The sequence below is a fragment of the Rhinoraja longicauda genome, chromosome 38 (assembly GCF_053455715.1).
Source record: "Rhinoraja longicauda isolate Sanriku21f chromosome 38, sRhiLon1.1, whole genome shotgun sequence".
Lineage (NCBI taxonomy): Eukaryota > Metazoa > Chordata > Chondrichthyes > Rajiformes > Arhynchobatidae > Rhinoraja > Rhinoraja longicauda.
This window is the reverse complement of record NC_135990.1, coordinates 4,950,554-5,017,103: the sequence shown is the minus strand read 5'-3', so window position 1 is coordinate 5,017,103 and position 66,550 is coordinate 4,950,554. Positions and strand designations below refer to the sequence as shown.

Sequence of the window (66,550 nt, the reverse complement as noted above, 5' to 3'; positions counted from 1 at the left end):
GTAAAGCGTCTTTGAGTGTTTGAAAAGTGCTATATAAATGTAATGCATTATTATTATTATGATCTTATTGAAAGGCGGTGCTGGCTTGAAGGGTTGAATGGCCTACCCCTTCATCTATTTTCTGTTTTACTAACCATTTTGACTCCCCTTCCCATTCCTGTACTGACCTTTCTGTCCTACCCTCCTCCATTGTCAGAGTGAGGGCACACACAACTTTGATGAACAGCACCTAATTTTCCTTGGCTTGCTTACAAACTAGCGGTAGGAACGTTGAATTTTCTAATTTTAGGTAACTTCTACATTTTCTCTCTCCTTCCATTCCTCTTGCCTCAGAATTAAAGGATGTGTATTTGGAATGGAGATGAGAAGGAATGTTTTTAGCCAGAGGGTGGTGAATCTGGAATTCATTGCCATAATAGACAATAGCAGGAGTAGGTCATTCGGCCCATCGAGCCAGCACTACCATTCAATGTGATCATTCTCAATCAGTACCCTGTTCCTGACTTCTCCCCATACCCCCTGACTCCGCTATCCTTAAGAGCTCTATCCAGCTCTCTCTTGAAAGCATCCAGAGAATTGTCCTCCACTGCCTTCTGAGGCAGAGAATGCCACAGATTTACCACTCTGACTGAAAAAGTTTTCCCTCATCTCTGTTCTAAATGGCCTACCCATTACTCTTAAACTGTGGCCCCTGGTTCTGGACTCCCCCAACATTGGGAACATGTTTCCTGCCTCCAACGTGTCCAACCACTTAATAATCTTATACGTTTGGATAAGATCCCCTCTCATCCTTCTAAATTCCAGTGTATACAAGCCTAGCTGCTCCAGTCTTTCAACATAGGACAGTCCCACCATTCCGGAATTAACCTAGTAAACCTACGCTGCACGCCCTCAATAGCAAGAATATCCTTCATCAAATTTGGAGACCAAAACTGCACACAGTACTCCAGGTGCGGTCTCACTAGGGCCCTGTACAAGTGCAGAAGGACCTGTTTGCTCCTATACTCAACTCCTCTTGTTATGAAGGCCAACATTTCATTGGCTTTCTTCACTGCCTGCTGCACCTGCATGCTTCCTTTCAGTGACTGATGCACTAGGACACCCAGATCTCGTTGTACGTCCCCTTTTCCTAACTTGACACCATTCAGATAATAATCTGCCTTCCTATTCTTACTACCAAAGTGGGTAACCTAATACTTATCCACATTAAACTGCATCTGCCATGCATCCGCCCACTCACACAACCTGTCCAAATCACCCTGTAACCTCATAGCATCTTCCTCACAGTTCACACTACCACTCAGCTTTGTATCATCTGCAAATTTGCTAATGGTACTTTTAATCCCTTCATCTAAATCATTAATGTATATTGTAAATAGCTGCGGTCCCAGCACCGAGCCTTGCGGTACCCCACTAGTCACTGCCTGCCATTCTGAAAGGGACCCGTTTATCCCCACTCTTTGCTTTCTGTCTGTCAACCAATTTTCTATCCATGTCAGCACCCTACCCCCATTACCATGTGCTCTAATTTTGCCCACTAATCTCCTATGTGGGACCTTGTCGGCAGCTTTCTGAAAGTCGAGGTACACCACATCCAATGGCTCTCCCCTGTCAATTTTCCTAGTTACATCCTCAAAAAATTCCAGAAGATTAGTCAGGCATGATTTCCCTTTCGTAAATCCGTGCTGACTCGGAACGATCCTGTTACTACTATCCAAATGCTCCGCAATTATTCTTTTATAATTGACTCCAGCATCTTCTCCACCACTGATGTCAGACTAACTGATCTGTGACTAAATAGCAGTGGAGGCCAAGTCATTGTGTTTTTTAATGTGAAGATTGATAGGTTCTTGATTAGTAAGGGCATCAAAGGTCATGGGGTTGAGGGGAAAGTTGATCAGCCATGATGGTCTGGTGAAGCAGATGTGATGGGCCAAATGGTCTAATACTGCTTCTGTCTCGTGATCCACGGCTTTGGAAACATCTGAATTATTTTCTATCCAGAATGGTTTCTGGAGATCGGTTGTAGTCCTCTTGGGCATTGACCATAGCTTTCAAACCTGGGAGATGCACGCTGTTGGCTGTAGAATGCTGCTACCGAGTTAGAGGAAACTGAAGGCTTCCTCTCTCTAACACTGGAAAAGATAGGGGTTAATATCCTACAGAGGTTGTAACAGACACCATATGTGGCCAACCTGTAACATGAAGACTATTCCTGGAGACTCAAGATACTGCAGATGGTGGAATCTTGAGCAAAAACACAAGGTGCTGGAGCAACTCAGTGGATCTCCAGCCTCCGTGTAGGCAATGGACAGGTGACATTTTAGTTTAGAAATACAGCGCGGAAACAGGCTCTTCGGCCCACCGGGTCTGCGCCGACCAGCGATCCCCGCACATTAACACTATTCTACACCCACTATGGACAATTTTTACATTTACCAAAGCCAATTAACCTACAAACCTATACGTCTTTGGAGTGTGGGAGGAAACTGAAGATCTCCGAAAAAAAACCCACGCAGGTCACGGGGAGAACGTACAAACTCCGTACAGACAGTAGTCGGGATGGAACCCGGGTCACCGGCGCTGCATTTGCTGTAAGGCAGCAAATCTACTGCTGCGCCACCGTGCCGCCCGTATTTCTCCCTGGTTTTCACAGAACAGTTTTGCTCACTGTCAAAGGATCAGTTTCAAGGGTGGGGCCGTAGTCAGAACTCCAGAATTTTGTATCGTGCCCCAGGTACACAGCGTCATGGATTGGAAATTGCCCGTGAGTAGCTTCTGTTGACATGGGATGGTGGTGATAACAAATGCTTCTTGTGCTTGTCAGAGTGAAGTCTTGATCCAGTGGCAAGTGGGTGTAAGGTAACTGGAGACTGGGTTGCCTCTGATGGATGATAACCTACACACTCAAATGGGCTGAAGATTGCATCTTCATTGCAGCTTAGCACCCTCCTGTCCATCCATGGAACACCAGTATCCTACATCGTATGGTCATTGTGTGGTATTGAGCAGTTAGTTTTCTAGGCTAGGCTGTAGGCTTTGGGTGGTGTGATACTTGGGATGGTGTGTGGAGTGAGGGGTGGGGGGCTGCTTCGTTCTGGGGTAACGAGCAACCGTGGCAGGAATCTGGAGCACCTGGAGAAAACCCACGCGGTCGCAGGACGAATGTACAAACTCCGTACGGACCGCACCCGTGGTCAGCATCGAACCCGGGTCTCTGACGCTGTAAGGCAGCAACTCTACCACCATGCCGCCCTTTGCGATACGGAGACAGATGATCATGGGAGAGGGAGGATGAAGTTTGTGTGTTGAGGAGAGAATATGTGAGAATATGTCTGTGTGTGTGTGTGAGAGAGAGAGAGAGAAACTGGCACAATACACTTACCCATATCTCTACAATGACCACACTACCAAAGTACTTTATGGATGGCCATTGCCTGCTTCCTGTAAATTGGTGAAACCATCCTAATGTGGACAACAAAATCCTAATGTCGCAATCAACAAACGCCCAAAGGACGTCAAGCTTGAGTTGTAAATGACAGCCGCAGCAGAAACCTGCATTTAAAACCACATTTGAAGTGCTCTTGCAGACCAGCAAGCCCATGTAATTCTGAACTTCCGCTGGTTGCCAGCGATTTCTGAAGCTCCGTGTTAACACGGCGATGTGTGGTGGGTTCATTGTTTTTTTCATAGATCTTTGGTGTTATTCTTCACCAAAACTGCTGGCCGTGAGTTATTACCAAAGCCTTCCTGTTTCCGCTGAATCACATGAAGGAAGCTAGACGATTTAATGAGAATGCTGGGGTCTTAAGAGCTGTTTTAATCTCGTCCCCTCTTTGCTCTGCTTTCTACATTGACCTGTAAAAAATGGAGTCTCTTCAAATATCAAAGAGATAACGAGCTTAAAAATTGATGAAGGTTGGCTGAAAAGATACTCATTTAAAATGAATAAATTAGTGGTATTTCATCATAACAGATTCTCTGTGGTTTCCTGTGAGCTGTTTATAAACTGAATCTGTCTAATGTATTTCCTCTTATTGTGTGATCTGCAGATTAAATGCACTGCCAATATTTGTTCCTGTCTTTTTTCTTGGAAGGTGTGAAATGATCCTTTTTACATGCTGAAATAATAGGTAGGTTGGTGCCGGAGTGTTCTCTTGCATTTGATCGATTTTGCTCGAGTATGAGACACAAAATGCTGGAGTAACTCAGCGGGTCAGGCAGCATCTCTGGCGAAAAGGAATAGGTGACGTTTCGGGTCGACACCCTTCATCCGACTACCATCCGAAGATGCAGTGGAAAGGAAATTTAGATCTTTGGTTCCGGGAATGTTTGGCACTCATAGTGTTACAAAGTGTTAAGACAGGTATCACAAAATGTAGGAGTAACTCAGCAGGTCAGGCAGCATCTAGGAGTGAGGGAATGGGTGACGTTTCGGGTCGAGACCCTTCTTCAGACTGAAGAAGGGTCTCGACCCGAAACGTCACCCATTCCCTCTCTCCTAGATGCTGCCTGACCTGCTGAGTTACTCCAGCCTTTTATGATACCTTCGATTTGTACCAGCATCTGTAGTTATTTTCCTACACAAGTGTTAAGGCAGGATCAGATGACAGATAGGGGGCGGGGGATTATGTTAGGATTTGAGAATGTCCATTGAATGAGGTAAAAGGGTTTTTAGTTTGCCATCTGTGAGGCAGGGGACGGAATATCCTGATCACCACCTTGGACCTGGTTCAGATCATTTTCTGAGAATTGTCAGATGTGAACAATCAATGATGTCTAGGGAGTGTTTAAAAAAAAAGTAAAATAAGTACGGAAAATTGCAAATTGCTTCAGGCCAGTGTGTGTGTGCCAATGGAGATTTTGCGTTGTCACGCAGTTTGAAGCAATTCAAATAACTTAATCAAATCAGAAAAAAATTGAGTCATAGAGTGATACATCGTGGAAACAGGCCCCTCGGCCCAACTTGCCCACACGACCATCTAATCCCACCTGCCCTGCGTTTGGTCCATATTCCTCCAAACCTGTTCTATCCATGTACCTGTCCTGTTCATGTACCTGCCATGTTACCTCTTGAAGAAGACATTGGCCCAGATATTTCAGGGTTTCATTGTCAGCTCTGCATGAAGCAACCTATATATCCTGCCAATTTGATGACTTTACCCCAAAACCAGAATCAGTCTGAAAAAGGGTCCCAACCCAAAACATCACCGATCCAGGTTCTCCAGAGATGCTGCCTGACCTGCTGTGTCCTTGTGTGTTTTTAAAAAAAATAAACCGGCATCTGCTGTTCCTTGTTTCTACAAAATATAACAATCCCGAAGATAGACACAAAAAGGTGAAGTAACTCAGCGGGTCAGGCAGCATCTCTGGCGAAAAGGAATGGGTGACGTTTCGGGTCGAGACCCTTCTTCATCCAATGCCCTTGGGCAAGAGTGACCATAATATGGTGGAGTTCTTCATTAGGATGGAGAGTGACAAAGTCAATTCAGAAACAGGTGTTCTGAACTTAAAGAAAGGTAACTTTGAGGGTATGAGACGTGAATTGTTCAAGATAGACTGGCAATTGATACTTAAAGGGTTGACGGTGGACATGCAATGGAAGGCATTTAAAGATCACATGGATGAACTACAACAATTGTTCATCCCAGTTTGGCAAAAGAACAAACCAGGAAAGGTAGTGCATCCGTGGCTAACAAGGGAAATCAAGGATAGTATTAAAACAAAAGATGAAGCATATAAATTAGCCAGAAAAAGTAGCATACCAGAGGACTGGGAGAAATTCAGAGTCCAGCAGAGGAGGATAAAGGGCTTAATTAGGAAAGGGAAAATAGATTATGAGAGAAAACTGGCAGGCAACATAAAAACTGACTGCAAAAGCTTTTATAGATATGTGAAGAGAAAAAGACTAGTTAAGACAAATGTAGGTCCCTTGCAGTCAGAAACATGTGAATTGATCAAAGGGAACAAGGAGATGGCAGACCAATTGAACAACTACTTTGGTTCTGTCTTCACTAAGGAAGACATAAACAATCTGCTGGAAATAGCAGGGGACCGGGGGTCTAATGAGATGGAGGAACTGAGGGAAATCCAGGTTAGTCGGGAAGTGATGTTAGGTAAATTAAATGGATTAAAGGCAGATAAATCCCCAGGGCCAGATAGGCTGCATCCCAGAGTGCTTAAGGAAGTAGCCCCAGAAATAGTGGATGCATTAGTGATAATTTTTCAAAACTCTTTAGATTCTGGAGTAGTTCCTGAGGATTGGAGGGTAGCTAATGTAACCCCACTTTTTAAAAAGGGAGGGAGAGAGAAAACGGGGAATTATAGACCAGTTAGCCTAACATCGGTAGTGGGGAAAATGCTAGAGTCAGTTATTAAAGATGTGATAGCATCACATTTGGAAAGTGGTGAAATCATCGGACAAAGTCAGCATGGATTTATGAAAGGCAAATCATGTCTGACGAATCTTATAGAATTTTTCGAGGCTGTAACTAGTAGAGTGGATAAGGGAGAACCAGTCGATGTGTTATATCTGGACTTTCAGAAGGCCTTCGACAAAGTCCCACATAGGAGATTGGTGTACAAACTTAAAGCACACGGTATTGAGGGTTCAGTGTTGAGGTGGATAGAGAATTGGTTGGCGGACAGGAAGCAAAGAGTAGGAATAAACGGGTCCTTTTTGGAATGGCAGGCAGTGACTAGTGGGGTAACGCAAGGCTCAGTGCTGGGATCCCAGTTATTTACAATATATATTAATGATTTGGACGAGGGAATTGAATGCAACATCTCTAAGTTTGCGGATGACACAAAGCTGGGTGGCAGTATTAGCTGCGAGGAGGATGCTAGGAGGCTGCAGAGTGACTTGGATAGATTAGGCGAGTGGGCAAATGCATGGCAGATGCAATATAACGTGGATAAATGTGAGGTTATCCACTTTGGCGGCAAGAACAGGAAAGCAGAGTATTACCTGAATGGTGGCCAATTAGGAAAAGGGGAGATGCAACGTGACCTGGGTGTCATGGTGCACCAGTCATTGAAAGCAAGCGTGCAGGTGCAGCAGGCAGTGAAGAAACCGAATGGTATGTTAGCATTCATAGCAAGAGGATTTGAGTATAGGAGCAGGGTGGTTCTGCTGCAGTTGTACAGGGCCTTGGTGAGACCGCACCTGGAGTATTGTGTACAGTTTTGGTCTCCTAATCTGAGGAAAGACATTCTAGCCTTAGAGGGAGTACAGAGAAGGTTCACCAGATTGAACCCTGGGATGGCAGGATTTTCATATGAAGAAAGACTGGATAGACTAGGCTTATACTCGCTGGAATTTAGAAGACTGAGGGGGGATCTTATAGAAACATATAAAATTCTTAAGGGGTTGGAGAGGCTAGATGCGGGATGATTGTTCCCGATGTTGGGGAAGTCCAGAACCAGGGGTCACAGCTTAAGGATAAGGGGGAAGTCTTTTAGGACCGAGATGAGAAAACATTTCTTCACACAGAGAGTGATGAGTATGTGGAATTCTCTGCCACAGAAGGTAGTTGAGGCCAGTTCATTGGCTATATTTAAGAGGGAGTTAGATTTAGTTAGTTTAGCCTTGTGGCTAAAGGGATCAGGGGGTATGGAGAGATGGCAGGTACAGGTTACTGAGCTGGATGATCAGCCATGATCATATTGAATGGTGGTGCAGGCTCAAAGGGCCGAATGGCCTACTCCTGCACCTATTTTCTATGTTTCTATGTTTCTAATCTCCTCACTCCCACTTACCTGGCTGCCTGCCCCCTTTTTCTTCTTCCCTCATCTGTCTCTACCTATCGCAGAGTTACTCCAGCACTTTGTGTTCTTTTTTGTAAACCGGCATCTGCAGTTCCTTGTTTCTAGAGAATCTTCCCAGTTGAGTTGATTTTCTAAAATGTGCTCCAGCAGCCGACTCCAGATTCCAATGAAAAAGAACAGAGTTAGTTGCATTATTTTTCAATATTTGTTGAAACCTTTAATTTAAATATTTTGGAGAACAAATATATTATTTGTTCACTTTCCACTGCTATGAGACTGCATAACCAGCACTGCTCCCAGCAGACGAGTCAACAGTAACAGTTAAGGAATACACAGTAAATTGATGACAATTTATCCTTGTCTTTACTTTTATTTATAACTAGACCAAGTGGACCCGTTGGGCCCATAACTCATTGGGTTGCCATTGTGATGTTGGCAAAAATCGCACTTTTTTCTTTAAAATAAATGCCTTTAAAAAAAAAATAATAAATCTCAATGAAAATCATGATTTTTCTTTAAAATGGTTTTTTTTCTGCATTGGTCTAGCACCCTCCCCCTCCCCTCCCTCATTCCATCCCCTCAACCCCTCTTCTTCCCCACCCACTCCCCCCCTTCCCCTCCCACACCCCAGTCACCCACTCCATCCCCCTTATCTCCTCCCTCCATTCTTAGGGGCTCTCTGGCGGTGCCGCCATTCCCGCCCGTCGGGTTTCCATGGTGACATCGAACATGGAGGTATTACTGCGCATGGGCGGCTGACGGGCACAGCAAGTGAAAAAGGGATTTATTAAAGTTTAAAATGTCAATAACAAAATATAACAATTTGAATGTTAATAGGATTTCTTGATGCAGGAATTTTCAACATCAGCATCATTTCCCCTTTTCACAACAGGAAGGAGTTGGCGAAAATCGCCACAACAAAAGGTAAGAATGCCGCCAAAAGGCTCATCGTTCTTTTTGCATAGATGTCGAAGAGTTCTGTCCACCACTTCAAAGCTCTCCCTCCTAATCCCTCCTAATCATCGGGCACTCATCCCAAACAATCAGTCTCACACTCCTGATCAAATGAACCATGTTGGAGTTCTTTTCAATGTTGCACATGGTATTATCGGTCACTTCGATGGGTATCTTGAATCGAGAATGTGCAGTTCTTCCACCAGGCATCAATGTAGCTGCTATACCAGAGGATGCTACAGCAAAAGCAACATCAACTTGACCTCGAACTTTGGAGAGGATCAAATTGGTGAGAACTGTTTTGCCCATTCCTGCTGGTGTATCAATGAAAAATATTGAAGGAACATTCCTTTCCAAGCAGCTGCACACATGGTCATACACTGCTCTTTGCTCAGCATTCAGCAGAGGCTCCTTCTCGTCAATAAATCACCGTTGTTCAGGTCTATTGTACTGCAGTTCACTCAGCAATTCTGGATTGTCACCATCAAGGTTCTTCCTTCCATGTCTTGGTAGTGGCACATGAAGGTATCCCAGTGTCTTGTTGGAATTCACAAGCTTGTCTTGAATATACAACAGAGCCTGATCATGATGCCTCTCATCAATCATGATATTTCGATCATTGATTGTTCTCCATTCTCTTTGAAGGTAATCTTCAGACATTGAATTCTTGAAGCGATCCCATAATTGTCGAGAAGTGTTGATCTCAGCAATCGTCAGCAAAACAAACAAATCTCTCATTGCTTCGGGGAGACTTGTCCATTCAGCATCTTCCATCGTCTGTTGCCAATGGTCGTCAGTTTGCAACAAACCTCTTTCTATGCAGACGTCTTTGAAGGAAGGAAGAATATGTCCGTCATGTGTTCTCGATGAATCGAAGGATACTGGCCCTTTTACGTGATGGAGAAGCAGTCTCAAGTAGTAGAGGTCACATCTCAAGTAGTAGAGGTGAATCGGACAGTGCCCTAGCTTATGGAAGGACTATTCAGAATCCTGATAACAGATGGAGATCTGCCCAAAAAGAGCAGGGAGAAGAAGGAATAACCAGGGTGAGACAAGTCTCTGATTACTTTGGCTGTTTTTCCGAGGTTGCGTGAAGTGCACATGGAGTCAGAGGTGGAAAGCCTGGTTTGCGTGACGGACTGGGCTATATCCCCACCTCACTGCAATTTCTTGCAGACTTGGATAGTTCCCAAACCAGTAAAACCTTTTAATGACATTGCTAACAGTAAATAGGGTAATAACAAGTAACTGCAGATGCTGATTTACCAAAGAAAGATTTTTAAAAAATGCTGAAGTAACCCAGTGAGTCAAGCATCTCAAGAGAATATGGATGGGTGACTTTTCAGATCAACACCCTCATGCAGTAAATAGTGTAGATAGAAACAGAAAATTGAGAAACGGCATTAACAAATTGGGAGTGATGAAAACGATGACAATGGAGTTCAGCATTGAATGTGGAGTCATCCATTTTGGATTCTAATTAAACACCACAGATTTTTTCCCCCAAGAAGACAAGAACTATGGAAGAGCAAGAATCTAACTGAAGAACCCTTTGTGGAAAGGCAAAATATATAAAAAGGTCAAATGGATTTTTGCCATAACATCAAGGATACAACTCTAAAGTTAATGCATGCACTCTCTTCTAGATTATTCTGTTCAATGCCGATAAATAAACCAGGAAGGAAATATGACCTTGGAGTGGCATAAAATGTTAATTAGCAACGATGATCTGGGACCATAGTGGGTATTTGTGTCGGCTAGGCCTGTATTCCTGAAACTTTAGATATTATCTATATTCAGCATTAAAACTGATTGAAGAACTAACAAAGAGAAGCTATCTGCTCTGTCACGGAAGAGCAAAGAATATTGGACGCATCTTTTGATAGCGTTTTATCTATCTGTGGATGATGTCAGTAAGCACTTATTTCTCTTTATGACAGTGGAAATGTGCAGTTGTCTGCCTTGAGAACAACGGAGGTTTGAATAACTGAAAACTTTTTTAAAGAATAAGATGACACTTATTATTGTTTATACTTTTAGTATTGTTATAAAGGTTTAATTTAATACCACCAAACCCTCCCAAAGTGTGGCAATTATCAGGTGGTGTCTCAAGGGAGCATTTTCATCAGTTTGCATCAGTACTTTTTTAAACAAACCAAATCTCATCACATTGCTCAATCCCACCAGAAATAATTTTGAAGAACTGCCCAACGTTACAAATGTATAGATGAACAGGTGCCCAAGAAAGCAAATACATAATTTCTGCAAAGAACACATGTAGCACAAAAAAAACTAGCCAATCAGTCCTGATGAGGTGCCACAGATGCTGAATTCCTACAATAGTCGTTTTTTTTCTCTCTAAATTACATCACCCACACACAGTCTCTTGTGACTCCAACTGGTCACTACATTTTAAGTTCGTGAACAGAATTTAGCACTTGCAAAATTTAACTTGGAGCAAATGAAACGATAATAGGGTCAGTGAGGGTGAGTTGTAAAGAGATAATATTATGGCTGTTCTATCATTGAATTGTAGAGTAGGCAGGAGATGCCAAATTATTATTTTTTAATTGTTCTGTACGTACAAAAAGTGTTCGGGCCTCCAATGAGAACGAGATGCAATTTATCTTACATCCTCCACACTCTCCTGCCTTAGTACAGCCAAGGTTAAAAGAAAAACAAAGAGAGAGACAAACACAGGGAACTGCAAATGTTGGAAATTTTGAGTTGAGCTTAAAAGTGCTGGACGAACTATGTGATTTAGGCAACATCTTTGGAGGGAATTCCTTCCCAACTTCCCACTGAGTTGCCCCAGCACTTTTGTGTTGTATTCAAGGTAAAACAAACATCACCCTTACCTTGAGCTGGAATATGGCGTTTTCCCATGGAGAGGAGAAAGACATCCCTGCTCACGCCAGGCACTTAAATGTGAATGTCCCACTTTCCCCACCCTCCCACAGCAAGGTCTCTACTCACCACCACCCACCCACAGTAAGGTCTCTACTCCCCACCCACACAGCAAGGTCTCTACTCACCACCCACCCACAGCAAGGTCTCTACTCACCACACACCCCCCACCCACAGCAAGGTCTCTACTCCCCACCCACCCACAGCAAGGTCTCTTCTCACCACCACCCACAGCAAGGTCTCTACTCACCACACACCCACCCACAGCAAGGTCTCTACTCCCCACCCACACACAGCAAGGTCTCTACTCCCCTCCCCACCCACCCACAGTAAGGTCTCTACTCACCAACCCACCGTCAGTAAAGGAGGACCGGTCCGGGGGGTGGGGGGAAGGAAAGCAAGAGAGAGAGAGATTGGGAAACGAAGGGGAGGAGGACAAAGGCACCAGAGGCGTTACAGATGCGCGATGGAAACTTGGCTTTACTTTGTGGAGGAGGTTTTGGGGGGGGATTTGTTATTTTTAATGATAATGGCGACCAGGTGCGCGGCCTGTGGATGCACGGCCGTGAACAACACGTACAGCAGCTTCCACAGGGAGGGGAGGGGAAAAGCTGCTGCTACTGCTGCTGCTACTGCTGCTGCATGCGGCCTACAGCGCCGTTGCCATGGGTGCCGGTGCGGCCTACAGCGGCGTTGCCATGGGTGCCGGTGCGGCCTACAGCGCCGTTGCCATGGGTGCCGGTGCGGCCTACAGCGGCGTTGCCATGGGTGCCGGTGCGGCCTACAGCACCGTGGCCATGGGTGGAGCCTGCGGCCTACAGCGCCGTTGCCATGGGTGGAGCCTGCGGCCTACAGCGCCGTTGCCATGGGTGGAGCCTGCGGCCTACAGCGCCGTTGCCGTGGGTGGAGCCTGCGGCCTACAGCGCCGTGGCCATGGGTGCCGGTGCGGCCTACAGCGCCGTTGCCATGGGTGCCGGTGAGGCCTACAGCGCCGTTGCCATGGGTGCCGGTGAGGCCTACAGCGCCGTTGCCATGGGTGCCGGTGAGGCCTAAAGCGCCGTTGCCGTGGGTGCCGCAGCTGCCGGCGGGTCCCTCCCCTCCTGTAAAAAGATGGTGATGATGTAGAATGGGCGGAAAAAAAGGCGGCGGTGCAAGAAAAGAAGGCGAGGGTGTGTTGGAGCGTCATTATGTGGATGAGGGAGGGATCAGGCTCCTCCCCCTCGTTGTGGGCGGTGGAGAGACGCCTACCTGGATGATGAGAAACCACCTGGGGACTGTGGGATTGTGCTCTCTGGAACTGGGGACTGTGGGAGCTGGGCAAAACGGGGGCGGCGGCAGCAGCAGCAGCAGCAGCCCTGCCAACCCGCCCCTGCCTCCATGGCTGGCGCAGCAGGGGGTTGTCGGCGCCGCCAAGCCGGCCGCTGCGCCATGGCTGGTGCAGCCGCGCGTTGTCTATTAGTTGATATAGTCAATTAGAGATATTGATATTTTGTTGTAGTTGACATGGTTTCTTTTGTTGTTTTAGCTAATATAAAATGAATGCTTATTTTCAGTGGAAAGCAGTAAGATGGATGCTTGTGGCATCATTACCCAGGCTGGCACGGTGGCGCAGCGGTAGAGTTGCTGCCTTACAGCGAATGCAGCGCCGGAGACTCAGGTTCGATCCTGACTACGGGTGCTGTACTGTACGGAGTTTGTACGTTCTCCCCGTGACCTGCATGGGTTATCTCCGAGATCTTCGGTTTCCTCCCACACTCCAAAGACGTACAGGTTTGTAGGTTAATTGGCTGGGCAAATGTAAAAAATATCCCTAGTGGGTGTGGGATGGTGTTAGTGTGCGGGGATCACTGGTCAGCACGGACTCGGTGGGTCAAAGGGCCTGTTTCTGCACTGTATCTCTAAATCAAAAAATAATGTAGATTAGCACCAATTGAAGATGGCACAGTGGCATAGCTGGTAGAGCCACTGTCTAACAGTGCCAGAGACCCGGGTTCGACCCTGACCTCGGGTGCTGTCTGCGCGGAGTTTGCACGTTCACGTTGGGTTGGATGTGCCAAAAAGACACAAAGTGCTGGAGTAACTCAGCAGGTCAGGCAGCACCTCTGGAGAACATGGGTAGTTATTTTGGGTTGGGACTCTTCTTCGACGAAAGCTGGAAGTGAGGTCGGGGTAGGACAAAGCTTGGCAAGTCACCAAGTCAATCTTCCCCACTACACTGACAAACTGCATCACTGAAATAAAATCTTGGCTTCAATCAAACTTCCTCAAACTCAATTGCAACAAATCTGAAATCATCATCATTGGTCCAAAAACGCTCACCAAATCCACCCAAAACTTCATCCTCAACATTGATGGTCTCCCAGTATCCACCTCACCTCACATCCGGAATCTTGGAATCATCCTTGATCAAACCCTCTCCTTCGACAAACACATCAAACACATCACAAAGACAGCCTTCTTCCACCTCAAAAACATTGCCCGTCTCCGTCCATCCCTCTCCTCCACAGCTGCAGAAACCCTCATCCACGCCTTCATCACCTCCCGTCTGGACTACTGCAACAGCCTCCTCTATGGCGCACCCTCAAAAATCATCAATAAACTTCAATACATTCAATACTCCGCTTCCCGTCTACTCACACACACCTCGATCCGTGACCATATCACCCCCATCCTTTACAAACTCCACTGGCTCCCCATCCCCCAGAGAATCCAGTACAAAATCCTCCTCATAACCTACAAAGCCCTCCATAACCTGGCCCCATCCTACCTGACCGACCTCCTCCACAGGCACACTCCCACCTGCACCCTCCGCTCTGCCGCTGCCAATCTCCTATCCCCCCACATCCGGACCAAACTCAGATCCTGGGGGGACAGGGCTTTCTCCATCGCTGCTTCCACCCTATGGAACTCACTACCCCAAACCGTTAGAGACTCCTCCACACTCACCACATTCAAAACATCGCTGAAGTCTCACCTGTTCAGTACTGCCTTCAACCACTGAAGGTCACCTCACCTTCTGTCTCCTTTCTCTGTTCATTTATTTATTTACTTATTTATCTATTTATTCATTTCCCTATGTTCTCAAAATCTCTGTAAAGCGTCTTTGAGTATATGAAAAGCGCTATATAAATAAAATGCATTATTATTATTATTATTAAGTGATAGGTGGATACGGGGGAGGGGTGTTTAATAGGCAGATGGTTGGAGAAATGCCAGAGATGAAAAGACAAAACGTGGTGAGATAAGGAGAGAAGAGGCATGAAATGGGAAGCCAGAGGAAGGAATGTCGGTGGAAGGGGAAAGGGGGAGGTAAAGGGTTGTTTATGAGATGTATTTCTGAATGATTTAGAACCTCTAAGAAATACAAATATTATCTTGACAGTACACATCTTTACATTTGAGGAAGAATATTCAGGAAAGGAACATTAAGCAATTATATTACACAATGATAGACACAAAAAGCTGAAGTAACTCAGCGGGTCAGACAATCATCACCCATACCTTTTCTCCAGAGATGCTGGGAGGTCATGTTGCAGTTGTATAAGATGTTGGTGAAGCCGCATTTACAGTATTGTGTTCAGTTCTGTGCACCATGTAATAGGAAAGATGTAGCTGGGACATGTTGGCCGGTGGTGGCAAGTAGGGCCAAAGCAAGTAGGGCCACAGCAAAGATAATAGAGCAGAGCAAGATAGACCACTCGACCCAAAAAACCATAGTATGTCAAGGTGCCATTTTAGTAGGCAGAAACTTGCAGAACCATTTAAAAAGAAAAATAACAAAAATCTGTGAATTGATAGATGAGATATATTCTGCATTTTAATGGTATCATCACACATACTGTTCCCCCAAAACACTGATTACACTGCGAGAGGCAAAGCGAACGGCGGGTTTTGCCTGCTAAATTGGCGGACGTTACCTTCCTTTGCGTACTACAGTTCAGTATAGGCGACCTTGATGGAATGGTTCATCTTGCTCCTCTAGTATCTTTGGGCCGAAGGTCCTGTTTCCACGTTGTATCAATCTATGACTATGCTGTCTGACCTAGAGAGTTACTCCAAGTTTTTGTGTCTCTCCAGTTTAAACCAGTATCTGCAGTCCCTCCCTACACACTACACAATGCATGCATTGAGTGAATTGATCAATTGCAACATAATGCTGATCCAAGTCACAGTAACCACAAAAATGTGGAGATTTGTTTCTGCTTTGTGTCACAGCGGCACAATTCCTCTTTGGCCATCTGGCATAATTCATTTTTTTGCATTATCACTGGCTTGGTTGCTTAGAATAAATGATAATTTATTTTTTGGTGGTGGTGGGTTTTCTGTGCCTGTGCAAAGATGGAGGTCGAGGAGCGCAGGAGGGTGAGGGGTGATCTTATAGAGGTGTACAAAATCATGAGAGGAACAGATGGGGTAGACGCACAGAGTCTCTTGCCCTGAGTAGGGGAATCGAGGACCAGATGACTCAAGGTTTAAGATTGAAGGGGAAATATTTAATAGAAACTCGAGGAGTAACTTTTTCACGCAGAAGGTTGTGGGTGTATGGGACGAGCTGCCAAAGGAGGTAGTTGAGGCAGGTACTATCGCAATGTTTAAGAAACATTTGGACAGGTACTTGGATAGGACAGATTTAGAGGGATGTGGGGTTTAGTGTTCGAGATACTGTGTGGAAACAGGCCATGTCGAGGATGTAGTTGAGGCAGGGACTATCGCAACATTTGGTTTGGGCCTTGGAGAGGGATTTGGGCCAAACGCAAGCAGGTGGGACTAATGTAGCTGGGACGGTGTGGGCATTGGGCCGAAGGGCCTGTTACCACACTGTATCACTCTAAGACACAGCACTTAAAGGAGGAGACGGAGATAGGGAGGTGACAAGGTTGGATTTGGTTGTCCAGCAGTTAGGACACAGAGTTAGTCTGTGTACTTAACTTGAAAAATGGTGGGGAATTTCCAAAATTACTTTTAACTCTATTGAATGTCTCAGCCAGTACAGTGAGTCACTCTGGGATTACTGAATGAGAACAGATGTATGGGATTGCAACTTCACCATATTTACTTTAAAGCAAAACTTAGATGTCAAATAGTGTGCCTAAACTCCAGTGCATTACTGAGGCAGATGCAAGAAACTGCAGATGTGGAATCCTGAGTAAATAATATGCTGTTGGATTAACTCAGCGTGCCAGGCAACGTCTGTGGAGGGAAAGGGCATATAACGTTTTAGGTTGGGACCCATCCTTGGTGGAGGGAAAAATAAAAAGTGCTGGAGTAGTCCAGATGGTCAGGTAGCATCGCTGAATAAGGTTACAGACCCGAATCGCCACCTATCCATGTTCTCATGAGATGCTGTCTGACCTACTGAGTTACTCCAGCATTTTATGTTTCTTGCTCAAGGTTCCAGCATCTGCCGTTCCTTGTCAATGTCAGACTTCAAATGAAGAAGACTGCAAAGGCTGATGAACATTGCCATGGGTACTGACCTTCCCACCATTGACCCTTGCATGAGGGGGCGTGTGATGAATCTTGCGGGCGTCGAGGAGAATATGGACAGAGTACAACATAGGGTTGATGTAAACCATAGGTTAATGTGAATGGATGTTTGACGGTTGACACAAACTCAGTGGGCCGAAGGGTCTTTGTCCATGTTGTGTGATTCTGCTGATGCTGTTCTTCAACTGGGCACCAGATGGCAGAAAGAAATGTTCTCATTCAACACAGGCACAAAATGCTGGAGTAACTCAGCGGAACAGGCAGCATCTATGGATAGAAGGAATGGGTGAGGTTTCAGGTCGAGACCCTTCTTTAGACTGACTGGAGTGTAAACCATCAATTTGCAGTTCCTTCCCATAAATTCTCATTCAACCCACAGTCAATGAAACAGATGCAGATCTGGATTAGTTTATTGTCATGTACAATGAAATTTGCAGTTAGCATGTTATACATAATAATAGTAGTTTAGTTTAGAGATGCAGCACGGAAACAGGCCCTTCGGCCCACCGAGTCTGCACCGACAATGCGATACCAACACACTAACACCAATTTTACATTCATACCAAGCCAATTGGCCTGTAGGGAGGAGAATGTATAAATGGGGAGAATGTACAAACTCCGTACGGATCAAAGATAAAAGATTTTTTGATTTTTTATTTTGAAATGGTACAGACAGCGCCTGCAGTCGGGATTGAACCCGGGTCTAAGAGTATCTTTGGTACAGACAGCGGCCGGAGTCGGGATCGAACCCGGGTCTAAGAGTATCTTTGGTACAGACAGCGGCCGGAGTCGGGATCGAACCCGTGTCTCTGGCGCTGTAAGGCAGTAACTCTAGCGCTGCGCCACCGTGCGGTAGGCAGCCGATACAACAATGAACGCAGCGATGAAAGAAAAGCTGGTGAGTGCAGCCAGGGGGCGGGGGCTGGGTACCACCGTCACGTGATACGGGGCGGGGCCTGAGAGGAGGAGGAGGGGGCGGGGACTCTAATCATACGTCACAGAGAGGCGGGGACTCTATCCGGGTCTGCGCGTTACCGGGATAGGGGGGGGCGGGGACTTAGGTCTACGTCACAGAGGGACGGGGTCTTAGGTATACGTCATGGGGGGCGGGTACTCAAATCTTACGTCGCAGAGGGGCGGGGACTCCGATGACGTCACCAGGAGGGGGCGGGATCTCCGTCACGCGTCTCCAGGGGCGGGGACATGATCACGTCTCCAGGAGGGGCGGGGTCTCCATCACGCGTCTCCAGGAGCGAGGACATAATTACGTCACCAGGAAGGGCAGGATCTCCATCACGCGTCTCCAGGGGCGGGGATATAAATACGTCACGAGGGGCGGACCCGCAGCAGCTGACCGGAAGTGCCGAGCGCGGGGCGATGGAGGCGGCGGAGCTTCAGCGGCCGTTGGATGGCGCGCAGCCGCAGCAGCAGCCCCCCGGGCCCTCGGTAATGGCGGCGCCGGGGGCAGGGGTACGGGGCACTCACGATGGGGCGCTCCTCCCGGGGTTTGGGGTCTCTCCCACTCCCCCCCTTATCTTGGGGTCCCCCCTCCCGGTTTTGGGGGAGCGCTCCTAGTTTTGGGGCCTTCCCTCTGACAGTTTGGGGGTCGCGCCTCGCTCTGCTGGTAATGCGGTCGGTTTGGGGGTGCGCGCATCAATGTTTTGAACAGTTTGGGGGTGCACCTCCAAGACTGTGTGTGTGTATGTGGGGGCGCACCTCTAAGACTGTGTGTATGGGGCGCACCTCCAAGACTGTGTATGGGGGCGCACCTCCACATTTGGGGGTACGCCTCACAAGCTTGGGGTTTGGGGAAACACCTCCACGTTTGGGGGCACAATAACAGGTTTAGTGGTTTGGGGTGCCCCTTTAGGCATGTTGGCCTTCATGACAAGAGATGAGTATAGAAGCAAAGAGGTCCTTCTGCAGTTGTACAGGGCCCTGGTGAGACCGCACCTGGAGTACTGTGTGCAGTTTTGCAAGGTGACTTGGACAGGTTGTGTGAGTGGGCGGATGCATGACAGATGCAGTTTAATGTGGATACGTGTGAGGTTATCCACTTTGGTGGTAAGAATAGGAAGGCAGCATATTATCTAAATGGTGTCAAGTTAGGAAAAGGAGACATACAACGAGGTCTGGGTGTCCTAGTGCATCAGTCACTGAAAGGAAGCATGCAGGTACAGCAGGCAGTGAAGAAAACCAATGGAATGTTGGTCTTCATAACAAGAGGAGTTGAGTATAGGAGCAAAGAGGTCCTTCTGCAGTTGTACAGGGCCCTAGTGAGACCGCACCTGGAGTACTGTGTGCAGTTTTGGTCTCCAAATTTGAGGAAGGATATTCTTGCTATTGAGGGCGTGCAGCCTAGGTTTACTAGGTTAATTCCCGGAATGGTATGACTGTCATATGTTGAAAGACTGGAGCGACTGGGCTTGTTTGTGTACACTGGAATTTAGAAGGATGAGAGGGGATCTTATTGAAACATATAAGATTATTAAGGGATTGGACACGTTAGAGGCAGGAAATGTGTTCCCGATGTTGGGGGAGTCCAGAACATGCAATGGAAGGCATTTAAAGGTCGCATGGATGAACTACAACAAGTGTTCATCCCAGTTTGGCAAAAGAACAAACCAGGAAAGGTAGTGCATCCGTGGCTAACAAAGGAAATCAAGGATAGTATTAAAACAAAAGATGAAGCATACAGATTAGCCAGAAAAAGTAGCATACCAGAGGACTGGGAGAAATTCAGAGTCCAGCAGAGGAGGACAAAGGGCTTAATTAGGAAAGGGAAAATAGATTATGGGGGGAAAACTGGCAAGGAACATAAAAACAGACTGCAAAGTCTTTTATAGATATGTCAAGAGAAAAAGATTAGTTAAGGCAAATGTAGGTCCCTTGCAGTCGGAAACAGGTGAATTGATCATAGGGAACAAGGAGATGGCAGACCAATTGAACAAATACTTTGGTTCTGTCTTCACTAAGGAAGACATAAACCGTCTGCCGGAAATAGCGGGGGACCGGGGGTCTAATGAGATGGAGGAACTGAGGGAAATCCAGGTTAGTCGGGAAGTGGTGTTAGGTAAATTAAATGGATTAAAGGCAGATAAATCCCCAGGGCCAGATAGGCTGCATCCCAGAGTGCTTAAGGAAGTAGCCTCAGAAATAGTGGATGCATTAGTGATAATTTTTCAAAACTCTTTAGATTCTGGAGTAGTTCCTGAGGACTGGAGGGTAGCTAATGTAACCCCACTTTTTAAAAAGGGAGGGAGAGAGAAAATGGGGAATTATAGGCCAGTTAGCCTAACATCGGTAGTGGGGAAAATGCTAGAGTCAGTTATTAAAGATGTGATAGCATTACATTTGGAAAGTGGTGAAATCATCGGACAAAGTCAGCATGGATTTACCAAAGGCAAATCATGTCTGACGAATCTTATAGAATTTTTCGAGGATGTAACTAGTAGAGTGGATAAGGGAGAACCAGTTGATGTGTTATATCTGGACTTTCAGAAGGCCTTCGACAAGGTCCCACTTAGGAGATTGGTGTACAAACTTAAAGCACACGGTATTGAGGGTTCAGTGTTGAGGTGGATAGAAAATTGGTTGGCGGACAGGAAGCAAAGAGTAGGAATAAACGGGTCCTTTTCGGAATGGCAGGCAGTGACTAGTGGGGGAATGGCAGGCAGTGCTGGGACCCCAGTTATTTACAGTGTATATTAATGATTTGGACGAGGGAATTGAATGCAACATCTCTAAGTTTGCGGATGACACAAAGCTGGGTGGCAGTGTTAGCTGCGAGGAGGATGCTAGGAGGCTGCAGAGTGACTTGGATAGATTAGGCGAGTGGGCAAATGCATGGCAGATGCAATATAATGTGGATAAATGTGAGGTTATCCACTTTGGCGGCAAGAACAGGAAAGCAGAGTATTACCTGAATGGTGACCGATTGGGAGAAGGGGAGATGCAACGTGACCTGGGTGTCATGGTGCACCAGTCATTGAAAGCAAGCATGCAGGTGCAGCAGGCAGTGAAGAAAGCGAATGGTATGTTGGCATTCATAGCAAGAGGATTTGAGTTTAGGAGCAGGGAGGTTCTGCTGCAATTGTACAGGGCCTTGGTGAGACCGCACCTGGAGTATTGTGTGCAGTTTTGGTCTCCTAACCTGAGGAAAGATGTTCTTGCCTTAGAGGGAGTACAGAGAAGGTTCACCAGATTGATCCCTGGGATGGCAGGACTTTCATATGAAGAAAGACTGGATAGACTAGGCTTATACTCGCTGGAATTTAGAAGACTGAGGGGGGATCTTATAGAAATATATAAAATTCTTAAGGGGTTGGAGAGGCTAGATGCGGGAAGATTGTTCCCGATGTTGGGGGAGTCCAGAACCAGGGGTCACAGCTTAAGGATAAGGGGGAAGTCTTTTAGGACCGAGATGAGAAAACATTTCTTCACACAGAGAGTGGTGAGTCTGTCGAATTCTCTGCCACAGAAGGTAGTTGAGGCCAGTTCATTGGCTATATTTAAGAGGGAGTTAGATGTGGCCCTTTTTGCTAAAGGGATCAGGGGGTATGGAGAGAAGGCAGGTACAGGCTACTGAGCTGGATGATCAGCCATGATCATATTGAATGGCGGTGCAGGCTCGAAGGGCCGAATGGCCTACTCCTGCACCTATTTTCTATGTTTTCTATGTTTTCTAGAACAAGGGGCCACAGTTTCAGAATAAGGGGTAGGCCATTTAGAACAGAGGTGAGGAAAAACGTTTTCAGTCAGAGAGTTGTAAATCTGTGGAATTCACTGCCTCAGAAGGCAGTGGAGGCCTATTCTCTGGATGCTTTCAAGAGAGAGTTAGATAGAGCTCGTAATGATAGCGGATTCAGGGGGTATGGGGAGAGGCAGGAACGGGGTACTGATTGTGAATGATCAGCCATGATCACATTGAATGGTGGTGCTGGCTCGAAGGGCCGAATGGCCTACTCCTGCACCTATTGTCTATTTAGGTCTGGGGACGGGTTGGGCACGTCTCCTGGTTTTGAAGGATTTTTTTTTGGGGGGGGGGGGGGGGGGCAGATGTATAGGAAGGAACTGCAGATACTGGTTTACACTGAAGATAGACCCAAATTGCTGGAGTAATTCAACAAGACAGGCAGAAGACACCCATTCAACAAGACACCCATTCTTTATCTCCAGAGATGCTGCCTGTCCTACTGAGTTACTCCAGCATTTTGAGTCTATCTTCTGGGGGGCAGGTAGATGTCCTATTTTGGCAATCAGCTTGCTTTGTATTTTTATTCTCTCACTAACCTTCATTTCCGATGCTTTAAGTTTTTACTTGATATTTCATCAGCTCATTTCTATTTCAGTATTTTTCTCTTTGATCACGGCATTTATTGCATTTCACATGCACGTTGAATTTAAAGGTGTAAATTGGATGTTGTGTTCTGATTTGAATTCTGAGATGGATGGATTGAGATTAATTCATTCTTTCTCAGGAGCTTTGAACCAGTGTCTGATTGAGTTCATACTCCAAATTGAGAAGTGTAGTAAGAAACTGCAGATGCTGGTTTAAACCGAAGATAGATGCAAATTGCTGGAGGTACGGGCGGCACGGTAGCGCAGCGGTAGAGTTGCTGCTTTACAGCGAATGCAGCGCCGGAGACTCGGGTTCGATCCTGACTACGGGTGCTGCACTGTAAGGAGTTTGTACGTTCTCCCCGTGACCTGCGTGGGTTTTCTCCGAGATCTTCAGTTTCCTCCCACACTCCAAAGACGTACAGGTATGTAGGTTAATTGGCTGGGTAAAAGTAAAAAAAAAAATTTAAAAAAATTCCCTAGTGAGTGTAGGATAGTGTTAATGTACGGGGATCGCTGGGCAGCACGGACTTGGTGGGCCGAAAAGGCCTGTTTCCGGCTGTATATATATGATATGATGATGATATGATAACAGGCAGCATCTCTGGAGAGAAGGAATGGGTGATATTTTAGGTGGAGACTCTTCAGTCTGTCTGTCTATCCCCAAATTGAGAATATACACTGAGGTACACAGCAAACAGCTATTTTTACATGTCACAAAGTCAGGCAGCATCTCTGAAAAACATGGAAAGAAGGGCCCTGGCCAGAATCGTCACCTGTCCATGTTCTTCAGAGATGCTGCCTGACCCGCTGAGTTATTTCAGCACTTTGTGTCCTTCTGATTAAACCAGCATCTGCAGGTGCTTATTTCTCCAGCTATCTTTCAGCTTTGGTTCTCTCCAAGATTTTGTCCTGCATTTCATGAGAGAGGTTTATGTTGATTCCATTGATACATGCTAAAGATTGCCACTTGGCCAGGATTATTTATGTAGATCCACTGTTTAGAGGTACAACATGACATAAGGTCTTAGCCTATGGAGTCCACGTTGACAATCACACTAGTTTTATGTTATCCCACTTTCCCATTCACTCCCTTCTCAATAAGGGCAATTTGACCTCTGTATCTTCCCTCGGTTTTTAACTGCAGCTTTGCCAATGTTGGGGCCCAACTCCAGAAGTCTCCGCTTCTATTTCCTCTGCTCCACCATCTATTTCTCTGTTGGTGCTTTTTGGTCACTTTGTTTAGCTCTTCTCTGATCATTACATGGAGCCCCTTTTCAACACTGAAAGATTTAGGTGTCAGTTATGATTAAAAGTGATCGGAGCAGAATTCGGCCATTCGGCCCATCAGGTCTACTCCGCCATTCAATCATGGCTGTCTCGTGTCTCTCTCTCCTAACCCCATTCTCCTGCCTTCTCATAACCCCTGAAACCTGTACTGATCAAGAATCTATCTGTCTCTGCCTTAGAAATATCCATTGACTTGGCCTCCACAGCCTGCTGTGGCAAAGAATTCCACAGATTCACCACCCTCTGACTAAAGAAATTCTTCCATCTCCTTTCTAAAGGAATGTCCTTTAATTCTGACGCTATGACCTTTAGTCCTGGACTCTCCCACTAGTGGAAACATCCACTCTATCCAAGCCTTGCACTATTTGGTAAGTTTCAATGAGGTTGCCCCTCATCCTTCTGAACTCCAGATAGTACAGGCCCAGTGCCGACAAACGCTCATTATATGTTAACCCAGGTCGTGGATGAGGCTCTGATTAAGTCGTTACATACATCACTCTCTATCCAGTCATTAATCTACTGCAGTGTCACTTAAATCTTCTTTGCAGCTTATGCATGCTGTACTGTTAATATAAATAGAAGTAAACTAAACTGGAGGTTATTTGGTTATCATGGTGTAGCCACAACATCTGTGGTTGCCTTTGACCCTTCACTAACGTACAGTGACGCAGCGGTAAAGTTGCCTTACAGCGTCAGCGACCCATGTTTGATCCTGACTCTGGGTGTTGAGCGGAGTTTCTACCTTCTCCCTTTGACTGCGTGGGTTTTCTGCGATTTAGATTTTAGATTTAGAGATACAGCGCGGAAACAGGCCCTTCAGCCCACAGAGCCCGCGCCGCCCAGCGATCCCCGCACACTAACACTATCCTACACACACTAGGAACAATTTTTACATTTACCCAGTCAATTAACCTACATACCTGTACGTCTTTGGAGTGTGGGAGGAAACCGAAGATCTCGGAGAAAACCCACGGGGAGAGCGTACAAACTCCGTACAGACGGCGCCCGTGATCAGGATCGAACCCGAGTCTCTGGCGCTGCATTTGCTGTAAGGCAGCAACTCTACCGCTGCGCCACCGTTTTCTCCCATGTTACAAAGATTTGTAGGTTAATTGGCTTCTATAAATTGTACCAAGTGTGGGTACTAGTGTACATGTGATCGCTGGTCGGCGCAGCTTCTGGGCTGAAGGGGCTGTTTACACTCTATCTCTAAACTAAACGTACAAAGTGCAGTCAGATTGTTGACAAGGCCAACCACCTCTGCAACAACAAGCAATTGTGAAAGGCCTTTGACTTTTTCCTATATGTGAAGCATAGGAGCATGCCGTCTTCTCTGTGCAGGGCGGTGGTCCTCAAGTTGGTAATTCTCAAACAGCATCCTTGGGCTTCATTTTAGACAATAGGTGCAGGAGGAGGCCATTCGGCCCTTCGAGCCAGCACCACCATTCAATGTGATCATGGCTGATCATTCTCAATCAGTACCCCGTTCCTGCCTTCTCCCCATACCACCTGACTCCGCTATCCGTAAGAGCTCTTTCTAGCTCTCTCTTGAATGCATTCAGAGAATTGGCCTCCACTGCCTTCCGAGGCAGAGAATTCCACAGATTTACAACTCTCTGACTGAAAAAGTTTTTCCTCATCTCAGTTCTAAATGGCCTACCCCTTATTCTTAAACTGTGGCCCCTTGTTCTGGACTCCCCCAACATTGGGAACATGTTTCCTGCCTCTAACGTGTCCAACCCATTAATAATCTTATAAACATAACACAAAAAGTAAGGAAATTTGTGTTTGGTAGATTATTTCTTTGTTGTAACAATGCTTCTTGGCAATAAATCTTATACTGTTGGAAAACCTGTTTATTTCCCTTTTAAATGGCGCCACATTTGTAAGGAACATGCATTTGTGGGATGAGCAGCAGAGCTGAGTATATGGGTTGCGCCCATGAAAAATTTGCCAAATCTTCTCTGCCAATGCCAAACAGCTTATTCTGCTGTTGCTATTGACTCTTGTTTTGAGCTTCTGGTACCCCCAGGTGCTGACAATCAGGTGCCTGATTGGCACCTGATTGGCAGCATCTGTGAACATGGGCCCTGCTACAGTGGTCAGTAGGTGTCTGCTCCAAGAATCGGCATGCCACGTTTGACTGATCTGGATAGGGCCAGTGCGATAGGGCAACTTCAAACTGGTGTTCCGCAAAACCAAGTTGCGGCATTATTTGGAGTGAGCCCTAGTAACATCTCCAAAGTGAAGGCCAAGTTCCATATAACGGGGGATGTCAGAGACAGGTCGCAAAGTGGGCGTCCCAAGAAGACGACACCCGAAGAAGACCGTTTCCTCACCCTGTCAGCACTTAGGAACCGTAGGCTGTCTTCTACGGATTTGCAGTCAAGATTTGCAGGACGATATGGCCGACGGCTCTCTGCCCAGACAATTCGGAACAGACTGCACGCAGCCGATCTCCGGTCTCGTAGGGCTGCCAGGAGGCCTGCCATGACTGCCCTTCACCGTCAGGCCCGTTTGCGCTGGTGTCGGCAACACGTGCACTGGAACCTGAACATGTGGAGGAACGTTATGTTCAGCGATGAATCCAGATTCTGCCTACGGCAGTTGGATCATAGGGTCAAAGTGTGGAGAAGACGCAGAGAACGCTATGCTGATTGCTGCACCGATAGAGTAAAATCTTTTGGTGGAGGCAGTGTGATGGTGTGGGGCGGCATCTCCCTGACTGGAAAAACGAGGCTTGTCATCATTGGAGGCAATCTCAATGCAGAGAGATATCGAGATGAGATTCTGCAACCAGTGGCAATCCCATATCTCCACAGTCTGGGACCGAACTCTATCCTCCAAGATGACAATGCTCGCCCCCACAGAGCAGGGTTTCTCAGAGACTACCTCCAGAATTTGGGAGTGGAGAGGATGGAATGGCCTGCCAGCAGTCCTGACCTCAACCCCATTGAACACTTGTGGGATCAGCTTGGGCGTGCTGTTCGTGCCAGAGTGACCAACACAACCACGTTGGCTGACTTGCGACAAATGCTGGTTGAAGAATGGGATGCCATCCCACAACAGTGTGTGACCAGGCTGGTGACCAGCATGAGGAGGAGGTGCCAGGCTGTTGTGGCTGTGTATGGCTCTTCCACACGCTACTGAGGCTCCTGTTTATTAAATGAATAAATTGTTAAATTGCCAATATGTCCTGTTTCTTCAGACTTCAATCATCCAATCCACCAAACAACACCGAACAAGAGTCAATGGCAGAATAAGCTGTTTGGCATTGGCAGAGAAGATTTGGCAGATTTTTCATGGGCGCAACCCACATACTCAGCTCTGCTGCTCATCCCACAAATGCATGTTCCTTACAAATGTGGCACCATTTAAAAGGGAAATAAACAGGCTTTCCAACGGTATAAGATTTATTGTCAAGAAGCATTGTTACAACAAAGAAATAATCTACCAAACACAAATTTCCTTACTTTTTGTGCTATGTTTATGTTTTGATAAGATCTCCTCTCATCCGTCTAAATTCCAGTGTATACAAGCCTAGTCGATCCAGTCTTTCAACTTACAACAGTCCCGCCATTCCGGGAATTAACCTAGTAAATCTACGCTGCACTCCCTCAATAGCAAGAATATCCTTCCTCAAATTTTGAGACCAAAACTGCACCCAGTACTCCAGGTGCGGTCTCACTAGGGCCCTGTACAACTGCAGAAGGACCTCTTTGCTCCTATACTCAACTCCTCTTGTTATGAAGACCAACATTCCATTGGTTTTCTTCACTGCCTGCTGTACCTGCATGCTTCCTTTCAGTGACTGATGCACTAGGACACCCAGACCTCGTTGTATGTCTCCTTTTCCTAACTTGACACCATTTAGATAATATGCTGCCTTCCTATTCTTACCACCAAAGTGGATAACCTCACACGTATCCACATTAAACTGCATCTGTCATGCATCCGCCCACTCACACAACCTGTCCAAGTCACCTTGCAACCTCATAGCATCTTCCTCACAGTTCACACTACCACCCAGCTTTGTATCATCTGCAAATTTGCTAATGGTACTTTTAATCCCTTCATCCAATTCATAATAATAACAATATTTTCCTTTATTCGTCCCACACCGGGGAAATTGGATAGCAAGAGATCCACACTGGATAGCAAGAGATCATTCATTATGAATAAAAGTAAAGACAAGGATAAATTGTCATCAGTTTTCTGTGTGTTCTTAACTTACTGTTAACTCATCTGCTGGGAGCAGTGCTGGTTGTGTAGTCTCACAGCAGCGGGAAGGAAGGACCTCCTATATCTCTCCTTCACGCCCTTGGGGTGAAGGAGTCTGTCACTGAAGGAGCTACTCAGTGCAGTGACAGTGTCCTGCATGGGGTGGGAGTCGTCCAGTAGCGATGTTAACTTTGCCATCATCCTCCTCTCTCCCACCATCTGCACTGATTTTGATAATACATTCCCTTGTATTCCTGAAGCCCAAGATTACTATAAGACTAGGTGTGGAGTTTTTTTTCGACATGTTATCTTGAATGCTTGGAGCAAATAACTTCGGCACCATCCACTTAACCTGCAAATCCTTGATGACTTTGGGTGAAGATGGTTGATTGCAGCTGCTGAATCTGCACTCGAGCTGTTTTTGTGCTGCATGCATGCGCTAAAAGCAGTAATTAACATCTCTCCTGGAAAATGGTTCATTAGCACTTCTGTTGCACTCGAACTTTAAACCTTTAATGATAGATTCAGAATGCAAAGCTAGGATTATCATCCTCAATAAAATCAGAGGGGTTTTGTTTCTTTTAAATGAAAACACCTTTTAAAATATTCTGCTACAACTGTGAACAACAGATGTTCTGAGTCTATCTTTGCACGTAATGGCTTGATTTTAAATGCAGACGCTAGGAATTGCAGATGCTGGTTTACAAAGAAAGATGCAAAGTGCTGGAGTAAGTCAGCGGGTCGAGCAGCATCTGTGTCCCTCCTGGATGCACATTTTTCCCTTTCTATTCCACCCTGCCCCTTTCAGCCATATTCCCTCTGGCTTTACATTTCACGCTTCTTCGACATTGAAAAAGTCTGGTCTACCCCGACAGCTGCTGACGACCTTCTACCGCTGCACTATAGAGAGCATCCTAACACATGGCATCCCTGTGTGGTATCCCATAGAGCTCAGGCCATCGGAACACAGCTACCAGCCTTGGAGGGCATCTACAACACATGATGCCTCAGAAAAGCCACCAGCATCCACAAAGACTCCTCACACCCCTGCAACAGTCTGTTCAAACTTCTACCATCGGGCAGATGATACAAGGCCTTCTACGCCCGCACCTCCAGACTCAAGAACAGCTTCATCCCCAGGGCCATAGCTGCTATGAACCGGTCCTGCTGAGCCGGATGGTCACTTCGCACAGTGAACCGGCACAGATCTACTTGCACTTTATTCTGTTTTCAAATTGTTCTAATTTGTTTCATTGGGTTGTTTAAATTAATACTGACTAGCTAATTAATTTATTGCATCGTGTGGGAGGAGCATTCCCAATCTCGTTGTACCCCCGTACAATGACAATGAAGATATATTGTATTGTATCTCCGCATCTCACACTCTTTGTCTTTTTATCTCTGGATTTTGGAGTCATGCAGCGTGGAAGCGTGCCCTTTGGTCCAGCTTGTCCACGCCACATCTAAACGAGTCCCACTTTCCTGCGTTTGGCCCATGACCCGCTAAAACCTCCTCCTTGCCTGTATCCACCTATCACTTGCCAGGATTTGTCCCACCTCTACCTCTCTTCCAGCTTTCTCCCCCCAACCTTAATTAGTCTGAAGAAGGGTCTCGACCCAAAATGTCGCATGTCCATGTTCTCCAGAGATGCTGCTTGACCCGCTGAGTTACTCCAGCTTTTTGAGTTTATCTCCAGCTATCACTTGTCTGACTTTGTACCACCTCTTCTCCACCACCACCACTTACTACAATGAGACTGAAGAAGGGTCTTGCCCAAAATGCCGTCTGTCCATTTCGTTCTACAGATGCTACCTGACCTGCTGAGCTCCCCCAGTATTTGTGTTTTGCCTAAGATTCCAGCATCCGCAGTTCCTTGTGTCTCAGGTTTTATGTGGCTGGTTTCTTTTGATAGTTGTTGACACTCCAGTTGGCAAGTTAAGGTGCTGAGAGGTACATTGCCTCATGGCTGTGAAAAGTTGTGTTAAATATGAAAAGCAATCGCTTGGCTGCCTGGAATGGGGCCAGAGTGTAGAACCAGTTGCAGCTGCTTTTGAAGAAATCCTCCTTGGATCTGAATGGCTAAATGGCGTCCTGGCAGTGTTCTACGGTGGAGAATTTCCAATAGAAAGTCGAGGTGGCGTGGCGGTAGAGTTCTGCCCGGTTCCATCCTGACCAGGGTGCTGCCTGCACGGAGCTTGCACGTTCTCCACGTGACCACGTGGGCTTTCTCCAGTTTCCACCCACACTCCAAAGACGCACATGTTGGTAGGTTAATTGGCTTGGGGAAAATTTGTAAATTGTCCCCAGTCTGTAGGATAGTGTTAGTGTGCGGGGGTGGTAGCTGGTCAGCGCGGACTCGGTGGGCTGAAGGGCCTGTTTCCGTGCTGTATCTAAAGTCTTTTATTGCAGCAAGAATGAGGCAACTTCAAGTCCCCCGATTGGGTGGCGTTTGCATTTCCTTAGTTCACTTGTTATTTTTGTTTAAACAGCATTCTGAGCAATGTAAGAAAATAACTGCAGATGCTGGTACAAATCGAAGGTATTTATTCACAAAATGCTGGAGTAACTAGAAGGGTCTCGACCCGAAACGGCGCCCATTCCTTCTCTCCTGAGATGCTGCCTGACCTGCTGAGTTACGCCAGCATTTTGTGAATAAATACCTTCTGAGCAATGTGGCTTCCGTGAACCTGAATCTCTTTACACCCAGCATGAGTTACTAGGTCAGTAACTCAGTAGATGTGGAGATGATGGTCTCTTGAATGAGAATCTAGACCTATGGATCATAGTTTAAAAATAAGAGATCGCTCATTTAAGACAATGGGATTGTTTTTTTTCCACTTCCAGCACTAAGTCAATGAAACTCTCTTCGTAAAGGGAGAAGAAACATTTTTTGAATATCTTTAAGGCTGAGGTAGGCAAAAAATGCTGGGGTAACTCAGCGGGTCAGGCAGCATCTCTGGAGAGAAGGGATGGGTGACGTTTCGGGTCGAGACCCGAATCTCGATCCGAAATGTCACCCATTCCTTCTCTCCAGAGATGCTGCCTGACCCGCTGAGTTACCCCAGCATGTTTTTTTATCTACCTTCGATTTATACCAGCATCTGCAGTTTTTTTCGTACACTTTAAGGCTGAGGTGGTGGGTTTATGATAAGGACCGGATGGAAAATTTTGGGATAGAGTCATAGAGTGATACAGCATGGAAACAGGCCCTTTGGCCCAACTTGCCCACACTGACCAACATGTGGCAGCTTCACTAGTCCCACCTGCCCACGTTTGGTTCATATCCCTCCAAACCTGTCCTATCCATGTACCTGTCGAACTGTTTCTCAAATGTTGGGATAGTCCCAGCCTTACCCACCTCCTCTGGCAGCTTGTACCATACACCTACCACCCTTTGTGTGAAAAAGTTACCCCCTCAGATTCCTATTAAATATTTTCCCCTTCACCTCAAACCTATGCCCTCTGGTCCTCGATTTACCTACTGTGCATCTACCCGATCTAATCCTCTCTTGATTTTATACACCTCAATAAGATCACCCTGTAACTTAGACCCCCTAGCCCTGACAACATCCTCGTAAATGGTCTCTGTACTCTTTCCAGCTTGTTGACAACTTTCCTATAACATGGTGCCCTGAACGGAACACAATACTCTAAATGCGGCCTACCAACGTCTTATACAACTGCAACGTGACCTCCCAACTTCTATACTCGGTTTGCGCCTGGATCAGTCATTGTCTTATTGGATGATAGGAACAGATTCAATGGGCAGAGTGGCCTTTTGGAAGGAGGTGACTTGCTTTGCAAAGAGTGTTTTCTCATCTCCCTTATTTCTTCCGTTTAAAGGGCTACAGCAAAAGTTGGAAAAATGAGACTGCCTTCAAGATGAATGAGAAGAAGAAGCTGCCGACCAGCACCAGAACTTCTTCACTACATCTCAAATTACGTGAGTCGCAAGCTAGCTGATCAAGTGAAGCTGTCCAGGCACTTGAGCCCTTTGGACACTGTATAATCTCACAGGCTGCAGATAGCAATGGTAACCTGATAGTGCACGCTAGCATGTGTCATCTTGTCTGAATCCAAGATCTTATTTCTTTTTTTTTTGCATATCTTTCATTCATTTGTTCTGCATCTCGCTACATCACTGTCTCTATATCCCTCGTTTCCCTTTCCTCTGACTCTTGGTCTCGACCCGAAACATCACCTACTCTTTTTCTCCAGAGATGCTTTTTGACCGGCTGAGTTACTCCAGCATTTTGTGTCCATATCTTATTTCAAAGGTAGGCCACATTCCAGTCTTCTGGGCCTGTGGTCATTCCTAATGCATGAGGCTTGATGGTACCAATATGCTTATCACTGAAATGAATAGGTTTATTGATTCACCCAACCCATAGCACAGGGCACTTACCCATTGTAAACCTTGATGCTTTTCAGCTGTGAATTATGTAATTGTGGAGTCTGGGCTCATTGGCTGACAGGAGTGAGAAACTCTGGGGAATTTTTAGCTCTCATTTCTTGTGCTTTAGAGTCTGAAGTGGAAGGGTGAGATGTGAAAAAGACAGATCAAGGCAGACAATGAGAAGGAAATGTAGACTGGTTCATTGTTAGTGGCGGGGAAGGTGACATGGAGGCATACAATCAGTTAAATTAATCGGAAGGACAGTGAAACTAGTCGGAGAACTAAGGTGGGGGAGGGACAGAGAGGGGGAAAGCAAGATTACTTGAAGTTAGAGAAGTCAATGTTCTTACCGCTGGGGTGCAAGCTGCCCAAGTGAAATATGAGGTGCTGTTCCTCCAATTTGCGTTGGGCCTCACTCTGACAATGGAGGAGACCTAGGACAGAAAGGTCTATGTGGGGATGGGAAAGGGAATTAAAGATCGCCCAGTCTACGTTTGGTCTCGCGACGTATATAAGAGTCCACGTCTTGAACAGCGGATACAGTAGATGAGGTTGGAGGAGGTGCAAGTGAACCTCTGCCTAACCTGAAAGGACGCACCATGTCCTAACCCTTGATGTTGACCGCGCGGGAGGCCAAGCACAGAAAGGTCAGCGTGGCAATGGGAGGGGGAGTTAATGCGACCCCTATGGTGGGGGGGTGGGGGTAAAAGAATGGGGAGTACTTTGTAGTTGGGTAAGGACTTCTAGGACTTTGACCCTGTACCATTGCAGGAATTGTATGTCCTCAGACCAGGACAGCGTGTGATTTGGGGGGGGGGGGGGGGGGGGGGCGTGTTGTAGTGAGATTTTGTTCCTGGCTCGCTTCTGTTGAGGGTATCAGCCCCCGGGCCAGTGGAGTCGGCAACCTCATTAATTATTCTGGTTGCCATCTACGTGCTGTCGTCTCTGTCTGCCTCCTGTTTCCTTGTACGGTTGTGGGATTTGGGAATCTAAGCCGTGATGCACTCGGGAGGTGTGCGCCTTCGTTATGTTTGAAAGCAGAGATGCCAACGTCAGAGGCGGGACGGTTACTGGCGTGATTTATCATCTCTGTGCACACACTAAGTACAATGCTGAAGATAGACACCAAATGCTGGAGTAACTCAGCGGACCAGGCAGCATCTCTGGAGAGAAGGAACGGGTGACGTTTTGGGTCGAGTCTGAAGAAGGGTCTTGACCCAAAAAGTCACCCATTCCTTCCCTCCCGAGGTGCTGCCTGTCCTGCTGAGTTACTCCAGCATTTTGTGTCGATCTTTGGCGTAAACCAGCATCTGCAGTTTCTTCCTACACAAGTGCCAATACCTATAAACTGACGCGACTGATAAAACTGAGCTTCCCATTGTAAAAGTACAAAATCTCAAAAGAGCCACTCTGTTCGTACCCTTCCTGCCATCTATGATGGTGCTTCATAAACCTCCTCTGCTAAATTAGCTCTTCACATCACGTTTAAAATTCTCTCTCCAATCCCCAAAGTGATCTGAAAGATTGCCAAAGGCAAGGTATGAATTGGCCCTGTAATTAACTCAAATTATCAAGTGAAATTGGCTGTTATTATGGTCTCAGAACTTCCTCCTCACATTTTAAGTATGAATCATTGTTCTGTACCCTGTTAAAATAACAGCTTAAATTGGCTCCTCTCCCAGCCCTTGGAAACTCTGCCAGAAGAATCTTGAGGCAATATTAAAACCTACCAATACTGACAACTTCTACCTACTCTGGCATTGCACCTCCTAGAACCAGAAGAGCTGTAGCCAGTCAAAAAGAACGCCTCAGACAATCAGAGGATGAAAGACCCCCCCTTTGCTACCTCAGCGTTTGAAATCACGCAGAAGTTTCCTCTCTTTTGTCCATCCCCTGGACTGCAGTGCATCGTCCGGAAGGCTCAAACTCTGGGAAGAGAGACTAGAGAAATCTCCGGAAGACACTCACATGGCAATCGACCCCTCTGAGAAACTCTCACCAGGTTCCGAACATCCGTGGATAACCTGGCGCAGTCTCAACAGACTGCGGACAGGCGTGGGGAGGAGCAGATCGAACGTGGTGAAGTGGGGATGTACTGAAGATGCGGCAGAGTACGAGTGTGGACGGGGCCTCCAGACTATGGAACATCTCCTGAGCTGTGACGTGCTGCACGACACACGCACTGTAAAGGATCTTGCAGAGGCCAACCACGTGGCACTAACATTTGCTCGCTATTGGCAAACAGTTGTGTGGTGACACGAAATAATGATAATTGTTGCAGTTGTCCTTCGGAGTGGTTTGGGGTTGTGAGGCGGTGTGAAATGGCCAAATGAGGACTGGATCCAAATACAAACGTTGTGTTTCGCAATATTTCTTGCGCAAGGAAAAGTCGGAATTCTGCATTACTTGGTCAATGGTGCAAGTATCCAAGTAGAAATGTTCAGACATCTTCCAGCATCTGCAGTTCCTTGTGTCCTTGCTTCAGTTTGCTCTTTCTCGGTGTAAAACAATATTGTTTTACATATTAAAACAAACAAGGGAGAAATATTCAACCGCACTGTAGTCCTGCATTCAAAGGCTTTGGTTCCCCTGGCGTATGTCTGGAGGAAATGAGAATCTTCTTGTGAATCTGCTGCTAGACTAGGTTATTGATCACCCGGAGGTGTTTGCTCTGACTGCTGTTCTCCTCTGTAGGTGCAGGGCGATATGGAAGGCAAGCACAGAGTGTGCGCTCAAATGCTTGAGGGCTTCCCTGCTGAGCACTGTAGGGATTACAACACGAGTTGGATAACATAAATAATTGCTGTTGGTTCTAATGATGTGTAATTGCTAAGTTTTGATACTGGGAAAATCCTTAGTCCACCCAAAACAGAAAAATGCAGACCTGTTTAACTTTTGTCGGAGTTAGCTGTTCAGTGAAAGGCGGCTTAAAATGGTGAGGCAGTAAACAGTGAAAAATGAGCGTAGAATAGAATTAGCAGCAGTCTACTGTGCAAACACGTGGGGCTTTACAAAGCTGTATAAAATGAACCACTTTTAAAGAAGCTCTATTGCTTTCCTGGAGAAGGGAAGTCATTAATTGAAACTGTAAACGCGGAATCTGAAGATTTATTCTAGAGGAAATAAGTGACTAGTATCCATTAAAGTCCAACACAGCCAATCTGTGACTGAAATGTGGGGTATAGATGGAACAGAGAAAAGTGCAGCACAAGAACAGGTTGTGCCAATGGATATTTATAAGGCAGATATAGATTATTGATTAGTGCGGGTGTTGGGGGTTATGGGGAGAGGGCAGGAGAATGGGGTTAGGAGGGAGAGATGGATCAGCCATGATTAAATGGCGGAGTGGACTTGATGGGCTGAATGGTCTAATTCTTCTCCTATTACTTACGACCTTATAAACATGATGTCAAGTTAAACTAATATCACTGCCAGCAATTGATCCATGTATAAAATCATGAGTGTATAAAATCATGAGGGGAATAGATGGGGTGAATGGATCTTTTGAGGTTTCTGGTTGAAACCCTGCATCGAGACTGAGGGGAGATAGCTGAGGATGCTTCAGATCTCTGCTGAGAGGTCACAGAATTACATTCCAGTGTCTTTATTGGGAGAGGAATGATGTTTCCCAACGTGCTCTGAAGAAGTAAATCCAAGGCCAAAAGCTGCAATTTAAGAATGAAAAGATCGCCCTCTGGATCAGATTCTCAAGTTGGTGTCGAGATAAATTGCTGGCCTTACTAGTTGTTCAAATGCATTAGTTTGAAAAAGATCAACAGCATTCACTTTGGGGCAATTAATCTGAGAGGAACCTTTGGCGATTAAACTGTTCAATATAAGAGAACAAACCAACAAAGGAAAATATATTGCAGCAATTGGAAATCTGTCTTGAAACTTCAAAAGGAATTATTTCCTTCATTGCTGGAGGTGAGAGATCATCGATTGCTGGACATGATACACTGCACAAACTTAAACCGTTCTATAGTCCCTTGGTTTACGTAGGAAGGAACTGCAGAAGCTGGTTTAAACTGAAGATAGACACAAAAAGCCGGAGCAACTCAGCACCTGGAGGCTTCCTTTGGCAAAGTAAGATTATTCAGTCGGGCTATCTTGACTTGACTTGATTGCCTACGTGCAGGATGGAACTGCAGATGCTGGTTTTAAACCAAAGATAGCCACAAAACGCTGGAGTAACTCAGCGGGTCAGACAGCATCTCTGGAGAAAAGGAATAGGCGTCGTTTCGGATCGAGACCCTTCTTCAGACCAGTCTCGACTGTTCTGAAGAAGGGTCGTGACCCGAAACATCACCTATCCCTTTTCTCCAGAGATGCTGCCTGACCCGCTGAGTTACTCCAGCTTTTTTTGGCCATCTAAGTTTCTCGGTTCTTTGGTATAGTCATGACAAACAATGGAAGACAAAGTACACTTAGATTATTTATATTGTGAAGTTTGAATTGATGTTTTCCAAGTTGCCCAAGTTGATTTTGTTTTTTGAGCATCGAGACACAGTTGGCATTGTTTGTCTCGCATCAGTTCAATGTAATCCCACTTTCTCATCCACTCCCTACACACATTAGGGTCGATTTTTTTTTTTTACAGATGCCCGTTTACCTGAAGATAGTCACAAAAAAACCTGGAGTAACTCAGTGGGTCAGGCAGCATCTCCGGAGAGAAGGAATGGGTGACATTTCGGGTTGAGATCCTTCAGACCATTAACCTGGATGGATATACAGTGCAATTTCCTGCAAAATGTGAACTCAGCAGGGCAGGCAGCATCTGAAGAAGGGTCTCGACCCGAAACGTCACCCATTCCTCCTCTCCAGAGATGCTGCCTGTCCCGCTGAGTTACGCCAGCATTTTGTGTCTATCTTCAGTTTTAACCAGCATCTGCAGTTCCTTCCTACACAATCCTCTAGATGAACATTGCAGGCCGTGCAGCATCTGTGGATAGCTCCAGGCAGTAGTTTGCCTCATTTTGCTCCAACTCTTTGAAAGCTATTCAATAAGAAGGAAGAAGGGTCTTGACCCAAAATATCACCCATTCCTTCTCTCCTGAGATGCTGCCTGACCTGCTGAGTTACTCCAGCATTTTGTGAATAAATACCTGCATCTGCAGTTATTTTCTTACAATAAGAAGGCACACTTATTGGCCAGGACCACAGTCTAAGATTAAAGGGGAGGCCATTTAAAACTGGGATGAGAAAAAACTTTTTCACCCAGAGAGTTGCGAATCTGTGGAATTCTCTGCCACAGAGGGCAGTGGAGGCCAATTCACTGGATGAATTTAAAAGAGAGTTAGATAGAGCTCTAGGGGCTAGCGGAATCAAGGGATATGGGGAGAAGGCAGGCACGGGTTACTGATTGTGGATGATCAGCCATGATCACAATGAATGGCGGTGCTGACTCGAAGGGCCGAATGTTCTCCTCCTGCACCTATTTTCTATGTTTCTGTGCTTACCATGTCCTGTGTTAATAGACCTTGGTGCTGGGCAATGCGTTGGGTGATGATTGTGCACATGGCTTTCTAACCGTGCGAACATGTACAAGGAAAGTCATCCCTCCAAGTGCCCAGAGTTCACTCTTGAAAATCCCAGCAGCAGGAAAGTTTACAGCTAAGTGACATTAGCTTCTGTGCAAGTTAGAAGGGCAAATTAATCTGCAATCCCGCACATCTTTGGGATGCGGGAGGAAGCGGGAGCACCCGGACCAAACCCATGTTTCCCAGAATTCAGAATTACCTTTATTGTCATCCAAAAATCAGGTCTTTTGGACGAGATTTCGTCACCCACAGTCCAACAATAGAGCAATAAAATAAGCAAATTACACAACCCCAACCAACACAAAACACAAAACAAAAAGAAACATCCATCACAGTGAGTCTCCTCCAGTCACCTCCTCACTGTGATGGAAGGCCAGAATGTCTTTTCTCTTCCCCTGCCGTCTTCTCCCGCGGTCAGGCAGTTGAACTTGCCACGTTCCAGGCCGCGCCGGACGGTGAAAGGTCTGCAGCGGGCCAACCCAAGCCCCGCGATCCGGTGCGGGCGGTGCGGGTGTGAAGAGCTCCACACTTTTAAATCTCTACTCCTATATGTACACTGTGAATGGCTCGATTGTCATGTATTGTCAGTAGACAATAGGTGCAGCACCGCCATTCAATGTGATCACGGCTGATCATCCACAATCAGTACCCCGTTCCTGCCCTCTCTCCATACCCCCTGACTCCACTATCCTTAAGAGCTCTATCTAACTCTCTCTCTTGAAAGCATCCAGAGAATTGGCCTCCACTGCCTTCTGAGGCAGAGAATTCCACAGATTTACAACTCTGAGTGAAAAGGTTTTTCCTCATCTCCGTTCAAAATGGCCTACCCCTTATTCTTAAACTGTGGCCCCTGGTTCTGGACTCCCCCAACATTGGTAACATGTTTCGTGCCTCTAGCGTGTCTTTCTGCTGATTGGTTTATCACGCAACAAAAGATTTTCAATGTGACAGTAAACAGAAATCGACTGAAATGTAGTCACAGGAAGGACGTGCTTATTCCCCAAAGAAGGGATGGAACCTGGGTCTCTGGCACTGTGAGGCAGCAGCTCTACCAGCTACACCACTGTGCCACTCTCTGTCCAAGTTGAAATTTGTCTTGCTTTTCCCTTTTGCAGAGAAGCATCGAGAATTGGTCAAGAGGGTTCTCAGGAAGAAAGCAATGGCTGGTGGTCCAGTCTTACACCAGCCCAAGTCTGGAACTAAAAGGTTAGTCATCCTGCTCTGCTACAGCACGACCGTAAGCTACTGTGACACAGAGGAGCAATCTTTTAGGAAATTAATTTAATGGGAATGAAAACTACCTCCTCCATCAAAAAAAAACATTTAGTAGAAAGCATTGCATCACAGGGTGACTCGGTGTCAGCCTGACAGCACCCCTGGAGAGAAGGAATGGGTGACGTTTCGGGTCGAGACCCTACTTCAGAAAGACGGGTCTCAATCCGAAACGTCACCCGTTCCTTCTCTCCAGAGATGCTGCCTGTCCCGCTGAGTTACTCCAGCATTTTGTGTCCACCTTCTGTGTGAACCAGCATCTGCAGTTCCTCCCTGCACAGTATCTGAGCCTGTTTGCTGGCACCTTCAGCAATTACAGGCAAGTCTGGTCGGTTCTGAAATTGCTAGACAGAATTACAGAGGAGGCACTTCAGAAAAACAAGATGACGAATCCTCTCCACTTATCTACTCCCGTCCCTCCTCATCTAATTGTTGTGTTGACTCTTGTTGACCCAGCACACTCTATGATGTAAAATCTTGTGTTCTGAAATAGCTGCAAGGGATATATTAATATCTTTGTTGTTCTCGGTCATCTTGTTGTCTCTTTTCCTTCCTCCGTACCATGCATGATCATCTCCCTCGTGCCACAAAATGCTGGAGTAACTCAGCGGGTCAGGCAGCATCGCTGGAGAGAAGGAATGGGTGACGTTTCGGGTCGAGACCCGTCAAGGGTCTCGACCCGAAACGTCACCCATTTCTTCTCTCCAGCGATGCTGCCTGACCCGCTGAGTTACTCCAGCATTTTGTGATACCTTCGATTTGTACCAGCATCTGCAGTTATTTTCCTACACAATCTCCCTCGTGCCATTATTCGGCGGATGCAACAGGCTCCTCGGCCCACCGAGCCCATGCCGACCATCGGTCACCCGTTCACACCAGGCCCATGTTATCCCACTTTCGTATCCACCACCTACACACGAGGTAGACACGAAAAGCTGGAGTAACTCAGCGGATCAGACGGAATCTCTCGAGACCTGAAATGCCACATTCCTTTTCTCCAGAGATGTTGCCTGACATGCTGAGTTACTCCAGTTTTTTGTGTCTTATCTTCAGTTTAAACCAGCATCTGCAGTTTCTTCGACATACAAGGGGCTAATTACAGAGGCATATTAACCTACAAATCTTCAAATTGGATTAAAGGACATATTTTTCTCTATCAGTATCATGTCCCAAGTCAAGTTATTGGTTATAATTTTTGATATTTTTGTTATTTGGCAGTGTTCCATCATAAACCCATCATCTGTGTGATTAATTGTTCTTGGTTAGTATTTGCGATTGCAAGTTCCACATTCTCACCACTTTTACTAAAGAGGTTTTTGCAGAATTCTGCATTGTTCAAATAAATTCTAGGAGCAAAATTAGGCCATTCGGCCCGTCGAGTCTACTCCACCATTCAATCATGGCTGCTTTATCTTTCCCTCTCAACCCCATTCTCTTGCCTTCACCCCATAACCCCTGAAAGAAGAAATCAAGAGGTAAAGCATCTTAACTAAGTGCGTCAGGATTTCTCACCATTTGCTTCTGAATTTCTTATTTGAGGTTTTGTCAATAACGTTCTGTTTGGGGGAAGATATTCTTATGTAAATCGTAGTTGAGCTCAAGTGAAGCATTTATTCTTTACATTGATTTTGGTTGGTGAACCAGAAGAATAAATTAAACTGATTCACTGCCTTTTAGACATTTCCTGATTTTTAATATGTTGTAAATTGTGATTTCTGATTAAGGTTTTTTTAAAACATTTGTGCATCCCTCTAAAGATAGTTTAAGATATTTGTCACATACACATACAAGATGTGCAGTGAAATGAAAGTGGCAATGCCTGCGGATTGTGCAAAAACATTACAATTACAGCACAAAAATTAAAATTAATACAGAAAAAAATGTAGTCCCTGGAGATATAATAGCTAACAGTCCCGATGGCCTGTGGGAAGAAACTCCGTCTCCTCTCCGTTTTCACAGCGTGACAGCGGAGGCGTTTGCCTGACCGTAGCATCTGGAACAGTCCATTGTTCCCCATAATCTTGGTCCCCCATAATCTTGCTTGTTCTCGATCTACACCTCCTGATGTATAGGTCCTGCAGGGGGGCGAGTGTAGTTCCCATGGTGCGTTCTGCGTGAACGCACTACTCTCTGCAGGGCCTTCCTGTCCTGGGCAGAGCTGTTCCCAAACCAGACTGTGATGTTGCCGGACAGGATGCTCTCTACAGCCCCAAAGTAGAAGCAATGAAGGATCCTCAGACACTGAATTTCCTCAGCTGTCTGAGGTGGTAAAGGCGCCAGTGCGGCAATGTGTGTTGTTCATGTCAGATCCTCTTTGATGTGGATTCCCAGGTATTTAAAGCTGCTCACCTTCAAAAGGTGAAAATATATCGTCTTTAAATCTGACAGGGCTAAAAGGTGTGTGGCACGGTGGCGCAGCGGTAGGGTTGCTGCCTAATAGCGGGTTCGATCCTGACTACGGGTGCTGTCCATTCAGAGTTTGTACGTTCCCCCTGTGACCTGCATGGGTTTTCTCTGGTTTCCTCCCACACTCCAGGTTTGTAGGTTAAGTCAAGTCAAGTCAAGTCAAGTCAAGTCAAGTCAAGTCAAGTCAAGTCAAATTTATTTGTCACATACACATACTCGATGTGCAGTGAAATGAAAGTGGCAATGCCTGCGGGTTGTGCACAAAAAGAATTACAGTTACAGCACATAAATAAAGTTAATAAGTTACTAAACATAGCACAAAAAGTGTCGACAAAAATTTAGTCTCTGGGGTTATCAAACTTGACAGTCCTGATGGCCTGTGGGAAGAAGCTCCGTCTCATCCTCTCCGTTTTCACAGCGTGACAGCGGAGGCGTTTGCCTGATCGTAGCATCTGGAACAGTCCGTTACTGGGGTGGCAGGGGTCCCTCATGATCTTGCTTGCTCTGGATCTGCACCTCCTGATGTATTTGGCTTCTGTAAAATTATAACTTGTCCCTCGTGTGTGTGTGGGATAGTGCTAGTGAACGGGGTGGTCATTGGTCGGTGCGGACTTGGTGGGCCGAAGGGCCTGTTTCCCCGCTGCATTTCTACAGTCTAAAAGTAAACATGAAAGAAGTGGTAAATTTAAGTTTAAAAAAAAAAAAAATTATTATGAAATTGCAAGTTTATTCCTGTATCAACTTTTCCTGGTAAATGATCCAGGTCTTTTAAGCAACAGGGCAGTTGCTGATGTTGATAATTCCATCACACTCTTTACATATTGGAGATAGCAGCTGGTGATAATAGTCAAATGTAGCTCAGACCTTGAAGGTATTTATTCACAAAATGCTGGAGTAACTCAGCAGGTCAGGCAGCATCTCGGGACAGAAGGAATGGGTGACGTTTCGGGTCGAGACCCTTCTTCAGTCTAAAGAAGGGTCTCGACCCGAAAGGTCACCCATTCCTTCTGTCCCGAGATGCTGCCTGACCTGCTGAGTTACTCCAGCATTTTGTGAATAAATACCTTCGATTTGTACCAGCATCTGCAGTTATTTTCTTGTATAGCTCAGACCTTGTCTCTGCATTAGAAGGCATGGTTCAAATCTGTCATCAGACACAAACGCAAAATTGCTGGCAGTACATCTGTGTAATATTAGAGGAGTACGCTACCCGAGGGGGGTTTCTTTCAGTTGTAACATTGAATATTTCTCCTTTCTGGACAAATGTAAAGCATTCTGCGGTGTCATTTTGAAGAGGAGTTATCATTGGAGCTCTGGCCACTGCTTTTCGTTACGACTGAAACCAGTGACGTGGTTGTAATTTGTGGGAGTTCAGAGTTGCACAGCATGGAATCAGGCCCTTTGCCCAACTCATCCATGCTGCCCCATCCAGACGAATCCAGTTACCCGTGTTTGGTCCATCTCCCACCAAACCTTTCTTATCTATGTACCCTGTCCAAAAGATGTTTAAATGTTGTTATTGTACCTCTGCCAGCATGTGTCATACACCCACCACCATCTTTGTGAAGTCACAGGCTCCGACCACAACCAGAGAGCAGTGCTGAACTACTATAACTTTGGTGACCCTCGGACTATCCTTATTCGGACTTTGCTGGCTTTACCTTGCACTAAACGTCATTCCCTTATGTGTCTGTGCACTGTAAATGGATCATTTGTAATCATGTATTGTCTTTCTGCTGACTGGTTGGCATGCAACAATAGCTTTTCACTGTACCTCGGTACACGTGACAATAAACTAAACTGTAAACTGAGGTTTTCTACTTTACAGACTTTGGGGGCGCTGGATAACTGGAAATCTTTTCAGAGGTGAATTGATGACCATTCCAGTTATTTACTCCAGAGTTGGTCTTTCACCTAATCGAGCCAGGGAGTTGCCAACAATCTGTAATGACTGATCCTTTAGTCAAGTAAGAAATACCTAGTAGGACACAAAATGCTGGAGTAACTCAGCGGGCCAGGCAGCATCTCTGGAGAGCATGGATAGATTTACTTTTTCGGGTCGGGACTCTTCTTCAGACATGCGGGTCCTGTCCTGTAACGCCATCTATCCATGTTCCCGCTGGTATCACAAAAAGCTGGAGTAACTCAGCGGGTCAGGCAGCATTTCAGGAGGGAAGGAATGGGTGACCCTTCTTTGGTCTTGACCTGAAAAGCCACCCATTCCTTCTCTTCAGAGATGCTGCCTGACCCGCTGAGTTACTCCAGCTTTTTGTGATACCTTCGGTTTGTACCAGCATCTGCAGTTATTTTCCTACATGTTCCCGCTGAGTTATTCCAGCATTTTGTGTCCTTTCATGTAAACCGGCATCTGCAATTTCTTTTGTTTCTACAAGAATTTCATTGCTTCATTTCGGTACAGGTGACAAAGTGTTCATGTCTCTGAACTCACAATTGTGCAAATTCAAGTAAAAGACCCAAAGAAGTCAATAGGTTTTAATAACATTTACTTTGTTTTATCCATTATGTCTTTGTTCCTTTTCTTTCATTTATAGGCTAGTAAAGTTCAATAAAGGATACTCTGCCTTGAAACAAAACCCGGATGAATCGTTAGTGTCCTTGGAATCAGACAGGTGAGGGTTAACGCCTAATTCTGGACGAATTTTGAGATTTCACAGAGTTTTTAATCAGGATTTACTCAATTTGAAGCTATTGCGTACATTGAGACTATAACATAGTTAAGTTTAGTGTAGCGATACAGAGTGGAAACATGCCTTTTGGCCCACCGAGTCCGCGCCGACCGGCGATCTCCGCACGCACGCACACACACACACACACACACACACACACACACAATTTTTCTAAAGTCAATTAACCTACGCACCTGTACGTCTTTGGAGTGTGGGAGGAAACGAGCACCCAGAGAAAACCCACGCAGGTTGCGGGGAGAACGGACAAACTCCGTACAGACGGCACCCGTAGTCAGGATGGAAACCGGGTCTCTGGCGCTGTGAGGCAGCAGCTCTACCGTGCCACAGACGAATAGGGAAGATTGGATAGATGAAGCAGTAATTTAGAGTTTAGTGGTGGAGTGGCACATAGTCATTGAGTTCGTAAACGGCTATTTTGTGATTCCAAAGTCATGGCGTGGAAAAGATATGTACTGAAGTAGTGTTTTGTATCTTGGCACTGACTTTCACCTCTGCTGTCTCACGAAGACATGATTGTTGAAGTGACTACTGTACTATAGATGACGGTTCACGTTGGCTTTAAAAGCCTTTACAATGTAAATGCTTTAACCTCTGCTTGTTTAAGTCTACCGACGGTTTGAACAGAGTAGCAGCATCAAGCTGGTTTCAGTGGATTTCCCATCACTCCTCTCTTGTCCAAGGAGGCGTCCTGACCCGAAACATCACCTAACTATTTTCTCCAGAGATGCTCCTTGACCCGCTGAGTTACTCCAGCATATTGTGTTTAGGAAGGTGATGAGGAATTTCATTAGTGGTAAATCTGTGGAATTAGTTGCCGCAGAAGGCTGTGGAGGCCGGGACAATAGACAATAGGTGCAGGAGTAGGCCATTCGGCCCTTCGAGCCAGCACCACCAAACAATGTGATCATGGCTGATCATTCTCAATCAGTACCCCGTTCCTGCCTTCTCCCCATACCCCCTGACTCCGCTTTCCGCTGAATTCTCTCTTGAATGCATTCAGAGAATTGGCCTCTACTGCCTTCTGAGGCAGAGAATTCCACAGATTTACAACTCTGACTGAAAAAGTTTTTCCTCATCTCTGCTCTAAATGGCCTACCCCTTATTCTTAAACTGTGGCCCCTGGTTCTGGACTCCCCCAACATTGGGAACCTGTTTCCTGCCTCTTACGTGTCCAACCCCTTAATAATCTTATATGTTTCGATAAGATCCCCTCTCATTCTTCTAAATTCAAGTGTATACAAGCCTAGCCGCTCCAGTCTTTCAATATATGACGGTCCCGCCATTCCGGGAATTAACCGAGTGAACCTACGCTGCACTCCCTCAAAAGCAAGAATATCCTTCCTCAAATTTGGAGACCAAAACTGCACACAGTACTCCAGGTGCGGTATCACCAGAGCCCTATACAACTGCAGAAGGACCTCTTTGCTCCTATACTCAACTCCTCTTGTTTTTTTTTCATATTTTCATATTTCAGATACAGCGCGGAAACAGGCCTTTTCGGCCCACCAAGTCCGCACCGCCCAGTGAACCCCGCACACTAACACTATCCTACACGCACTAGGGACAATTTTTACATTTACCCAGTCAATTAACCTTCATACCTGTACGTCTTTGGAGTGTGGGAGGAAACCGAAGATCTCGGAGAAAACCCACGCAGGTCACGGGGAGAACGTACAAACTCCTTACAGTACAGCACCCGTAGTCAGGATCGAGCCTGAGTCTCCGGCGCTGCATTCGCTGTAAAGCAGCAACTCTACCGCTGCGCTACCGTTCCGCCCATGATGGCCAAAATTCCATTTGCTTTCTTCACTGCCTGCTGTACCTGCATGCTTCCTTTCAGTGATATTTCCACAGTAGAAATAGTCTTGATGAATACGAGTTTCAGGGGTTATGGGGGAAAAGGCAGGAGAATGGGGTTAGGAGGGAGAGATAGATCAGCCATGATTGAATGGCGGTGTAGAATTGATGGGCCGAATGGCCTAATTCTGCTCCTATTATTTGTGAACCAACACAGAGAAATTGATGTTTGCAAGTTCCATCTTTTGCTGTTTAAAATTCTATGTTATGGGAAGTTATATATAGAATATGTTTCTGTGAAATATTTCCTCTTGACGTTTAATCGGATGTATCACAAACTAGTTTCTTTGTGTTGTTTTCCAGTGAGGGCGAGTTTGAATCCAGATATTATTCATCATCAGGCTATTCTTCTGCAGAGGTGAGCTGAATGAAGCAGACGCATCACAAAATCAATATCCCATTGAAAGAAGCCATTTGGCCAATGGACCTGTATGAGCTTTTTGTTTAGGAAAGAACTGCAGATGCTGGTTTAAATGGACGATAAACACAAAATGCTGGAGTAACTCAGCGGGACAGGCAGCATCTCTGGAGAGAAGGAATGGGTGACGTTTCAGGTCGAGGCCCTTCTTCAGTCTGAAACGTCACCTCCAGAGATGCTGCCTGTCCTGCTGAGTTACTCCAGCATTTTGTGTCTATCTGAGCTTTTTGTTTATCACCTTCCCCTGCTCTTGCCGTCTGCAACCTTGCACCTTTTTCCCCCTTTATCCCTGCTTCTCTATGAAAGCAATGGTTAATTCTGCTACTGTGTAGGAAGGAACTGCAGATGCTGGTTTAACCCGAAGATGGACACAAAAAGCTGGAGTAACTCTGGGGAGAAGGAATGGGTGACGTTTTGGCGTCGAAACATCTGCTACTGTTCGTTCAGCCAGTTAGGTTGAGGTGTCTCCTTTGTTTTGCTGAGCATGAATCACACTTTCTCTTTGTTTGGCTAATTTGTTTTGATAAACTTTGTCAACCTTTTTAGGCTTAGTTTAGTTTAGAGATTCAGTGCGGAAACAGGCCCTTCGGTCCACCGAGTCCATGTCAACCAGTGATCCCCGCACATTAACCCTATCTACAAACACTAGGGACAATTTGCAATTTTAACTGAAGCCAATTAACCTACAAACTTACAGGTCTTTGGAGTGTGGGAGCAAACCGGAGATAACCCATGCAGGTCACTGGAAGAACGTGCAAACTCCACACAGACAGCGCCATTAGCAGGATCAGTCCTGGGTCTCTGGGGCTGCAAGGCGGAAACTACCGCTGCGCCATCGTGCCACGCTTGTGTAAATAGGTGTAAATAGAAATTCCCACCCTTTTCCCATATATCCTTTATCTATGAAGCCATTCCTTTGACTTCTGTACTTTGTCCCAGTTCTAAAGTAGACATTTATAGTGAGATCCACTCCCCAGAGGTGGCCATGTCATTATACATGTGTTTCACAGTGTTTCCAAAGCGATTTTTTGTGTTTTCCAAACCCTGTTCCCAGCCACTTCAGAAATTGCAGTTGTTCTTTCACCTTAAAAGGCAAGATATTTTGAAGAAGGGTCTCGACCCGAAACGTTACCCATTCCTTCTCTCCAGAGATGCTGCCTGCCCCTGCTGAGTTACAGCTTTTTGTGTCTATCTTTGGTCTAAATCAGCATCTGCAGTCCCTTCTTACATAAGACATTTTGACGTTGGCCTAATGAGCTGATCATAGTTTTGCCCTTGGTTCTGTGCCCAATCTTTCTGCACGAGAGATGCCATGAAAGATATTGTACCCTCTGGAGTATACGGCTGGGACTTAATGTTTGGAGACAGTGAGTAACTACATCCGAGTTCCACCATAACCAGATCCTGTGTCAACAAAGTAAAACGTAGGCTGAATTGAATTGAATTATTCAATTGAATTGAATAAATGTTATTAGCCATGTTCGTATACATACAAGGAATTTGCCTTGGTGCTTTACTCGCAAGGATAACACGACATACAGTAAACAATTAATAATAATAATAATAATAATGCATTACATTTATATAGCGCTTTTCATATACTCAAAGACGCTTTACAGGGATTTATAGAACATAGAGGTGAATAAATAGATAAATAAGTAAACGAACAGAGAAAGGAGACAGAAGGTGAGGTGACCTTCAGTGGTTGAAGGCAGTACTGAAGAGGTGAGACTTCAGTGATGTTTTGAATGTGGTGAGTGAGGAGGAGTCTCTGACGGTTTGGGGTAGTGAGTTCCATAGGGTGGGAGCAGCGATGGAGAAAGCCCTGTCTATTAAGAGTAAAACATTATAGTTTAAACATGTGAAGAATGAAATAAAGTATCATTCACATGTTTAAACTATGTTTTATTCTTACTGTTCACCTTGTGGGTGAAGCTAGTTCAATGAAAGTTTCAGACCTTGGGCATTGGTTGCATGTTGAGAGAACAGCAGACAAAGATAGAAACCCTGTTATCGCATGTAGTAAAATTGGAATGCTTCAGTGCCCCGGCTTGTATATGTATCGCTTGTTCTTTGTATATGTTGATGCTTGCTTGCTGCACAGAAGGCCATTTGGCCCATCCGATCTATTGCAGGGCTGCAGACCTGGCTTTGTTAGATCTAATCATGGACACAGACAAGAATTACAAGGAGACAAATCAAAATTTTGAATGTGGAATAATTGAAACATTTCGAGTGGCTCGTTCACACCTATTTGTTATGTTTAGGAAGGAACTGCAGATGCTGGTTTAAACCGAAGATGGACACAAAAAGCTGGACTAGCTCAAGGAAGCATCTCTGGAGAGAAAGAATGGGTGACAGCATCTCTGGAGAGAAGGAATGGGTGACAATGGGTGAAACGTCACCCATTCCTTCACTCCAGAGATGCTGCCTGTCCCGCTGAGCTTCTCCAGCTTTTTGTGTCTATCTTCTATTTGTTCTGTTGTTGGCTTGTTGGCCCTTCAGATTCCCGCCTGGCATACTGTTTAATAATGTAATAAGAAGGAACTGCAGATGCTGGTTTGTACCAAAGATCGACACAAAGTGCTGGAATAACTCGCCATCACTGGAGACGACTGCTGTCCTTCGTGCCTGTTCGACCCGAAACGTCACCTATCCACGTTCTCCAGAGACGCTGCCTGACGTGCTGAGTTACTCCAGCACTTTGTGCCTATCTCTTGGCTGGAGCCAAATAATAAGAGGAGTGCCGTGCTGTTGAACGTGGATTTGTCTTGCTTGGCAGAGGGGAAAAAAGGCGCCCCTTTTTCTCTTTCAGCAGCAAGTAAATCAGGACTTGAACCGTCAGCTCCTGAAAGACGGCTATCACCTGGATGAAATCCCAGACGATGAAGATCTTGACCTGATTCCCCCAAAGCCTGTAACCTCATCAGTCTGTTCCTGTTGCCAGGCGGAAAGCTCTTGTACTGTGCAGTGACAACAGCCCCTTCACCATCTCGGAGGAGAAGCTAACTTAGGGCCATTTTGTTTTCTACAGCACTGCAGACCTGACTGTGTGAATATCTATATATTTTGAACAGGGACAGTATATTTGCATATACGAGTCCAATTTTAACAACCTGATGTGTGGAATGTAATTGCTCACCCCTCTATCACCTGGGTATCAGCCATGCCCCTTTATATGGTCTGTTCTTCTCTGTTTGAGTGTCCAGATGTAAGTAAATTTCTCCAGGATATGCTGCCAATTGAAAGCCAATGATGCAGCATTGCTGGAGCCGGTCACTGGTTCAAACTGAAAGATATTAGAACCAGACCAAAAATACCTGGGGTAAGTAAAATGATTTCACGGTGTCAGAGGGTGCATGTCTGTGCATTAACCCAAGATGTTCACTCCACTCTGCACACGGCAGCCCTTCCTGGGCAAAGAATGCTTTTGTACAGACTGTTAGCACGTTTATGGATTGCACTGTTTCATCCCGATTACGCGAGGACCGGATTTAGTGGGAGGCCTGACAATGAAGGATTGTGAAGACTGAAGTTCAGGTTGTCATCAGGTAAACGTCGACGCAAGAATGACCTGAACAAGACTGGAGTTTGGTGGGAATGAAAACTAACCCCAAACCATTGACTATTTATGCAGTACTAGGAGTGCTAAACTGAACTCTAAATACAAGCAGCTTAATTCTGTGTTTGCGTTTATACAGGGAACATTTATTATTGGCACTCGAAGGATAAATCAGCATTTGGACAATGTAGGTGGGACCGTTCATAGCAATGACCAGAAATAAGAATTATTCTGGTTCCAAATGTAGTATCCATAATGTCTATAACAGGTTTAAACTGTTTTGTTGGAGACCCAGTAACTGGTTCTTTATAAATATTTGCACAGTAGAAGAGGATATTCACAGCTCCCAACTCAATAAGTTCCAGATTGTGAAGATGTTATCTGGAAGAGGCCTTCTGACTAGGGTTGCCAACTATCTCACTCCCAAATAAGGGACAAGGTGACGTCACCGCCCCGCGCCCCACGTGACCTCACCCAGCCAGCGGCCACATGCTCCCACTCCACCAATGGTGACCACCCGGGCCGGGAGGTGGGTTGCTATGCAACCTCCGTTAGGCGGCGCTGGGGTCTCTGGGCCTACACTGTCTGGACTTAAAGCGCCCCCCCCCCGAGCTTCATACGGGACAAGGGCGGTACAAACCACTTTAGCCCTATATACGGGATGTACCAGCTAATACGGGACAGTTGGCAACCCTACCTCTGACAGTGAGACGTTTCTCCTGAGGAAAGATGGCGGTGTGAGTTTTGAAAGGCCATCAATGCCAGGGTTGTATCTCTAAACTAAACTATTTTATTCTCCATGCTTATGTGATGTCTTCAAACTGAGTAAACCTTGATAAGAAATTGCGTACACGCTCAAAATTAAAGGCCATAATTGTGTGTTAACCTTCACCCTGTTTGGCGGGTGTGGGCTGGGAGGCAACTTGAGTTCTTGCACTTGATCACGCGACAAAATGAATCAGAAACTGGTGAAATGTCACATCAGGCACCACTGTAATGGGTTGTACAGTTAGGCATTGCTGTGATGTCCGGGTACTGCTGCTTTTCCGAGGTGTCTGATTTCCATGCTGGTGTGAACAGTTTTGGGATCCACTTATCACGTGCCATTGTAAAAAAATTGCCGCACAAAGCAAAGGTTCTGAGAGTAGACACGAAATGCTGGAGTAACTCAGCGGGACAGGCAGCATCTCTGGAGAGAGGAAATGAGTGACGTTTTGGGTCGAGACCCATCTTCAGAGAGTGAAGAAGGGTCTCGACCCGAAACGACGCCCATTCTTTCTCTCCAGAGATGCTGCCTGTCCCGACGAGTTACTCCAGCATTTCGTGTCTTCGGTTTAAACCAGCATCTGCAGTTCCTTCACACGCAAGGTTTCTGAGAGTATGGAAATCACTTCTGACTGCACTTGCGTTCATGCAGTTAATTGAATAGATATTTATGGATGTTTATAATGAAACGCTCCTACTAAATTCCCTTGGCATTGACTTGGACTAATACAAATCACAGTGGGGCACGGCTGAGCAGGAATCTAAAAATCTTCATCAGCTTCTCCAAATATTAACACTATCAACTTGTTGCTACCTGAGACTGAAGGGGAAACCTCAGTAGCATCTTCAGAGAAATCACTATGCACACATTTTAAGAAATTTGTTAACTGAGACTAATTTTGTCTCCAAAGAAATAATGGATCTCTTTGCCATTCAAGATGTTGCAAATCAGACATTGCCAGGGGTTCAGTGTTTATCATAAACATTCAGAAAACACTTCCTCCATTATTCTTGGTTTATTTTAGCCTGTAACAAAGAAAATGCATATTTAACAGATTCCGAATTAAGTTTCTTTATAATTCTTTATAATAGGTTTCGGTACCACAGAGTCAGTTGCAATGAGTGGAGTTGTTAGGAGCTCATCAGCTTTTACAACATGTAGCCACCTAAATGAATCTACCAGGGTATCATCAGTCTGAAGAAGGGTCTTGACCTGAAACATCACCAATTCCTTCTCTCCAGAGACGCTGCCTGACCCGCTGAGTTACGGCAGCATTTTGTACTGTAGGAAAATAACAGGAAAGTAAATGCTGGAGTAACTCAGCAGGTCAGGCAGCATCTAGGAGAGAGAATGGGTGACGCCTCGGGTCGAGACCCTTGTTCAGACTGATGATATCCTGGTAGATTCATTTAGATTCAGTCTCCAGCATTTTGTATGTCTCCCCAGGGTATTTTGAGCATGTGGATATCTGGTTTGCTTAGTTTGAAGCCAGCGCTACCTGATGCACTGATTCTCATCACAACAGATGCTTGAATCAAATGTTTACACTGACTTTTGCAAGTGCTCCTGAGCTAAAATTGGGCTCATTCTCACCTCTGACAGTCTGCACAGTAAACGTCTTATCAACAACACTGCACAACGATACTGCTTGCCTCGTGATTACTAGTTGCTCCGCTGTTCCTTCTCCAGTTCATTTATTTTAAACAATTGGATTAAAAATATCAATTGCATAATTGAACATCTTAATAGTGTTTCAGCCTGCCATGTTATTGGGGACCTGGACTATATGTAAATCACCAATTCAATTCCTTGCATTGAGTTTGTGTTGCCCCCTGTTTAAAAACACTAAAACGCTCATTCTCCCACCAGTGGATTGATATTTGAATGCTTGGCTTTGTTCTAATAATTGTGGCATCTTACTGTATATTTAATGTTTGCTTTATGAATTGTTGTTTTATTTAATATATGCAAGGTTTGGACTGTTTAGTTTAGAGATACAGCACAGAAACAGGCCCCTCGGCCCAGTCTGCTCTGACCAGCAATCAACCCCTGGGACAATTTGCAATCTTACCAATGCCAATTAACCTGCATAACCTTCAGTCTGAAGAAGGGTCTCGACCCGAAACGTCACCCATTCCTGCTCTCCAGAGATGCTGCCTGACCTGCTGAGTTACTCCAGCATTTTGTGTCTACCTTCGATTTAAACCAGCATCTGCAGTTCCTTCCTCCACAATCTGCAAACCCATATGCCTTTGGAATATGGGTGGAAACCGGAGCACCTGAGGAAAACCCATGCGGTTACGGGGAGAACGTACAAACTCCACACAGGCAGCACCCATGGTCAGGATCGAAGCCGGGTGTCTGGTGCTGAGAGGCAGCAACTCTACAAGCCGCCCCACGTTTTGTTTTGTATGTTGTCAGATCGGTTCATGGTGGCGCGGCGGTAGAGTTGCTGCCTCACCGTGCCAGAGGCCCGGCTTCGATCCTGTGCGGAGTTTGTACATTCTCCCTATGCGTTTTCTCCAGGTGCTCTGGTTCCCACATTCCCAAGACAGGCGGGATTGTAGGATAATTGACTTCTGCAAATTGCTCCCAGTGTGTAGGATGGAACTAGTCAATGGGGATCACTGGTCGGTGCGGACCCGAAGGGCCTGTTTCTACACTGTATCTCTAAACTGATCTAAACTCAGTTGAAGCACTAACTTTATTTTAAACCTCCAATAATTTTGTATGTGTCACCAAAATTCTCTCTTCTTGCACGGTGTGGGCTGGACATTCCTGCATCTTGGCATCCTGTTGATTATCGCTTTACTATACAGGTGCTCCTCAACTTACGATGGGGCTACGTTCCGAGAAACCCATCGGAAAGCCGAAAATATCGTACGTCGAAATGTATTTAATACACGCGATCACGTGACCGGAAGCAAACTGTGGCTCGCTAAGGGTCGCTGTCGTTTGCACCATTGCAAAGTCGAAATATTGTAAGTCGAAGCATCGTAAGCCAGGGAGCATCTATAAAAGTAACAAATAGGTAACTGAAAGAGTCTGTTTAAACTGTAGTTGGGGGGGGGGGGGGGGGGTAGGTTGGTGGAGTGGTAAAATCATTGCGCATCTCGCAGTCACTAATTACTCTGGGAGTTTACGATGGGCACTATGGTATGAATAACGGATGCATTTATGTGCAATCATTTGAGACCTGTTTTAATAGGGAGCTTTTAAGATGAGCAGGTTAATGACTCCATGAAATAGCCCTCCAAAGAATTGCTTAGTCCTCACACTTGCACAGTTCAGATGTTTCGATCTATTATTGGGAAGAGTGCGTGCAGCGAGTGAAGCCTTTCCTCCGCTGTAAATTAAAGACATTATGCTGGAGAATCGTTAACTCACAGAGAAGCGCTTCTATGTCTAGAACTTTCTGGATTGGAGAATTTAGACTGGAGAATGTTCTCAAAAGATAGACACAAAATGGTGGAGTAACAGCGGGACAGGCAGCATCTCTGGAGAGAAGGAATGGGTGATGTTCTTCAGTCTTGCCCATTCCTTCTCTCCAGAGATGCTGCCTGTCCCGCTGAGTTACCCCAGCATTTTGTGTCTATCTTCGGTGTAAACCAGCATCTGCAGTTCCTTCCTATCAATTTTCTCAAAGCCATGTCTAATATAGAAATAAGTCTGAAATATTGGAATTGGAGTATGAGCTTTGTTTTCAATGCATGGATAATTGATTCATTCCAGTTTTGAACTTGGTTCTAATTGCTACCTTGACTGGAACATTGACTGATGAATTCAGATGGGCGTTAACTGAATGCTTAATCTGTAAGAAGGAACTGCAGATGCTGGTTTACACCGGAGATAGACACAAAATGCTGGAGTAACTCAGCGGGTCAGGCAGCATCTCTGGAGAGAAGGAATGGGTGACGTTTCGGGTCGGGTCTGAAGAAGGGTCTCGACCTGACACGTCACCTACTCCTTGTGCCTGACCTGCTGAAGTACTCCAGCTTTTTGTGTCTATCTTCGGTAACTGAATGCTGAAGGGAACTTTCTCTGATCCTCCCCTGTTACGGATTGTGGCTGAAGTGTAGATGGGGTAGACAACCCATCGAACATTACAGTGCGATATTCTCAATGCAGCTGAAAATTCCTGACACTTACAAATACGCATGTATGAAGTTTATTTTTGTCTGACTTTTCCATCACCAAAATTTTAGTTTGCTAACACCAGCACCGAGAAAGACTCAGTTTTTTGTATCTACGCATCACGATAGCGCAGAGGTAGAGTTGCTGTCTTACAGCGCCTGAGACCCGGGTTCAATCCTGACCACGGGTGCTGTCTGTGTGTAGTTTGTACGTTCTCCCCGTGACCGCGTGGGTTTTCCCGGGTGCTCTGGTTTCCTCCCACATTCCGAAGACGTGCAGGTTTGTAGGCTAATTGACTCGGTATAAATTGTAAATTGCCCCTATTGTGCATTGGACCATGTTAATGTGCGGGGATCGCTGGTCGTTATCCTGTTTCCGCACTATCTCTAAATAAACTAAATTCCGCTTCTCCTCTCATCAAAGCACTGCAGTGACAGTGTACTAGCAGTGAGTGAAATTGGAAGTCCTGCATTGTGTTTTCTGCTTTGCTGTATGTATGTATGTCAGGCGTGAGTCATTGTGGCATCTCATGTATTATGGGTCACAGAGCTTGACTCTGGCCCCTAGGTTTATCTCCCACTTGTAGGTCAAGTAAAAAAAAAAAAGCTGAGGGTCAAAAGCCATGTTTTTTTCTGTTCATCGATATTTAATGACAGGAGACTCTTTATTTTGCTCGTAGCTGTTTTGCTTCCACTTTATTTATTGCAGAGAGTACCACAAGCTGAAATGAGCTTGTATTGTATTGTATGAATACTACAAGCTGTACTGAATCATTGAATGAACTGTAGTAAGTAATGTGAATCGTTAAAAGATCGTGATGTTAGTTGGTGAGAGGCGATCAATATCTAAAGACTTCTTCTTTCATGTCCGTCATCCGTGTTTCAAATGTTACATCACTGTCATCGTCTGTCCTCAAAAGTGCACATGCTTCCAGCGACAATCAGTCAATTAATCCCTGTTTACAATTGCAGGCAATTCCCTGGCTAAAGTGCAGTTATTTTGTCAATTAACTCATCCATTGGAACTTGCCTGTATGATCTCGTACTGCAATTCCGCTCGGGCAGTGCATGTGGAAATCTCTAAACGTCTCGAACCCTAACCCATTAAAAATGCATTACTGTTCGGCGGATGTGTTTCCCAAGCTTTGAGCGTTTGCTTTATGCACAGGTTGACTGCGAACTGTATGCACAGACAGTCTTGCACTTAGTCTAGCAATAGTTGCTTTTAGCAGCTGGATTCCGTCGCACTTGGTAGCAGTGGAATTTGTACCACGTATAGTGGAGAATGCCAGGACAAGATGTGCATCACTCTGATTAGACCAGCAGCTTGGCCAAGCCCTTAAGCTCAGAGTGCTTGACGCACTAAAATAAGGTGCAGTAGTGATTTTGGGATGAACTTCCTGAGAAAGATGGGAGGTGAGTTAGCGAGAAGAGGTGTGATCGAGAGATCAGAACTGGTGTCAGTTTTCAGTTGGGTAAATATGCTTGGCGTCCTTAGGTTGAAAGGATGCCTTCAATTAGACTAGTGTTGGCCCTGATCATCGGTTCATTACTACCAATGCTGTGTAGTGGACCTTGTTTAAGGTCACAGCCCATTCCAAAATAACTGAAGGCAATTTTTTTAGGGGGAGAGAGACGGCAGTAAGAAAAACATGCATTTTGGGACCAAAATAAAGATTACATTTCGGAAATGTGGCTGGTTGATAATTTGGAATGCTGACATTTACTGCAATACTAGCAATAGTCTTACGGTAAAAAAGGTTTTCTTGTGTTCTTGTGGATATGAGGAACTGCAGATGCTAGTTTACATAAAACAATAAAGCTGGAGTAACTCAACGGGTCAGAAGGTATCTTCTGGAGGACATGGACGGGCGACGTTTCGGTGTGAAGAAGCGTTCTGACCTAAAACGTCGCCTATCCATGTTCTCCAGAGATGCTGCCCGACCCGTTGAGTTACTCCAGCATCATGTGCCTCTTTCCATTCCAATGTTGCCCTTTGAAGAAGCAGTCTGGGTCAATGAGACAAAAAAATGGAGTCCAGGCAAGATTTTGTATACATAGAAGTTTAAAATCTCTAGCTCAACCAGATATTTCTGTCAACGTTGATGTGGATATATTTAAGAAAATGGAATGTGATAACTGTGCTGTGTTCTGTGGACGCTCGAATGAATTGCAAAAATGCACTCTACTACATGGTTTCTGAAACATTTGAAGTTTCACCTTGTATGCAAATGCTTGCAAAGCATGAAAGACTAACTATTGTGTCTGTGCAATACATAGACTTAACTACATTTTATTAAATGGCATTTATTTTTTGTATGTTATTGGTATGGCAGAGTAAAATAAAGAATGCTTTGAAGGACTTCACCTGTTCTGTCTTCATTAAAGCAATGCTTCAAATAAAACATATGACTTTGTGGGGTACTGTGAGTGTGCAGTGTAAAATCAAAAGGGTGAAGATTTATTGCCCAATCCGCTGAGTTACTCCAGCGCCTTGTGTAGTTTGGGTTGAGTTAACAAGCCATAAAGATTAGACACAAAGCTGGAGTATCTCAGCAGGTCAGGCAGCATCTCTGGAGAGAAGAAATGGGTGACATTTGGGTTGAGACCCTTCTTCAGACTGGTTAGGGATAAGGGAAACGAGAGATATAGACGGTGATGTAGAGAGATAAAGAACAATGAATGAAAGATCTGCAAAAAAAGTAACGATGATAAAGGAAACGGGCCATTGTTAGCTGTTTGTAGGGTGAGAACGAGAAGCCAGTGTGATTTGGGTGGGGGAGGGATGGAGAGAGAGGGAATGCCGGGGCTACCTGAAGTGAGAGAAATCAATATTCATACCACTAGGCTGTAAGCTGCCCAAGCGAAATATGAGATGCTGATCCTCCAATTTGCGTTTAGCCTCACTCTGACAATGGAGGAGACCGAGGACAGAAAGGTCAGTGTGGGAATGGGAAGGGGAATTAAAGTGTCCCTCGTGTGTGTAGGATGGTGTTAGTGTGCGGGGATCGCTGGTCGACGCGGACTCAGTGGGCCGAAGAGCCTGTTTCCGAGCTGTATCTCTAAAGTTTACAGTCCTTTGCCATGTCCCATAGCACAAGTTTTGTAAACTGGGAAATGCAGCAGCCAATTTGTGCACAACAGCCTCTCCCAAACACTAATACCACAATGACCAATAATCTTTTGCAAGCGTTGAAGGCTAAATGTTAACCATGATTTGGGAATACTAGAGTATTTAAGATGCCGTCACATGTACCGACAATGAAACCATAAATATTTTACTTCAACTTAACATGTGCAATAACACACACAGATAATTTATTTGTTTATTGATTATTATATTTTTAACATCGGTAATACTCAGTAACTAAAATACCGACCATGGGAGTTGGGGAGAGAATGGTGTTGATAATTGCTGATTTTCTGCTGTAAGGCCGGCACGGTGGCGCAGCGGTAGAGTTGCTGCCTTACAGCGAATGCAGCGCCGGAGACTCAGGTTTGATCCTGACTAGGGGGGCCGTCTGTACGGAGTTTGTACGTTCTCCTCGTGACCTGCGTGGGTTTTCTCCGAGATCTTCAGTTTCCTCCCACACTCCAAAGACGTGCAGGTATGTAGGTTAATTGACTGGGTAAAATGTTTTAAAAATAAATAAATAAATAAAAATTGTCCCTAGTGTGTGTAGGATAGTGTTAATGTGTGGGGATCGCTGGGCGGCGCGGACTCGGTGGGCCGAAAGGCCTGTTTCCGCGCTGTATCTCTAAATCTAAAAAAAATCTAAACCGAGTAAGGGATTATCATCGTCTACCTGGGAGAAACAAACTATTGCAGAGACACTATAATGGCAACTTTCAGTCTTTTCCAGTAAACTCTTTTCTAATTGCCATTACTCTACAAGGAGTGGGAGTGATCTTTACGCTAACCCCAACAGAGAGATCTTCGAGTGGTTTTTCCAGTTTAATTAGTTGTTTATTTAAGTAGTTGTACAAACAAAGAGATGGACATACCAGGCTGTACTTATTTTGCATACAAGTCGTAGCTGGCAGCTCTGTTCCCCCGTCTGATCACAGCTCTGGTCGCAGGTCTGGTAAGGACTGTATACTCTCGCTCCTTGTGTCTAATACTTCCCTGTATCCATATTTATACCACCTAGTTCTGGCTAACGATCGTCCCCAAGTGTCCACAATAATACGGCAAGATATATCTAGACAAAATAATATAATATGCCAACAGCAGCCAGTCCAAACACATGGCTCCTACATACACAAAAGGACACAGATTGCTGGAGTAACTCAGCGGGTCAGGCAGCATCTCTGGAGAACATGGACAGGTGACGTTTCACAGAGTGCTGGAGTAACTCAGCGGGTCAGGCAGCATCTCTGGAGAACATGGATAGATGACGTTTCACAGAGTGCTGGAGTAACTCAGCGGGTCAGGCAGCATCTCTGGAGAACATGGATAGGTGACGTTTCACAGAGCGCTGGAGTAACTCAGCGGGTCAGGCAGCATCTCGAGAACATGGACAGGTGACGTTTCAGGTCGAGACCCTTCTTCAGACTCTAGGTCCGGAGCTGGGCTTGTAGTCCAGGTGGGTTGACGGTCCTGGCCTGCTGGCGGAGGGGGGAGAGGCGAGGATCGGCGAGACGATGGCCGCTCGCGGGCGGCTGGAGTGCAGGTAAGGGTCATTGGTGGCGGCGGCAGGCAAGACTTGGAATCGGCCGGGGAAGGTGTGTGGGCCGGCGGTGGCGCTGAACTGAACAAATGTTGGTGGGCGGCACGGTGGTGCAGCGGTAGAGCTGCTGCCTTACAGCGCCAGAGACCCGGGTTCAATCCTGACTAGGGGCGCCGTCTGTACGGAGTTTGCACGTTCTCCCCGTGACCTACGTGGGTTTTCTCCGAGATCTTCGGTTTCCTCCCGCACTCCAAAGACGTGCAGGTTTGTAGGTTAATTGGCTTCAGTAAAAATGGTACATTATCCCTAGGGTGTGTAGGGTAGTGTTAATATGTGGGGATCGCTGGTCGGTGAGAACTCGGGCTGAAGGACCTGTTTCGGCTCTATCTCTAAACTAAGACTAAACTGAATGGGAAGTCAGGGATGAAGATAAGAACAGGAGAGAAATGGGACCAATATTGACTACCATTGATTTGAATCACCAATCTGACTGGTGTCGAGGGTTATGGGGAAGCGGCATAAAAATGGGGTTTGGAGGGAGAGATAGACCAGCCATGATTGAATGGCGGAGTAGACTTAATGGGCTGAATGGCCTAATTCTGCTCCTATGACTTGTGACCTTGCCCAAAAACTGCTGTTCAACTCAAAGACTGGAGCGACTAGGCTGATAGGTTTACTAGGTTAATTCCCGGAATGGCGGGACCGTCATATGTTGAAAGACTGGAGCGACTAGGCTTGTATACACTGGAATTTAGAAGGATGAGAGGAGATCTTATCGAAACGTATAAGATTATTAAGGGGTTGGACACGTTAGAGGCAGGAAACATGTTCCCAATGTTGGGGGAGTCCAGAACAAGGGGCCACAGTTTAAGAATAAGGGGTAGGCCATTTAGAACGGAGATGAGGAAAAACCTTTTCAGTCAGACTTGTGAATCTGTGGAATTCTCTGCCTCAGAAGGCAGTGGAGGCCAATTCTCTGAATGCATTCAAGAGAGAGCTAGATAGAGCTCTTAAGGATAGCGGAGTCAGGGGGTATGGGGAGAGGGCAGGAATGGGGTACTGATTGAGAATGATCAGCCATGATCACATTGAATGGCGGTGCTGGCTCGAAGGGCCGAATGGCCTCCTCCTGCACCTATTGTCTATTGTCTAATACATCCAACTCACTCCCACCTCTCACCACCATTCCCTGTTCCTCATTCTCCCCAAATTTATGAAAGGCTGTTTTCTAAATGTACCCACCAGTTGGCAGCAGAACGAATGCATAACTATCCTTTATTGGAAACGCCAAGTTGAACTGTTTGAAGCAAGGAGGCTTCTTTCTAATTCAAAGGCAGCCAGCTAATCAAGGTAAGATGTCACTGTCAAATAAACGCTTCCAATTTATCGTGGGCCGCAGGGTCTCTTCCTGTGCTGTGTGATAGATAGACACAAAATGCTGGAGTAACTCAGCGGGTCAGGCAGCATCTCTAGAGAAAAGGAATAGCTGACGTTTCTGGTCGAGACCCTTCTTCAGACTGAGTCAGGAAAGGGAAATGAAAGATACAGACTAACAACTGAACCATCTGCTCCCAATGGGATGAAGATATCTTGTTTAGTTTAGAGATTCAGCGTGGAAGCAGGTCCTTCTTGGCCCGCCAAGTGCACACCGACCATCAATTACCTGTTCGCACTAGTCCCGTGTTATGCAATTTTCTCGTCTGCGCCCTGCACACCAGGGGGCAATTTACAGAGGGCCAGTTAACCTACAAGCCCACACGTCTTTGGGATGTGGGGGGAAAGACACGCAGTCGCAGGGAGAACGTGCAAACTCCACACAGACAGCCCCCTCCCCCCCTCCGAGGCCGGGATCGAGCCCGTCTCTGGAGTTGTGAGCAATATTAAGTTGCAACCCCTCCATCAAATGCTTAAAGCACATGCCACATTCCTATGCGCTATTTTCACATGCGAGCTAATATCTTAAATACTTGTTTAAAATTAGCACGCAGTGATATATGGTATAAATATGCGGAGGCTTGGGTTGTGAGCTTTGGCCATCACAGTATTATTACAATAGAAGTTGCCTCTGGGAGGGAAGCGCGGTGGCGCAGCGTTAGAGTTGCTGCCTTGTAGAGCTTGTGGCACCGGGACCCGGGTTCGATCCCGACCACGGGCGCTGTCTGTGCGGAGTTTGTACGTTCTCCCCGTGACCTGCGTGGGTTTTGTCCGAGATAAAAGTAAAACACGCGTCCCTAATGGGTGTAGGATAGTGTTGGTGTGCGGGGATTGCCGGTCGGTGCGGACCCGGTGGGCCGAAGGGCCTGTTTCTGCGCTGTATCTCTAAACTAAACTGAATAAACTAAAGTAACCACCCGTTTTAAATTTCTAAACATACGCACGGCAGCCCAGTGGTGGAGCTGCTGCCTCACGGCACCAGAGTCCCAGGTTCGATCCTGACTACGGGTGCTGTCAATGCAGAGTTTGTACATTCTCACTGCGACCACGTGGGTTTCTCCAGGTGCTCCGGTTTCCTCCCGCATCCCAAGAACGTGCCGGTTTGTCGGTTGATTGGCCCTCTGTAAATTGCTCCTAGTGTGTCGGGAGTGGATGAGAAAGTGGGATAACGTCGATCCTCTCGAATGTCAAAAAAACTAAGGAGCTGATTGTGGACTTTAGAAAGGCTCAACATCCAAGGACGTACACGCCACTGGAGATAAATGGGTCTACTGTGGATAGGGTGAGCAGCTTTAAATACTTGGGAGTCCACATCAAAGAGGATCTGACATGGGCAACGCACATTGCCGCACTGGTGGGTAAGGCAAGGCAGCGCCTTTACCACCCACCTCAGACAGCTGTGGAAATTCAGAGTGTCTCTGAGGATCCTTCATTGCTTCTACTCTGGGGCTGTAGAGAGCATCGTGTCCGGCAACATCACAGTCTGGTTTGGGAACAGCTCTGCCCAGGACAGGAAGGCTCTGCGGAGAGTAGTGCGTTCGGCTGAACGCACCATGGGAACTACACTCACCCCCCCTGCAGGACCTATACATCAGGAGGTGCAGATCCAGAGCCAACAACATTATGGGGGACCCCTACCACCCCAGCAACGGACTGTTCCAGCTGCTACGGTCAGGCAAACGCCTCCGCTGTCACGCTGTGAAAACGGAGAGGATGAGACGGAGTTTCTTCCCACAGGCCATCAGGACTGTTAACTGTTATATCTCCAGGGACTACATTTTTTTTCTGTATTAATTTTAATTTTTATGCTGTAATTGTAATTTTTTGCACAATCCGCAGGCATTGCCACTTTCATTTCACTGCACATCTTGTGTGTATGTGACAAATAAACTTGACTTGACTGGAAGGTATTTATTCACAAAATGCTGGAGCAACTCAGCAGGTCAGGCAGCATCTCGGGAGAGAAGAAATGGGTGACGTTTCGGGTCGAGACCCTTCTTCAGACTGAGGGACCCGAAACGTCACCCATTCCTTCTCTCCCGAGATGCTGCCTGACATGTTGAGTTACTCCAGCTTTTTGTGAATAAATACCTTCGATTTGTACCAGCATCTGCAGTTATTTTCTTATACTGACTTGACTTGATCTCGTGTGAGTCGATGGACTCAGTGGGCTGAAGGGCATGTTTCAATGCTGTATCTTTCAATTGATCAATCAAAATGAGGATTGTTTACTTGCCTCGTTCTTTAAGAATTGCAGTCTCATTATAAGACTTCCAAGCTTTTCTGACTTTGAATTGGAAAACTAACATCTGAAGTGTGTAGTGTTGTGGCCCTCTAGTGGTCATTTTCTGCTTCTGCTAGACGCCACCCTCAACGACACCATGTGGACCATCACTGGCTGCCTACGCCCTGCTCCGACGGATCCCCTGCTGGTGCTCGCAGGTATCGCGCCCGCCAAGCTCCGCAGAGAGTTCTTCACTCATAGGCTGGTGTGCAAGGCCCCATCGGACCTTTGCCAAACATCCTTTGCACCACCTCGCCCAGGATTCACAGCGACTGGGACCTCAACGCCTGTCGTCTCGTCGCCCTTTCTCCCGTCATGCAGCGACCCTCTGTGGCTCCGGTTTCAACACACTAGGAGCATGGAGAACCAGCTGGGAACAGACATCGCCACCTCCTCGAATCACCGTCGCACCGAACACCACAGCCCCCCCCCGGCTCGGACACGCCCCGCAAAGAGTGGGTCGCCCTAAACCGGCTCCGCACAGGGGTCGGCCGGTTTGACGCCAACGTGCATCGTTGGGGGTTGCATCCATCAGCAGCCTGCGTGTGTGGAGCAGACCAGCAAACAGCGCGGCATTCTCGACTGCACTGTCCTCCGTCCCCCTGGTGGAGGGGTAGACCTCACGGCCCTCGGCTACAGCACATTGCACTGGCTACAGCGCCTGGAGGGCGTTACATAACCTCTGCTGTCTCAAACGCAAGAAGAAGTGTTCATTTTGGTTGCCTTCAAATTTTAGGGATTTTTGCCTTTGTGTTGTTTGAAGTCACAATTCCCTCCTCTGGCAGTTCGGCCCATATACCCACCGAACCCTGTGTGGAAATAAAATGGCCCCCGGGTTCCTATTAAACCTTAGATGGGCACATAAAGCTGGAGTAACTCAGCAGGCCAGACAGGATCTCTGGAGAAAAGGATGTTTCGGGTTGAGACCCTTCTTCAGACTCAAACGTTTCTCCTCTCGCACTGTACTACACGCTAGGTACAGTTTACAATTTTACCGAAGCCAATTAACCTGCAAATCTATGTGTCTTTGGAGTGTGTGAGAAAATTAGAGCACCCAGAGAAAACCCACACGGTCACAGGGAGAACATACAAGCTCCATCTAGGTAACACCCCTAGTCAGGATCGACCTCGGGTCTCTGGCGTAGTGAGGCAGCGACTTTACCGCTGGGCCACCGAATGATGATCCACTCCAAGCTCATGAGGTTCAGTGTGGCCAATAAATGGCCAAACCATGTCCAGACCTGATGGTGAAGAATACATTCCTCAAAACCAATCATCTGAAATGCATTTATTCACAAAATGCTGGAGTAACTCAGCAGGTCAGGCAGTATCTCAGGAGAGAAGGAATGGGTGACGTTTCGGGTCGAGACCCTTCTTCAGACTGATATCACAAGGTTGTAGGAAGGAACTGCAGATACTGTTTTAAACCGAAAATAGACACTAAAAGCTGGAGTAACTCAACGGGACAGGCAGCATCTCCAGAGAAAAGGCTTGGGTGAAGTTTTGGGTCGAGACTGAAGAAGGGTTTCGACCCAAAACGTCACCTATTCATTTTCGCCAAAGATGCTGTCTGACCCACTGGGTTACTCCAGCTTTTTGTGTCTCTATGCCATTCCCTTAGACAATAGATGCAGGAGGAGGCCATTCGGCCCTTCGAGCCAGCACCGCCACCTCTTGCACGTATTGTTTATTGTCTATAGCCTATAGTCTAGGCATAGAGACACAAAAAAGCTGGAGTAACCCAGCGGGTCAGACAGCATCTTTGGCGAAAATAAATAGGCGACCTTTCGGGTCGAAACCCTTGTTCAGTCTCAACCCAAAACATCACCCAAGCCTTTTCTCTGTAAATGCTGCCTGTCTCGCTGAGTTCCTCCAGCTTTTTGCCTTACATAGACTTGTTTGAATTAGCGGGTCAGGCAGCATCTCTGGAGAAAAGCAATAGGCGACATTGCGTATCTGGGTTTCGGATCTGAAGAAAGGTCTCCACCCGAAATGTCGCCTGTTCCTCTATCTGGAGATGCCGCCTGACCCACCGAGTTACTCCGGCATTTTGTGTCTACGTTCAAGGTTGTATAATGCGTGTAGCGTTTTTCCTAGTAATGAATAAGACGGATACCATTGTCACAGCACCTGCGCTGCCTCTAATGTGAAAATGAATTGGAGACCGGCAACTGGCAGATGAGCTGATATTGCGAGCTTCCAAGCCCAGTGTGTATTTAAGGATGCCAATTGAATGAATCGCCCCGATACAAATCACCGCTCATCCCAGTAAAGACATCTCATTAGTCAAGGGGTTGTTTGCACTTCTCTGCATCTTGCACCTGCCTCAACTGCGACTGTGCAGGATGCAGAGAATGCACCAGGACTGCTCGGAGTGAGCAGAGCTTACAAAGAATGCACTGCCACGCTCCGTAACATTGTTCTACGTTAGTTTAGAGGTACAGCATCGAGGAACAGCACCATGTATTTGCCTTGGACGACCGACAACCCAGTTGTGTGAATATTCTCACCGAGCAAACAGCTGACAATGAAAATGACAATAGACAATAGACAATAGGTGCAGGAGTAGGCCATTCAGCCCTTCGAGCCAGCACCGCCATTCAATGCGATCATGGCTGATCACTCTCAATCAGTACCCCGTTCCTGCCTTCTCCCCGTACCCCCTGACTCCGCTATCCTTAAGAGCGCTATCCAGCTCTCCCTTGAAAGCATCCAACGAACTGGCCTCCACTGCCTTCTGAGGCAGAGAATTCCACACCTTCACCACTCTCTGACTGAAAAAGTTCTTCCTCATCTCCGTTCTAAATGGCCTACCCCTTATTCTTAAACTGTGGCCCCTTGTTCTGGACTCCCCCAACATTGGGAACATGTTTCCTGCCTCTAATGTGTCCAATCCCCTAATTATCTTATATGTTTCATATAAGAGAGACATAGACAGGTATGGAGAGGGATATTGAACAAATGAATGAAAGATATGCAACAAGAAATTATGATAATCATCGTTACTTTTTTTGCATGTCTTTCATTCTTTTGTTCTCTATCTCTACATCCCTGTGTAGGCCTCTTGTTTCCCGTTCTCCTGACTGCAGAAGGGCCTCGACGACTTCTCTCCAGAGATGCTGCCTGTCCCGCTGAGT

At 46.0% G+C, this 66,550-nt stretch overlaps 1 protein-coding gene across 4 annotated transcripts; it reads left to right on the top strand.

Moving 5' to 3' along the window:
* Positions 1 to 18,453: 18,453 nt before the first annotated feature.
* On the top strand, positions 18,454 to 54,401 carry LOC144610892 (protein FAM219B-like). 4 transcript variants are annotated; one of them, XM_078429874.1, is made up of 6 exons: positions 18,454 to 18,561; positions 31,811 to 31,910; positions 39,019 to 39,109; positions 44,134 to 44,211; positions 46,450 to 46,504; positions 53,712 to 54,401. In XM_078429874.1, the coding sequence occupies exons 1-6, from the start codon at positions 18,493 to 18,495 to the stop codon at positions 53,790 to 53,792; spliced, it is 474 nt and encodes a 157-aa protein (XP_078286000.1). In that variant the 5' UTR covers positions 18,454 to 18,492; the 3' UTR covers positions 53,793 to 54,401. The 4 variants fall into 4 exon arrangements, with proteins under 4 accessions (XP_078286000.1, XP_078285999.1, XP_078285998.1 ...); XM_078429873.1 differs by lacking the exon at positions 53,712 to 54,401 and adding an exon at positions 49,383 to 51,338; XM_078429872.1 differs by lacking the exon at positions 53,712 to 54,401 and adding an exon at positions 49,380 to 51,338.
* The last annotated feature ends 12,149 nt before the right edge of the window (positions 54,402 to 66,550 follow it).

Coding starts and splice junctions, on each gene's coding strand:
- LOC144610892 (XM_078429872.1), top strand. CDS start 18,493: ATGGAGGCGGCGGAGCTTCAGCGGCCGTTGGATGGCGCGCAGCCGCAG. Junction 39,110..44,133: donor CCCAAGTCTGGAACTAAAAG/GTTAGTCATCCT, acceptor TTTCATTTATAG/GCTAGTAAAGTTCAATAAAG. Junction 46,505..49,379: donor CAGGCTATTCTTCTGCAGAG/GTGAGCTGAATG, acceptor TTTCTCTTTCAG/CAGCAAGTAAATCAGGACTT.